This window comes from Hordeum vulgare, chromosome 5H, assembly GCF_904849725.1.
Source record: "Hordeum vulgare subsp. vulgare chromosome 5H, MorexV3_pseudomolecules_assembly, whole genome shotgun sequence".
NCBI classification, from domain to species: domain Eukaryota; kingdom Viridiplantae; phylum Streptophyta; class Magnoliopsida; order Poales; family Poaceae; genus Hordeum; species Hordeum vulgare.
The window spans coordinates 250852307-250924395 of NC_058522.1; the positions used below are offsets into that span (position 1 = coordinate 250852307).

The 72089-nt window shown below is 44.4% G+C and overlaps 1 long non-coding RNA gene across 11 annotated transcripts; it reads right to left on the reverse strand.

Annotated features, from left to right (window-relative positions):
• Positions 1-25909: 25909 nt before the first annotated feature.
• On the reverse strand, positions 25910-31895 carry LOC123398460. 11 transcript variants are annotated; one of them, XR_006610164.1, is made up of 6 exons: positions 31494-31895; positions 27460-27554; positions 27101-27285; positions 26734-26798; positions 26297-26468; positions 25910-26216 (listed from the first exon to the last, which is right to left on the reverse strand). It is a non-coding gene; the product is annotated as an uncharacterized LOC123398460 (long non-coding RNA). The 11 variants fall into 11 exon arrangements; XR_006610162.1 differs by having other exon boundaries at positions 26730-26798; XR_006610165.1 differs by having other exon boundaries at positions 26749-26798; positions 31494-31894.
• Between the last annotated feature and the right edge of the window lie 40194 nt (positions 31896-72089).

Sequence of the window (72089 nt, forward strand, 5' to 3'; positions counted from 1 at the left end):
CGGAATCGTCCGAAGGGCTGTGGGAGGCATATGGTTTTGATTCGCGAAGAGTTGGCATCCCGTGCAGCGCTGAAAAAGTGTGTGGGCGTCTTCTCGAGCTGTGGGCGAGAAGAAACCATCTCGGAAAGCCTTGTTGCCCAAGGCCCGGGCTGCTGCATTATGGCCGCCCATGCCCAAGTGTACTTCAACTAACTATTGATTCCCTTCGTCTTTGGATATGCGTCGTTGAATTATTCCGGTGGTCTCTTTTTATATAGCTCACCCTCATGGACCTTATAGGCTTTAGATTGGCAAATAATGTGACGTGCCTCAGTTTGGTCCTCGGGGAGCTCCTTGCATAATAGATAAGAAAGGAACGGTTAAGCCCATGCAGCGATTTCTGCCATGACCTCATGTGCTCAGGGTGTTTCCTAAGTGGAAGGCCCGCCGATGACTTGATTGTCTTGCTGAGCTAAGGCGAGGAGATGTTTTCTCCACATTGTTGGTTGTTCTACTCCCCGGCTCGTCCTGCCACACCACAGATGGCGTAAAGAGCCTTTCTTGGTATATGTTATTTGGGACGGGGTCGCGTGCCATGCCTAAGCGGGCGAGAACGTCCGCAGCTTGATTGTTCTCTCTTGAGACGTCATGGAATTCGAGCCCCTCGAATCGTGCCGATATCTCGAGTATGGCATCTCTGTATGCTACCATCTTCGGGTTTTTGGCATCGAATTCAATGTTAATTGGTTATATGGAAAGGTTGGTGTCTCCTTGTACCTCAAGCCATTGTATACCCATTGAGACCGCCATCCAAAGACCATGCAACAAGGCTTTGTATTTGGGTGCGTTATTAGAGTCGGTATACATAATCTGTAGTACGTATCGGACATTGTCCCCGGTAGGAGATCTGGGGATTACTCCAGCTCCTAGACCAACAAGGGTTTTGTATCCATCGAAGTACATGATCCAATGAGCATAGGTGCTATATTCTTTGGGGAGTTTGACCTCCGTCCATTCTGCAACGAAGTCAGCCATCACTTGAGAAGCTCTTCATGGCTTATAGGTGATCTCAAACGGCAGGAGCACGATGGCCCACTTTGCAGTCTGGGCAGGGGCATCCTTGTTGTTAATTATATCGTTCAGGGGGACTTCCGATCTCACCGTGACTGCGCACTCCTGAAAATAGTGTTTAAGTTTGCACACCGCCATGAACACTATGTAAGCGATTTTCTATTAGTGTGGGTATCTCATCTTGCATAGGGTAAGTACCTCAGATACGTAGTAGACATGTCCTTGTATCCATAACTCGTGACCCTTAGCTTCTCGTTCTACGACGAGGATCGCGCTAACCACTTGATTAGTGGTTGCAATGTATAGCAGCATCAATTCCCGTGGGTAAGGTGCAGCGAGTATAGGGTGAATCGCCAGCAGTGTTTTGATTTCTTCCAGGGCCATCGTGGCCTCCTCGGTCCATTTGAAATTTTTAGTCTTCTTTAGCAACCTATAGAGAGGGAGGGTTTTCTAGCTGAGGTGAGAGATGAACCAGCTTAAAGCCTCCACGCATCCTGCCAATTTTTGGACGTGTGGTAGCTTTGTTGGAATAGCGAGTTCGGACAGAGCTTGGATTTTCATTAGATTGGCCTCGATTCAGTTCTGTGACACTATAAACCTGAGGAGTTTGTCGGTTGGGACTCTGAAGATGCATTTGTCCGGGTGAAGCCTTATGTCGTTTTCCCGTAGGTTGGCAAACGTTTCCCTGAGATCATCTACCAGTTGGCTGACATGGCGGGTTTTGACGACTACATCGTCCACGTATTTCTCCATGGTTTTGTCGATTTCTTTTTCCAGACATGTATGGATCATTCGCTGGTAAGTGGTGCCTGCATTTTTTAACCCGAAAGGCATTGTGTTAAGGGAGATCGGCCCGTATGGGGATATGAAGGCAGTTGGTGCCTGATCGGTCTCCTTCATTTTGATCTAACAGTATCAGGAGTAGGCATCGAGGAAGCACACGGAGTTGTGTCCGGCTATTGCATCGATGATCTGATCTATTCGGGGTAAAGGAAAAGGGTCATTTGGGCATGCTTTGTTTAGGTCTTTAAAATTGACGCATAGCCGCGAGGATTTATCCTTCTATGGTACCATGACCAAATTTGACAGCCAGTCAGGGTGTTTGATGTCCCTGATGAATCCGGCCTCCAATAACTTGGCCAGTTCTTCCCCCATGGCTTGATGCTTAGGTTGAGAAAATCGTTGCAGGGTTTGTTTGACCGGCTTAAAGCCTATTTTTTTATGTTCAGGTTGTGTTCGGCCAGCCCCCTTGGGATCCCTGGCATATGTGAAGGATGCGAGGCAAAAATATCCTAGTTCTCGCATAGCAAGGCACATAGTGCTTCGTCTACTGCACGTTCCATGTGCGCTACAATGGATGCGGTTTTATTGGGGTCCGTTGGATGTACCTGGAATTTGAAAGTTTCGTCCGCCGGCTTGAAAGAGGAAGATTTTGGTCGCTTGCTGAGGACTACGTCGTCTTTGTCCACCACGGCCCGCAGGGTTGTTAGTTCCTGTGTGGCTAGGGTTTCAGCCAGTACCTCCAAGTCTAGGGATGCCATTTTATTTTCGTCTCGGAGCGTCGTGTGGGGATCACTTGCTATCGTGATTATACCACTTGGCCCTGGCATCTTCAGCTTCATATATCCATAGTGTGGAATGGCCTGGAATCTTGTGAAGGCCTCCCGTCCTAACAGGGCGTGGTAGCCACTGTGGAATGTCACGATGTTGAACAAGAGCTCCACAGATCATTAGTTATCGGGGGTACCGAATACGACGTCGAGTGTAATGCCTCCTATGCAGTGTGCCTCTTTTTCGAGGACAATGACTCGGAAGGTGGTTGATATTTGCGTGATCCAAGATCGGTCGAACTACATTTTATCTAGCGTATACTCATAAATGAGGTTAAGGCTCATGCCCCCATCCATGAGTACTTTGCTCAATATGAAGCCGTCTACGATGGGGTTCAGAACTAGGGTGGCAGGTGTCCGGCCAGTGTTCGTTACCGGCTCGTCATCTTGGTCGAAGGTAATAAGTGTGTTTAACCAGGGGTTTGTCTCCACTACATGGTTGATGTGAATGAGCTCTCGAAAGGTTCTCTTTCACTGGTTTGCCGAAGAGAATGTTTCGTACATCGTTAGGATCTCCGCACTATTGCTCGGCGGTGCCCCATGCCCTTCCCATCTTGATGTTTGGAGGATTACTTCCCCACTTTTCCCGACTTGTCGTACAACCCAACAAGCTCGGAGGTTGTGTGTGGAAAGTGTGTCCGGCGGGACAAAGTGTATGGGGCATGGCTTGTCCAGTAGTGTGTCGAGGGTCGACTTATTCCTTAATTTTGACATATTTATCTTTTCCGTGTGCTCGGAGGTAGCTTGTCCTATAAATGGGGGTGACTGCCTTATCCAAATTTGGATGCCATCCTCGATGTAATTAGGCTCGCTGCACATCTTTCGCACTTGTCACGTGCTCTCCATGGCAGAATACTTCAGTACCAGGTTCGATAGTTCTGTGAAGGTTTGAACCTGGCGACGGCTAGGGCGTTGAGAGGGCCCTCGTCCTGACAATGTGTCTGGAACGCACCTATTATCTCATGGTCATTGCTTCCTTCCTTCTTTTGAAGAAGGAGGAATCTCGCCTAAAAGTGGTGCACTGACTCATCCGACCTTTGAGTGACCGTGGACGGGTTTGAACCGAACCCTGTTCTCGAGAGATGTTTAGGTTGGGTGGCGGGTGGGTTTAATTTTTGGATCCCCGTTGCCTGTGCTCTCGCGAGTTCGGTCACCGCATCCTTGACGGGACCACGTACCGAACCAACCATCGGCCTTGAATTGTTCCCGGAGCTAGATAGAAGCTCCGGGTTGTTGAGTTTATTCGGGCGGTTGGTGACTGGGATGCATACCGTTCTTAGTTTCGATGATTGGTGTGAAGAGACCTCGACTGGGCGTTCAAGAGTAGTAAATAGATACATGATGGGCAGGATATGGATTTCCCTGTTGTCGGGTCTGATCCCGATCCGATCATAGATCGTGCCCTGATCATTTGTCATGCCCAAAACTTGGATGTGGTCAAATAACCTGTGAAGTGTTGCGGTTTCGGCGGTGCTTGCGCCACTTGTGTGCTCGGGGCAGCTGATGTCCCTAATCCCTCGGCGCGGCTTGAGATCGCCTTTCGGGAGAGCTCGGCTGATGTGAGGTTGGACGCCTCGAGCCTGTCGGGCTTTAAGGCTGGATCATAGATGAGTTTTGTCTCGATGATTGGATTCACGGCCTTGGAGGACAAAACATCGATGTTCGTGCGCTCCATCAATGGAGCGGAAATCCCTGTTAACACAAGGTCTCCCCGGGGGTCGGCGGTGAACTCTAAGCTCCCGAACCTGACTTCCTGACTGGGGCAAAATTTTCGATCAGACTTAGGTGGCCAGCTCGATCGGCGTGCAGACCGATGCTTCCGAACACAAAGATTTGTCTGGGGACGAACAAGTCCCTGTTGCGGACCTCCTCGCTGAACACCACACGTGCCGTCGGACCTTTTGGCGATCCCGAAGTGGAACTCTCAATGAAAGCGCCAATGTCGGTGTCAAAACCGGCATATCTCGGGTAGGGGGTCCCTAACTTTGGACCTTGGATCGATGGATTGTAGGAAGAAGGTGGAGACAGTGGTTTACCCAGGTTCGGGCCCTCCTATGGAGGTAATACCCTACGTCCTTCTTGATTGTATTGATGAAGATGATTACACAATAGATCTACCTCGAGATCGTATATGTTAAACCCTAGATGATTCAGCCTCCTCTACACGGATAGGGGTCTCTGGTTTATATAGACACCAGGGACCCTAGGGTTTACAAGTTACCAACTATTAGTCGGGGATAGATGAGCCAACCTAGTTCTTCTAAGCTTGGAGTACACGTGAGTCCTTGGAGCCTTCCTTCCTGAGTACGAAGTTAACTTTTCCGGACTATGATGACTCGGTTCATGGGCTGGCACCCCGAGGACCCCTTAATCTAGGACTCCCTCACTAGGTAAAGGCTATGTTTTTATTTTGTCAAGTATACTATTCAACCCCCACTAGATGTCCCTTCCAGTGATACCACAATTGGTATGAGAGCTTTGGTCTCCATAGCTTTGGTTTCATCACAATTGAGGAAGATAGATGTGTCTAGTTTGGGGAGTCTTAGTTGTAGAGTGCCTGTTTTCAATGGGGAGTACTATAGTTAATGGAAATACAATATGCTTGATATATTTGATGAATTCCATTTGAGCAAGTATGTTGAAAATCCATGTGTGCCTCCTGTTGATCCCTTACATCCTTCTCATGAAGAAGAAATTGATATGCTTTGCAATCTTAGATCTATTAATCTTATCATTAGAGGATTGCCAAGAATTGTTCTTAATAAAATGAAGAAATTTGAGTGTGCTTATACTTTGTGGGGAGATTTGGAGAAACGATAACCTAACTACTCTTTGAAAAATCTTGATGTCATTCTCCTTAAAACCATTGCCTTTCACAAAATGTATCCAAGCGATCTAGACTTTCATAATTACTTGTTTGAGCTTTGTGACCTCATGCGTGGTAAAGGATATGTCATTACCACCAATAACATCATTGTTGAAGCCACTCGCATTCATAAATTTTAACATTGTTATGGTCAAAATTCTAATGAATCTCTTGATTTTTGTGACGAGGATATTCCACTTGACAATGACAATGTGGAACATGGCTACTACGATGAAGATGAGAGGTTTGTGTCGGTGTACTAAAATATGGGGTCTTTAGTACCCAGACTTGTAAACAAATAGTCACGGCCTCCGGACAGGCAAGACCCTGCCGGCCAACATAAACCTTCAAGCAAGAGCAAGCGAAGACCAGAAACAAAGCCCGGCAAATCACCTTGTCGGGAGGAAGAAGACCTGACAGCCATCACGCCCGGCAGGACCCCTCTCCATCTCCGCCTGCTCCACCTCACCAGCATGATTGTCAACATCAGTGTGGTGTCGAGCGGTCGGGCGGTTAGGTCCACCTGGTTAGAGGCATCTGGCAATAGTTAGAGACATGCAGTATCTTTCATGACACCCACCTGCGGCGTGTAAATTAAATATAAGGTAGCTGGGTGAATGACATAGAAGGAGAGGCAATCCTTGCAGGGGAACGTCTCTACTTCACCACCTCAAAATACATGTAATGCGTCAGCCTCTATCCGCAAGAGTTAGTTATTTCCCACTATACCTTCTTTCAGTAGTTTTGGCACCTATCGTGTGGACTATTCTCCCACAGAAAGACCGATTTAACCATTGTGGTAACCCCTTGGACTATAAAAGGAGGACAAGGGCTACCTTTGTAAAGGTTGACTCTGAGTTCATTACACACACGTAGCTGCTGCCCTCGAGAATCCTTGTCGGGCGAGCGCACCTGTACCATGAACATCCAAATAATCCACCAAAACATAGGACGTATGGTTTTATGCTTCCGAGCAACCCAAACTTATCTAAACCACTGTGCATGCAGCCGTCGGTGATGCTATTTATGCACCTATAGTCCATGTTTACCGTAACACAAGGACCTTTTCCGGTCCCATAAATCGTCATAGGGAAGTCACCTTGACATCTTTTGCACGCCAGGTAGGGGGTTTGGTGCGCGAGGTAGGGGGATTTGGTGCACGAACCTTCTCCAACACTATGTGCCTTCGCCAACATCTTCATCTAGTCCCATGGCGCCAAAGAAGGCCCGGGGCATCAGCAGCCATCCCGTCTTTTTCCAAGCTGCCCACGCCGGCTACTACGGGCGACGGAGGCGGCGACGGACATCGCGCACTCTGCATCATAGAGCGCAACCACAACACCGCTCGGAGCTCTGCGTGCCGCGACCCGGATCCATCCGTCGTGACGTCCTAAGATGCACCGATGAGGTTCGAAGGAGGCACTACAGTGGTGGCGATAGAGAATGGACGGCGCATGCGGAGACACATCTACCGCATGCTTCCCAAGACAACCGCAATCAATGCCCCGGGGGAGGCGACCCCGACCGGCGTTTGGACAAGACCCCGGCGCACCAATCGCAGGGCGCAGGGTCAACCTTGTCAGTATCCCCCTGTTGAGACTAGACATCAAGGGACGACGCAGGGAGGTGCTCCTTCTGGCATTGCCACGGGTGAGAGCACCACCCATTCCTTGCATCACCCCATGCGCAAAAGTTGGGCAGAAGCCCTGGCGTAGGCGCAACTCGTGCTGAATTTCCCGCCTGCGCCATAGAACATGCAAGATTGAGCTTTGCGAATCGCGACCGTCCGGATGTACCACAACCTTCGCAGGTGCGTTAGGCAGCCAAGACGAGGCCACCATGAAACGTGGCGTATGCGGAGCACATATGGTGCAGTTGCCCCCACAATAGTAGCATCCTACCCGCGAGACAAACGTGCATGACGAGATGTCCCATGCCTCGATGGACCCACGTCAGAAGAAAGATCAATGCCAGGTATTGTAGGATTGGCGCAAGGAGGATGCATGCACCAGCATAAAGAGGCGGCGGGCGACACGTCACCAATCAAACAATCGCGTTGATCCAGTCGTCGATGATCCAGCACCGGGAGCAGCGGGCAGCCTACCTTACGAGCTTGGTTGCCCGACGTTCCCTCGCGTGCTGCGGCAAGTCTGCTGGCCTTCTAGCAAAGTCGTCAAGATGGAGTTGCCGGACAAATACGATGACAATATTAGCCGGTCAGACTTCCATGGCATCTGCACCATAGCGATGCACGCTGTCGGGGGGCATGACGAGAAAGTGCTCGCCAACTACTTCCCGCTGGCGCTCAAGCCCAACGTGAGGAGTGGGCTGATGAACATACAACGGGGGTCACAAGCTCCCAGGGCAGCACAATGATTTTCATGTGATCCCTCAGAGATACAGCAAGGCCCTTTGCAAGTACATCCGGAGATTTAGCCCGTCCCAAAATAACGGTCTCAACTTTGTACTAGCTCTAGTACAAAGTTACACTAAGCTTAAGACACTTATTTTGGGACGGAGGGAGTACATCACAATATCCCGCACAGCTACCATATTGCGGTGACCACTGTGTTCCATATGTACGTACGCAATCGTCGGATGCGCAAGGACATGAGTGTCAACAAGATACGGGATGTCATCGAGCTTTACGCTCTGGCTGGCAGATGTGCACAGGCTAAAGAAAGAACAGGGCTCCCTGAGGAAGATAGCCGGCGAGGAAGTCAACTCAGAGGATGGCAATGTGTCTGCCCCCAAGGGGAAGGGTCGGAAGCACAACAAGACGCGCAAGGTCAAGGCAGTTATGGTTGTCGAAGGTGCCAACAACTGCATTGCCGGCAAGAAAGCCAAGTCCGAGGGGTCCAGCAAGGATGTTGCCACCTGCTCTGGCGACGACAAGGCAGCGGCATGAGAGAAGACCGGTAGGCCATATTGGAAGATTCACCTCACCAAGGGCCATGACATCAGCGAGTGCCGCCAAGTGGAGCATCTTGCTGAGAAGCAGAAGCAAGAGTATGAAAGGCGCGACAAGGAGAAGGGACATGACGGTGCAGGTGTATCCAGAAAGAAGAAGTGTGGCAACCGCCATGGCAAGGCCAAGAAGTAGAAGGAGAAACTTGCTTTAGGTCGAGACAAGAAATCTGATGATGAAGAAGCAGATGATGAGGAAGACAAAGAAGGATCAGACAGCAGGAGTTCCAGACAGCTGTGGGTGCTATCTGTGTTGACAAAGGCACATCTTTGTACTCCTCGCACAAACAACTCAGGTAGTTGGCTTGTGAAGTCAACGATGTAGAACCAGTGGCAGAGGCAAGGAAACCCCTCAAACTGTCCAACACTCTTATCATCTTTGACACAGAGGATCACCACAATCGCACCAGTGTCGTCGGGTCTCTGACATTGTTGGTCACACCAACAATGCGCAACCTCAAGGTAACAAATATGTTGGTCGGTAGTAGGACTAGTTTGAACTTGATCTCACTTGACGTGGTCAAGCGGGGGTAGATTCCCGCCGTGGATCTCAAGCTAACACGGACCCACCAGGGGGTCAACCTTGGGGAAATAACTCTGTCGGTGATGTTTTGCAACAAGCTCAACTTCGAATCACCTTCAAAGTGGGAGGTGGGGGATAAATCGTCGGTGGTGGTCTGGGCTGCTGGGATGGAGCGCCGGCGCGTCGGCCTTACCTCCCCTGCCTCTCCCCTGATCGAGCAGGAGGTGGGGGATGAACTTGCCAGGTGTGCCCCACCTGTCGGCGAGCCAAAGGCCGGGCCCAGCTGTTGAAGTGCACGCACCCTCTCCTCTTTCCGCCTTCCTGCATGGGAGATGAACTCCTGGGAGTACGCCTCCAACATGACCCCGTCGCGCGCGCTCAGTGCGAGATTGGACAATTAGGTAAAACCTTTTTCATTTTTTGCTTTTACAAATGCTTGTAAAAACTCTAGAAAAAATCATTCCAGGTCCAAAATTAACGATTCAAAGTCCTAGATCCTTCTATAATCAGGCTCTATCCAAAAATATACCCTAAACATTTTTCCTACGAACTTTTCTATATTGTTCAAATTCAAATTCAAATTTGAACTATGAGAACCCCACCTTGCAAAATTCCTTGAGGTTCCAAATAAACTCCAAATGGAGTGAATAAAGTTCCTAGATGACCATCAAACCATGGCCTATTTTTCTAGCCATAGTGAATATTATTCCTATACTATATTTCTATTGAACCAAATAAATGGCCCATTTTTGTATTTATTGCCTATTAGAAAATCCCTAGAATATTCGTCCCAACTCCAAATCCAATGAAACCACTTCCTAAATGTTTCTAAAATCATGCCCTATTTAATGGGTGCATCCACTCATTTTTAGGAAAATATTCTCTACAGACTTCTTCTAGGGCGAGTAATGCCTCCATTTCCACTATTTAAAAATCTTCGGTGATCCAAATCCATTAGACCAAACTTTAGGTATTCTTCTTGAGACCAGAGGTGTGTAAGAAAAATAAAACTCCTATTTATAGAGCACATTTGTTTCCATGCTTGTTGTGTGGCTTATTGTGGTTGTTTTTGACAATAGTTGATGAAGTAGACGAAGTGCTCAAAGTTGGAATAGTAGCTCATGAAGACCTCCAAGACTTTGTTGAACGAGGCAAGTAGCCCCTTGACCATGACTTGAAACCATTTTTATGCATGTCATATGGTACTTTACTTCATTGCATTTGAATCATGTTGAATGGGTGGCCACCTTGGTGGGTTATCTCTGTTAACTCCTCGTTGGTACTTGCACTAGGCATGACCCTACCATCCTACGAGGATTGTGTGGGTGGGAAGTAGTTAGGGTGCTATGTAGTTGCTACACAAATGGGATGGGATTATGCATGGTGTTGGAAACATCGGTGTTTAAAAATACTTATAAGAAACCCATTAGGTGCCACTAATGCCCGAGGGAGATGGTGTTGAGTTCAGGTGACCACTTTAGAAAGAAGTGGTGTGCCTCCATGTTGGGACCCCGATCCTAAGCCATAGGAATCCAGCATTTAACACATTGCATCCCTTTGCGGTCTCACGCACGGTTATCCCCACGGCTGCCACCTTACCTTAGCCGGGACCGCTTGCGCCTTTTTACTCACGTATGCATTAGTGTCGCTAGCATTCCAATGTCAAAGAACTCGGGTCGACATATCTAGTCAAAAACTGAAGTTGCTCGACTGTACAGAGACAGGCATACATAACCCAGCAAAGCAGGTGTCGGTCAACAGCGAGTGTAGACGAGCCGTAGCAAGCTACAAGGACTCCATTACACCGCGTGACATTTCCCCGTAGGGACAGGCACATCAGCTAAGAAGGATACATGCCGGTCAACCAATGTGTCCGGAGCAGTAGCGAACTACCAAGGCTCGGTGGAATCACAAAGGGGCATTTCTCTGTATTGAGAGCTACTAAGGCATACGACTAGGTGTCAAATCCCATACAAATCACAGTGCATCACACGTACGCATGACGTACTAGATATGCATAGATACAACAATGGCATCACAACATAACCATACAACATCACGACGTTTATTTAGAAGACTCGGAAGAGTCTTGTATAATATGTTCATACAAGCAGGGGTCACGTGACCCGGCACTCAAAGTCATACAAACAAGTCATACAAACCAACGAAAGCATAAAGTTGCCTGAGTACGGACAGATGAAAGGATAAGGCATAAAGCCTGACTATCTATAGATCCCTTCTAAAAGGGGCCATGTCATAGCTGGGACACTAGCTACTCGTCATCATCGATGTCTAGAAAGAACCCACATGTTGGCTCGTGGGTATCCTCTGCAACAATTATTAAGCAAACATGAGTACAAAAGTACTCAGCAAGACTTTAGAACAGATCTATCTACTCATGATCAGGTATCAATAAAGGGGGTTGTGGTGTTTCATGCAGCAAGCCAGCTTTGACTCTTGGCTAGACAAAAGTACATTTTTTAAATAGTTTTGACAACTTTGTTTTCTCGCACATGAGTCCACTAACTCCACAACAATACACCATCATGGAATAATTCCCGTCTTCCTATGGAGATGCCATCCATGACACTCACACTTATCTTGATACTTTTATGAGTAGCCATTAAATTTATCTATGAACAACATATGGCTCCAAGTAGTCCATATCCGTGGATGTGGCTATTCGAATAGATCATAACCCTGCAGGGGTGTACTTCTACACACACGCTCTCGCCACTTATCACTATGTAGCGTCATGCACCTCGGCAACCTTCAAGCGGAAGCCCAGCGAGGGAGTCGGCCACGACCGTTAACCATATTACTACCTAGTCCATGTTTATCGCCTATCTGAGGGTAACCCACACGGAAATACGGCCGAGGTTTTCGCCACGGCCCCAAACGATGTGCACAGGGTTCCCAAGCCCACCATCCAGGTGACACTTGGTACACCGTGCCACTGCCTACCGCATCATAGCCCACCTATAAGGTCAGCACTATGCACGTCCTCCAGCATGACTATAAACACAAGGAACTACTTGCGACTCCTGGAACGAGTACTAGGCGATTAATAAGTCGAGCGGGGCCATATTTCAGGGCCGAGCATGTGCTAGTATCTCGTCTTGGATTACATACACGGAACTAAGTTCCTAAGGACGGTCCCAATGAAACAACCCGCCATGTACTCCTACATAGCCTTTCATCGGTACCTTTACCAAATCAGGTTCCACACTTAAACTTTGTCACTAGAACACATTCATCCATTCCTGTTTATCACCCAGATGAAACAGACCTGACACAACTTCTAGGCATAGCAAGCATATCAGGTATAACACATCATAGCTCAAGCAACTACCAGGTATGCTAGGTTGCATGGCTTGGCTATTTACTGTGACAATGACATGTCATGCAAATGAATAGGATCAGCTATCGAAGTAAAGCATTTTAAATAGTTTGTCCTAATGCAGTAAGTGGGAGCAGGAGCAAGAACATGGGATGATATCGGGATGATCAAAAAGGGTGCTTGCCTTGTTGCTCAGCAGAGGGGTAATATCCGTCAGTCAGATATTCAGTCGTATCCGGAGGGGCGGGGCCTACCGAATAACAACCACAATTAATAGCAATCATATGCAACAATCATGATGCATTAACATGGCATGAAATGAAGAGTGATATGAACTAGTGTGGTTGGTGAAAGCTTAGTTTGCATCTAGTTTGAAACCCAAATTCAAATATTATTTGAAATGGCATATTTATATTAATCACTTAATTGATTTGACCTGATGTTGTTTCATAACTTTGTTTTTCATGCATGAAAGTAGCACCATTGTGTTCATTGAATGTTTCTGATCAATTTGCATATATCATTTGTCTGATTTGGAGTTATAATCAAATTTCTATGAATTTCCAAAGTTTTGCAATTATTCTGGAATTATTTAAAAACCAGAATTGGATTTATTGCATCAGCATGACATGAGCAGGTCAGCTAGCCGTTGAAAGTCAAACCTGACCAGTGGGACCCACTGGTCAGTGACTCTGGCCAGAAACTAATTAAGTTTTGAACTAAATTCGGTATTTAACACATCTGGACCCACATGTCAGTGACTAATTAATTTAATATAATTTTTATTTTTTTATTTTTACTAATCTCAATTAGTCAAGGGGCTGGCCCCACAATTGACTTTGGGGAGCTCAGATCGACCGGCGGCGGGGAGCTTCGGGTTTCTATTTCTGGCGGCCAAACGCATGGCGAAGGGCAGTAGAAGAACGAGTGGTCGATTGCGGATCCATTTTTGCGGAAAGCACGGGCTAAAGCGACCGAAGATGACGTCGTCGACGAGCTCCGGATCATCGGGATCACAGCTACGGGGCCTAACACGCAGGGGTGGGCTCATCTAGCACCTACGCGATGCACTAAAGCTAACGGTGGCCTCTGATCAACCAGCCGATCACCGGAGAGCTACCGGCGATGAGCCCCCGCGGCGGATCTCGTCGGGCTCCGGTGGAATCGGGGCCTAGACCACGGGACCGAAGGGGAAAATGAGGGGAAAAGCACCCTTGGCTCACGGGGAGTGCAGAGGCGATGAGAGAGGGCTCGGGGACGGCCTGAGGAGGTAGAACAACGGCGGTGAACGTCGGCGATCCGAGTAGGAAGATAACGGCGTCGGCGTCTCAGGGGTTCTCGGCGTCGAGCAGCTAGCTGGAGAGCTTCAAAAGACCATGGCGATGCTTTTGTGCAGCTCAGATGAGAGAGAGAGAGGCTGGAGCGACGGCGAGCTCGAGCTCGGCTCGGGCTCTAATGGCGGCCGAGACGGGAGAGAGCAGGGGGAAGGATGAGGCGAGGAGGAGCTCGGGGACAGCTGCGGGATGCTTATCCCCTACTTGTCAGTGCGAAGCGGCGGCCAGGCACGCACGCAGGTGCGTTGCCGCGCCGGAGGGAGCGGCGGCCACCTCGTGCTGCCGACTGGCAGGAGGTAGACGAGAGGAAGGAGCTGGGCCGGGCCAAGGGTGAGCGACAGGTAAGTTTTTTTCTATTTTTTTCATTTCTGTTTTCTGTTAAAGCATTTCTGACTTTGTTTCATTTTATTTTTGGCTCCAAGCTATTCTTAAAATAGTTTGAAAAATGCTGGGGTGTTATTTGGAATATTCCCAAACACATATAAAGTTTTCAACATTTCTGGAAACTTTGGATTATTTGAAATCAATTATATAGTTGATTTCAGTAACTTTTAAAATTGAAATAAAATGCCAAAAGCATTTTGAAAATATATTTCACCCCTCATATTTTGTTTTCAACATTAGCAGAAATGATGAACTTTTCTAATGGCCATTTTGGGTTCATTGATTTGTCACCAAAATTTGGAATTGTTTTGAATTAGAGTTGCTAGGGTTTGTTTTTTTTTCTTTTCTTTGCTTTTGATTTCATTTCATTTACTTGGATGCAAAGGAAAAAACATGAGCACAATCTTGCTAAACTTTATTAGGGATTCAGGGATGTGACAACTCACCCCCACTCAAAAGAATCTCGCCCCGGGATTTGGAAGTCGCCGAGAATAGCGCGGGATACTCAAGTCGAAGACGATCCTCTCTTTGCCATGTTGCCTCCTTTTCAGAATGATTTGACCATTGAACTTTAAGAAACTTGAGGTTTCGACGTCGAGTGGTACACTCAGCTTGATCAAGAATATGAACAGGGTATTCTCGGTATGAAAGGTTATCTTGGAGATCAAGCGTTTCGTGGTCCACTTCGCGGATAGGATCCAAAAATCACCGCCTCAGTTGCGAGACGTGGAATACATCATGAACCTTGGAAAGATGAGGAGGAAGTTCCAATTGGTAGGCAACTTCTCCTCGTTTGGCAAGAATGCGAAAAGGACCGATGTAACGAGGAGCCAACTTGCCCTTGATACCGAAACGATGGGTACCCTTCAGAGGTGTAACCCGAAGGTAAGCCTTCTCGTCAACTTCAAAGGTCACAGCCTTATGATGATGATCATATTGGCTCTTTTGACGAGACTGGGCTGTTTTCAACTTTTCACGAATAATGCGAACGTGCTCTTCTGCTTCCTGGATCATATCCGGACCAAAGAGTTGCCTCTCTCCGGTTTCTGACCAATTAATACGTGTTCGACATCTTCGTCCCTAGAGAACTTCAAAAGGGGCTTTGCCCAAGCTTGATTGATAACTATTGTTATAAGCAAATTCGGCGAATGGAAGGCACTTCTCCCAATTCATACTGAATGATATAACACAAGCTCGGAGCATATCTTCTAGGATTTGATTCACTCTTTCTACTTGACCACATGATTGAGGATGGAAAGCAGTCCTAAAAGATAGGTGAGTCCCCATGGCATTCTGAAAACTATCCCAGAAGCGAGAAGTAAAAATACTTCCACGATCTGAGTTAATCTCCAGAGGAACACCATGAAGAAACACTATTCGAGAGATGTATAACTCTGCTAGCTGGCTAGCTGTTATACTCTCACGAACTAGAAGAAAATGAGCTACTTCGGAAAGACGGTCAATGACTAGAAAGATAGCATTATTTCCTTTCTTGGTCTTGGAAAATCCAGTACTGAAATCCATACTGACTTCATCCCATTTCCATACAGGAATAGCTAAAGGTTGAAGGGTGCCAGCAGGCCTTTGATGTTCTGCCTTAACTCGACGACAAACGTCGCAGTTAGCAACGAGCTCAGCAATTCCTCTCTTCATCCTAGTCCACCAAAACCTCTGGCGTAGGTCCTGATACATCTTAGTACTACCAGGATGAATGGTGAGAGGGGAATCATGAGCCTCCTTAAGTATCAACTGCCTTAGATGCGGATTCTTAGGAACCACTAAACGATTCTGGAAGAACACAACAACTTGATCATTCATGGAGAATTCCTTAGCATTTCCGCTAATAATATTCTCCTTGATCCGTGATATACCCTTGTCACGCTTTTGGCCAGCTATGATTTGATCCCTAAGAGTAGGTTTCTCCACCAGGTTAGAAAGAAATCCTTGAGGAACAATGTGAAGATTTAACTTTCGAAATTCCTCATAGAGATGTGGTTGACCTCGTTGTAGCATCAGATTGTTACAATAAGACTTACGATTGAGTGCATCAGCCATAACATTGGCCTTACCCGGGGTGTAAGTTATCCCTAAGTCGTAATCTGTGATCAACTCAACCCAATGTCTTTGCCTGAGATTCAAATCCGGCTGGGTGAAGATATATTTCAGACTTTGGTGATCAGTGAATATTTCGCAACGATTACCCACAAGGTAATGTCACCAGGTTTTAAGTGCATGGACTACAGCTGCAAGCTCAAGATCATGTGTGGCATAATTATCCTCATGTGGATGCAACTATCGAGATGCGTATGCAATTACATGATGATCCTGCATGAGAATGCAACCTAATCCTTGTCGCGAGGCGTCGCAATAGATAACAAAGTCCTTAGAGAAATCTGGTGGTAGCAACACAGGTGCAGAAGTCAGGCGTCTTTTCAGTTCCTGAAAACTATTCTCACACTGTGGTGTCCACTCGAACTTTTTATCTTTCTTGAGGAGTTCGGTTAGAGGATTTGCAACCTTGGAGAAATTCTCGACAAAGCGGCAACAATAGCTCGCTAGACCAAGAAAACTCCTAACTTGCTTAACCGATTCAGGTTGAGTCCAATCAAGGGCGGCTTGAACTCTGTCGGGCTTGACAGCAATACCCTTCCAAGATATTACGTGGCCTAGATAGGTCACTTCTGGTAACCAAAATTCACATTTTGAAAACTTGGCATAAAGGCAATGCTCTCGAAGTTTCATCAATACCAGCCTTAGATGGTCGGCATGTTCTTGTTCGTTCTTCGAGTAGATGAGAATATCATCGAGGTATACCACGACGAATTTATCCAAATACTCCATGAAGATTGAATTCATCAAGCGAGAGAAGGTGGCTAGGGCATTGGTTAAACCGAAGGACATGACGGTGTACTCGTATTGGCCATAACGAGTGACAAAAGCCGTTTTTGGAATGTCCCTGTTTTTATCTTGATTTGATGGTAGCCCAACCTCAAAACCGTTTTGGAGAAGACTGAGGATCCAGCGAGCTGATCATACAGATCGTTGATCCTGGGGAGTGGATACTTGTTCTTTATGGTGACCAGGTTAACTGGTCGATAATCTACAACCATCCGATCCGTTCCATCTTTCTTCTTGACGAAGACGACGGGACAAGCCCAAGGAGAAGAGCTAGGATGAATGAAACCCTTATTCAAGGCCTCATCTAGTTGCTTCTTAAGTTCGGCTAGCTCCAGGGGTGCCATCTTATAGGGTCTTCTCGCTATTGGAATAGTTCCCGAAACAAGGTCTATCAAAAACTCTACATCCCTGTCAGGTGGAATTCCTGGCAGTTCTTCTGGAAAAACATCCAGGAAGTCACAGACTACGGGAATATCTTCAAGTTCAGGGAGAGGATTTGCATTGAGGGAATAGAGTTGGCATTTGGCAACTCGAGTAGAGACATTAACTATCTCACCCGAGGGATGAGTAAGCTGAACATTTCTGGAATGAGTATCAATCTTGGCATAATGAGCTGACATCCAGTCCATACCCAAGATGATATTGATGTCCGAAGATTTCAGGGCTATCAAGGATGCTAGAAAAACTAGCCTGACTACTAGGATTTCATTGTCATAGGTTATCCTGGAGGTTTGCCACTTACTACCAGGGGTTTGGACAACCAATGAGATTGGCATATCACAAAAAGACATGTTATGCAACTGTGCATAACTTTCTGAAATGAAGGAATGAGATGACCCAGTGTCAAAAATGACAGACGCTGGGTGATGATTGACAAGGAGCGAACCCAATATGACGTCGGGATCCTCTGCAGCTTCTTCTGCTGAAACATAATTCGCGTGGCCACGTGCAGGAGTTGGACTCACATAGTAAGCTTTGCCCGGCTTGCCTTGCCCAACGGACTTCCCAGGTTGCTCGGCATCTATATTGTGAGGACACTCTCGTGAGTATTGCCCTGGTTCTCCACACTTGTAGCAGATCACCTGATTGGCACGTGGTGCAGCATTGCTAGCTGGACCACCATAGGTTTTGCTGGAGGGTTGGTCTGATTCGCCTTAGGCGCCACATAGGATGGCCTCGAGGTATATCTTGGCGGTAGAGAGCTATTCGGAACCTACAGCCTGCGTTTTGGAAACATGGAACCAGATGAGGAGCCAGAGTCGCGGGAGTGCTTCTTTGTAGCTTCATAATTGGTATGACCAGTCTCGGCACTGATTGCCTTGTTGACAAGAGCTTGAAAGCTTGTACATTCGTGGAGGTGCAGGTCACGACGCAGTTCAGGGCTCAGACCCTTGCAGAATCCTGCTTGCTTCTTGGCATCAGTTGACACCTCTTAAGTTGCATAGCGAGCGAGATTACCGAACTCGCGGCTATAAGCATCCACGGTCAACTTTCCCTGGGTGAAGGCACAGAATTCCTCTCCCTTACGGTCCATCAGACCCTCTGGAATATGGTGCAAACGGAAGGCTGCACTAAAGTCTGCCCATGTGGCTGTTGGTCCGGCAGGACGCATAGCTTCAAAGTTCTCCCACCACAGATTGGCGGGTCCTTCCAGAAAGTACGCCGCAAAGGTCACCTTGTTGGCCTCAGAAACATTGGCAGAGCGAATCTTGCGCGATATACTGCACAACCAGGCATCAGCGTCGAGAGGATCGATGGAGTGATGGAACTTCGGAGGATTCAGCTTCACGAAGTCATTGAGGGACACTGCATCATTCCTCGGCTGATGATCCGTATTTTGCTCAGTAAGCTCTAGCAGACGGTTGGTCTCTCTTTTGTTTCTTTCCGCCTCAAGCATAACTTCCGCCAAAGAAGGCGGGTGAGGCAATTCCTCCTGCGATGCCTGACTACCTTCTCCCTGCTTGTGGGCAGGGGCACGGTTCAACCTGGTGAACACCATCCTGACAAACAAACTCACAGCTTAGACCAATATCAACATCAATACTAGCTATGGATTAAGAATGCACTGAACACATGGAATGCGGAAATGAACATCCGAACAACATGGTAACAAGCAACTGCTATATATACACCATGGTTCATACACACCATTACAAAGTTCAGTACAACCTCAACCGATGAGCAAACTACTAAAAAGATGATACTACTCATTAGAGGCTTTCCAAGCTTCCTATACATTATTTATCTATGCCTTCAGAACTCATCTCACGACATAAGCATACTCCACAAGACATAGAGGACTGTGGAAGTACAGCTACTACCATACTACTCCTCCACTCACGGTTCAGGCATCCGCATAAAACATCTTATAAAGGTTGCCTCCATGGCCTGGGAGCTCAACCTGTGGATCAGGAAAAACTCGAGCCTGAGACCCCTGAGAACCGTAAGGACACGGGTGTGGCCTTGGTCTCCTGACTGGTGGTAGTAGAGGTCCCCGAAGAGGGGTAACTCCTCCTATAGCAGGCCAGTCAACATGAGCTAGAAGATGGGTCCTAACAGGGTTCAACATCTCCATATCTCCATACCCTGTCTGGACTACAGGTGCTAGTTGCGTCAAAGCCGTCCACAAACGGGCACGTGTAGCAAAGAGCTCCATACGAAGGGCACGAGCATCCCTATGTCTATTCTCTAACATCTCAGCGGTGGACTACAGCAGCGGATCCTCCATAGAGGAATCAAAGTAGACCACACTGAGTTATCCTTCTTCTCCTGGCTGAGAGGCGGGAACATAGAAGAATTCTCAGTTCTGCTGCAGTGCATGTCTGGCTCTCATGATGGTCAACATTGAATAGGCAGAATCTTGTACCGCCATGTCAACAATAACCCCCAATCCATAAGACCAATGGATCGGCTCCTCCGCTCCACGGTAATCTAGGAAAACCCTAACAGTGCACAGGTACTGACTCTCGTTAAATCCCGGTACTGCTCCTCCACTGTATACTCTGGGTACCAGCGGTAACCGGTTACTGACATCATCCGGGCCAGCATGGCCGTGTGACCCAGCACATCAATGCACCTAGTCAGACGGACCACCTGACGAGAAGGACGGCCAGACATCTGAAAATAGAGAGTAATGCAAAGGCATTAGAGCTCTGGAGACAAAATTGGGCAGCATAACGACTGTAAATGCTCAAAAACAATTTTGAGACAACCCAAAAAAGATAGGATTGCATAACCACTCAACTATCAAGTTCAATTCCATGGTCATCAAAACTTATTTTCTTTTCCCTGGAACAGAAGAAGCTCGGAGTAACTCTCGACTCGTTGTCCTATACTCTACCGATTAATAATACACGATCCCGAGAGAAAGATAAGTAACCTAGTTCTTAATCCCCGTAGAAAAGACGAGGATGACCAGAATAGAATGACTTGAGAAGAGAAGCAAGAATCTTACGTTCCCTTCCACAAACAATTCCCTTATATATAACTAAAGCAATTCTAGACTCAACTTCGACCAGTTTGGCTTGGTAATCCTACAGTCAGTCACGCTCTGATACCAATGCTGTTGGGACCCCGATCCTAAGCCATAGGAATTCAGCCTGTAACACGTTGCATCCCTTTGCAGTCTCACGCACGGTTATCCCCACGGCTGCCACCTTACCTTAGCCGGGTCCGTTTGCGCCTTTTTACTCATGTATGCATTAGTGTCGCTAGCATTCCAATGTCAAAGAACCTGCGTTGACATGTCTGGTCATAAACTCAAGTGGCTCTACTATACAGAGACAGGCATACATAACCCAGCAAAGCAGGTGTCGGTCAACAGCGAGTGTAGAAAAGTCGTAGCAAGCTACAAGGACTCCATTACACTGCGTGACATTTCCCTATAGGGACAGACACATCAGCTAAGAAGGATACATGCCGGTCAACCAATGTGTCCGGAGCAGTAGCGAACTACTAAGGCTCAGTGGAATCACAAAGGGGCATTTCTCTGTATAGAGAGCTACTAAGGCATACGACTAGGTGTCGAATCCCATACATATCACAGTGCATCACACGTACGCATGACGTACTAGATATGCATAGACACAACAATGGCATCACAACACAACCATACAACATCACGACATTTATTTAGAATACTCGGAAGAGTCTTGCATAATATGTTCATACAAGGAGGGGTCACGCGACCCGGCACTCAAAGTCATACAAACAAGTCATACAAAACAACTAAAGCATAAAGTTGTCTAAGTACAGACATATGAAAGGATAAGGCATAAAGCCTGACTATCTATAGATCCCTTCTGAAAGGGGCGAGGTCGTAGCTGGGACACCAGCTACTCGTCATCATCGATGTCTAGAAAGAACCCACCTATTGGCTCATGGGTATCCTCTGCAACAATTATTAAGCAAACATGAGTACAAAAGTACTCAACAAGACTTTAGAACAGATATATCTACTCATGCTCAGGTATCAATAAAGGGGGTTGTGGTATTTCATGCAGTAAGCTAGCTTTGACTCTTGGCTAGACAAAACTACATTTTTTTAAATAGTTTTGACAACTTTGTTTTCTCGCACACGAGTCCACTAACTCCACAACAATACACCATCATGGAATCATTCCCGTCTTCCTACGGAGATGCCATCCATGACACTCACACTTATCTTGATACTTTTATGAGTAGCCATTAAAGTTATCTATGAACAACATATGTCTCCAAGTAGTCCATATCCGCGGACTAGGCTATTCAAACAGATCATAACCCTGCAGGGGTGTACTTCTTCACACACGCTCTCGCCACTTATCTCTATGTGCACATGATGCACCTCAGCAACCTTCAAGCGGAAGCCCAGCGAGGGAGTCGACCACGACCGTTAACCACATTACTACCTAGTCCAGGTTTATCGCCTATCTGAGGGTAACCCGCACGGAAGTCCGACCGAGGCTTCCGCCACGGCCCCAAACGATGTGCGCAGGTTTCCCAAGCCCACCATCCGGGTGCCACTTGGTACACCGTGCCACTGCCTACCGCATCATAGCCCACCTCTAAGGTCAGCACTATGCACGGCCTCCAGCATGACTATAAACACCAGAAACTACTTGCAACTCCTGGAACGAGTACTAGGCGATTAATAAGTCGAGCGGGGTCATATTTCAGGTCGCAGCATGTGGTAGTATCTCGTCTTGGATTACATACACGGAACTCAGTTCCTAAGGATGGTCCCAATGAAACAACCTGCCATGTACTCCTACATAGCCTTTCATCGGTACCTTTACCAAATTAGGTTCCACAATTAAACTTTGTCACTAGAACACATTCATCCATTCCTGTTCATCACCCAGATGAAACAGACCTGACACAACTTCTAGGCATAGCAAGCATAGCAGGTATAACACATTGTAGCTCAAGCATCTACCAGGTATGCTAGGTTGCATGGTTTGGCTATTTATTGTGACAATGACATGTCATGCAAAGGAATAGGATCAGCTATCGAAGTAAAGCATTTGAAATAGTTTGTCCTAATGCAGTAAGTGGGAGCAGGAGCAAGAACATGGGATGATATCGGCATGATCAAAAAGGGTGCTTGCCTTGTTGCTCAGCGGAGGGGTAATATCCGTCATTCGGATATTCAGTCGTATCCGGAGGGGCGGGGCCTACCGAATAACAACCACAATTAATAGCAATCATAAGCAACAATCATGTTGCATTAACATGGCATGAAATGAAGAGTGATATTAACCAATGTGGTTGGTGAAACCTTAGTTTGCATCTGGTTTGAAACCCAAATTCAAATATTATTTGAAATGGCATATTTATATTAATCATTTAATTGATTTGACATGATGTTGTTTCATAATTTTGTTTTTCAAGCATGAAAGTAGCACCATTGTGTTCATTGAATTTTTCTGATTAATTTGCATATATTATTTGTATGATTTGGAGTTATAATCAAATTTCTATGAATTTCCAAAGTTTTGCAATTATTCTGGAATTATTTAAAAACTAGAATTGGATTTATTGCATTAGCATGACATCAACAGGTCAGTTGGCCGTTGAAAGTCAAACCTGACCAGTGGGACCCACTAGTTAGTGACTCTGGCGACAAACTAATTAAGTTTTAAACTAAATTAGGTATTTAACAGATCTGGACCCACATGTTAGTGACTGATTACCTTTAATATATATTTTTTACTAATCTCAATTAGTCAGGGGGCTGGCCCCACATGTCATTCACTCTGCGGAGCTCAGATCCACCGGCGGCGAGGTGGAACTCGCCGGCGATGAGCTCCGCCGACCACAAAGATGGCGGGAGCTTTGGGTTTCTGTTTCTAGCGGCCAAACGCACGGCGGAGGGCACCAGAAGAATGAGTGGTCGATTGCGGATCCATTTTTGCACAAAGCAGTTGCTGAAGCGACCGGAGATAACGCCAGCGACGAGCTCGGCGGCTGCCAGAGCTCGGGCATCATCGGGGTCACACCTACGGGGCCTAACATGCACGGGGTTGTCTCATACAGCACCTACGCGATGCAATGAAGCTAACGGTGGCCTCAGATCAACCAGCTGATCACCGAAGAGCTACCGACGACGAGCTCCCGCGGCGGATCTCGTCAGGCTCGAGTGGAATCGGGGCCTAGACCATGGGATCGAATGGGAAAATGAGGAGGAAAGCACCTTGGGCTCACAGGGAGTGCAGAGGCAATGAGATCGGGCTCGGGGACGGTCTGAGGAGGGAGAACGACGACGGCGAACGTCGGCGATCCGAGGAGGAAGATGACGGCGTCAGAGCGTCTCAGGGGTTCTCGGTGTCGAGCAGCTAGCTGGAGAGCTTCAGGAGACCATGGTGATGCTTTTGTGCAGCTCAGATGAGAGAGAGAGAGAGGCTGGAGCGACGACGAGCTCGAGCTCGGCTCGGGCTCTAATGGCGGCCGAGATGGGAGAGAGCAGGGGGAAGAATGAGGCGAGGAGGAGCTCGAGGACAACTGCGGGATGCTTATCCCTTCCTTACCAGTGCGAAGCGGCGGCCAGGCATGCACGCAGATGCGTGGCCGCGCAGGAGGTAATGGCGGCCACCTCTTGGTGCCGACTGGCAGGAGGTAGACGACGGGCAGGAGCTGGGCCGGGCCAAGGGTGAGCGACAGGTAAGTTTTTTTCTATTTTTTTCATTTCTGTTTTGTGTTAAAGCATTTCTGACTTTGTTTCATTTTATTTTTGGCTCCAAACTATTCCAAAAATAGTTTGAAAAATGTTGGGGTGTTATTTGGAATATTTCCAAACACATATAAAGTTTTCAACATTTTTGGAAACTTTGGATTATTTGAAATCAATTATATAGTTGATTTCAGTAACTTTTAAAATTAAAATAAAATGCCAAAAGCATTTTAAAAATATATTTCACCCCTGATATTATGTTTTCAACATTTATGAGAAATGATGAACTTTTCTAATGGCCATTTTGGGTTCATTGATTTGTCACCAAAATTTGGAATTGTTTTGAATTAGAGTTGCTAGGGTTTGCTTTTGTTTTCTTTTCTTTGCTTTTGATTTCATTTTATTTACTTGGATGCAACGGAAAAGACATGAGCACAATCTTTCTAAACTCTATTAGGGATTCACGGATGTGACACTCCACAAGTTGTGTGTCTGTTTTCAAAAGCGGAGAGATTTAAGATTTGTCGACCATCCAAACCTTACATGTGCGACCACAATACCCCTTTATGGGATGGGCCTTTGTTGATTACCTTCGTCGATGCTAGAAGAAATCACGCATTACTAGTGGCGAGACGGCCATAGTTACCCTCTCGATACTTGGTTGTGCCAAATAAGGCAACCATGGGATGTTTCTACAAACACCGGGCACACCATTGGTCCCTTCATTGATGGTACGATTTGTAGTGAGGCTCATATAATGTACATCATGTGGGTTGCGTGCCAACAAGTGGACTCTTTACTAGTATTTTCAGGGGAAAGGCACTGTTCGAGTGCTTACCTCGGGTATGCAATATACCGCAAATCATGGATGGCACCGAAGTTCCCCGAGTCTTTTGGTTACTCTACGCAACTTCTGCAGAGTGTAAAACTATTCGAATAGCCGTTTCCACAAGATAGTTGGGTGGTGTTGCTTAAACTACGTCGGATGGTTTCAGAAACTTGTTGTGTGTGTGTGTGTGAAATATGATAATTGAGCTAAGTCACATGACTTGACATGATGAACTAACATGAGATGTTCAATCCATGCTTATGATGATATCTGTAACTTGTTCGTATGGATGTTCGCAACCTGTTCATGCATGCTTTACAAGATGATTTGGACATGACATTGCACTCAAAATTAGCTTTCTTCAACTTACATACTTAGTGCCACATCATGCATAATTATTACCTTGATTCCAAACATGGGTTGCTTGCGAGTAAATTCAAAGTATTCATTGGCCTGTCACTTGTTATTTTATTGGCCATGCATGAAACACCATGATATGACGAACAATGCCTTGGTGACGTACGTGCGAGCTAGGACTCTTCCCAGTCAGAATGCCTATAGGGTCACTACAACATGAATCCCCCTATAGCAACTCCTTTTTCCGTATCTAAAAGTTCATATATGTGTTTCTAGTGTCTTTACCAACGATTTGCGATCTGTTGCCTTATCCAGTATTGCTAGGGCATAATGCAACGCTTATATTGTCGTTGGTAAAAGGGACTGTTGCAACACTACAATAGATAAAATGGATTCTAACAACACTTTATATGTTGGTGCTTAATGTATAAGAATCAAAATCCCATTGCTTGGCAACGGAAATTTTCCAATGCTTAAAGTGTTGATACATATATAATGTGAATATTATTATTGTATACATATTGTCAGCAATTAGATGAATGCTTCACGTAATGGCATAGTTATGTATTTCAAGTGAAGTTAAAAACAGAGAATATAGTCATAAGAGGAAAAAGGATATATTAGATAAAAATGTTGGATTACAATAGTGGATATTACAGGAGAAACATCATCCAGATGTGATGCATAATCTACCCATTATCTTGACAAAGAAACTTAAACTAAGCATCCATCAACATTCCTACAACTTCACTAAAACTAGTAGATCAAGGAACAACATCTAACATGAACGTCAACATCCCTACAACTAAAAATGAAAGCATCCATCATCATCATGAACCAGAACATCAACATCATGATTGAAGTGTACTTGCCACACACGTGCATACTCATCCAGTTATCTCTTGAATCTACAAACCGAAAAAAATAACTGTTAAAATACAATGCATTAACACAATGCTAGTAATAGAGGCAAGGTTTAGTCACATACAAAGGTTGAAGTCCATGCAATCCGTGTTTTATCTCCATATCGACATGCACGGCCCAAAAGTAATTCCTAATTCCAGCACCGTCAAGTTTAAAATTTAGGATCAGAACATATAATTGTAGCAAGAACTACGTCATATTATGGTTTTTCGGGCTCTTCAATAATACTTCAGTTTCTGCATGTTGGAGAAACTCAATGTTACCATGGTCATAACTAGCCTCAACACCCATGAAAAAACAAAGGCAAAATAGAGCAACATATGAAATGAATTTGAGCACTTTTACAGGTAGTTTAATGCACCCTTACTGTCTACATCAGACCTTTTGTTGTTGTTTTGGTCTGGACAACATTGTGATAGTAAAGAAGACGTAATAAACAAATAAAGAAGCTAGCACTATAGTTTGAACATAATTTTGTATGTGATTATGAAAAATACCAACTTGTTTGCACCATACTTTGGTTCTCCCTATCGTGTGCCGACATTCTGAAGCAAAGTTTCTTTGTTCTGAACAACATTATGGTAGCAAGACGACCATCAGAGCAAGATATTTGGAACATATTGTATATGGTAATGGCAATATACCTTATATGCATGAAAATATATTTCCCATTGCCATGCACTGAAATTCTGATCAAAAGTTTCTTGTTTCTGGACAACATTTTGATAGCAACAACTAAACATATAAACATGGAAACACTACCACCATTATGAACCATAGTTCTTTGTTCTAGGATAACATGATATACATCAAGTTTTGGGTATTATATATTTAATTGCAAACAGTAAGTAATGAGCAATAAACTTACCATCTTCATTTTCATCCGCATCAACATCACACAATATGTGAATATTTATTTGTCATTAGTAGTTCTTTCATGGACATTATATGATTTGACATCTTTTTCAGCAGAATTATGATGTTCGATTGGTTCTTCCATCATATATTGTTCATTGGATTCAACAACGCTGATTCTTGTCCGTGACAAATCTGCTGGAACGTGACAATGGCCAACGTTAATTTAGGACAGAGTAGGTATAATCAAATGATACTCACAACCACTAGAACAATAGACAAAAGGTGTAACAAGATTATCCACAATTGCAATATAGCTCAAAGGATTAGATACTGCATAAATAGGAGCTGGTGGTACTGATTAAGACTGACCATACTGATATCTTCAGAGATCGAGACTATATGGTGGCACTTGACCTTATGATAGCCATCTCCTCAGATGTGAACATGACTACTTCAGATTTTAGCTGAAACAATCACGTATTGGAGTAAATATTGTCGCTACAATCAACTGAATAAGCCTGAAAATGTTTCTTCCTTAATCCTCACTGAATAAATGTAGCAACTCCGTAATGAGTAGGAGTTGGTTTGTGTTAGTGAAGGGTGAGTTCGCTAAATAATTTGTTTTTAATAGTGAAACATTGAACGAAGATATGAAACCATTACTCTGAAATGTAATTTGCATCGGATCTATTTGGTTTTAGTGGTTGCTAATTCACTTACTAGCCTGTGCTACTGAAGAGCGAGTTCACTAACTGACATCTTGACTACCGTACTCCTACACTGAAACCAATCAAATGATACTCATAACCGCAAGAACAATAGACAACAGGTGTAAACAAGACTGCCCACATTTGGAATTTATAGCTCAAACCATGAGATATTAATGTGCTCACCACACCCTCCAATCATTTAATCTATTCATAGATTTCTCATCACTACTGATCACTGTCCTAGCTGAATATGCATATAATTATATAGCTCAAGTAACCTCTTACCACGATTAGTACCATCTAATGGGCTAGTTTATTATTTTAATTCGCATCCATCTTATTTGATTGTGCCTACGAATTCTAATTCTTGTAACTTTTCCCTTTAGATCAACCCAGATGCCAAACATGAATCCAGTCATATGAGATTTAAAATCAGGTGAGTGTGTGTTTTGTGCTAATTGTATGAATATGCTTAAACACGATCAGGGCTGCCGTATTTAATTAGTCTAAATTTTATGTGCAACAACAGACTAATGCTTTTTCATGTCTAATGTGCCCACACTCCCTCTCGATTCTCACAAGTAGTCAAATCAAATCTTATAGTGTACAAGTCAAAGTCTCTTTCCCAAGCCCAACCCTGTAGTAAACTCCCACCTCTAATTCCCCTTCCCTAAGACAGCGAAACATGCTATACAGCATATAGCACACCCAGATTCGAAAAATTACAATTCAATCCGGGAGAGACACCAAAGATAAGAATTTGGATAGGATCCATGGGAAGGGGCAATCCCAGCGCAAAGCATAAGATATCTCAATAATAAACAAAGGTAGCTTTTGCGATGAGTAAGCCGAACATATAAATCAATGTTAGATTAAACTAGAATCGCGATCTGTGTGTATATCGATTGGTGTGTGAAAAAATAGCTGACAACCAATACGGAGGGATGAATTGTGGCAATGAGATTGGATAAGGAGCACGGTACAGACTAGATGAATTCTCAGGATTGTTGCCACGACCTACGAGACGGATTTGCGTGGCAGGGAGATGTTAATTGATTAAGAGCATAGATCAATAAAGTAGGGAGCGAGAGAGGATGTGTTATGGGAGAGTACGTCGGGAACTAACCTTGCTCAGATCGTGGTGCTGCCTCCGCCACCGGCCGTCGGGCATGCGATGAACCCAGTACGAGATTAGGAAGGGAACTGTGTTGATATGGGAGAGGTTTCTGATTTTGGTGGCGCGGTTACCTCCTCGCGAGATCTGATGTTTAGTCTATGTCCTTTTAAAAAAACTATTTGGTAATGAAGCGTGCGTACTTAAGTTTTTCCAACCAGATTAGCCGCAATTGGCTTGAGAGAATGGAGGGAATGGAAAAAATTGCACGAAACCATAAAAAATAGGAGGGGGTTGTCGAGTATGTCTGCTGTGGAACAGTTGATCCACATTTATGCATGTGCGCAGTTTCAGGAGAAGTTCACACACAGAGATGGTTTTGTGAGACCGCATACAGTAGCACGATCCGCAGCCCTCGATGTAGCCCTTGCACGCAGCCGCCGCCCTTGCTGGATGGAGCGCTGCACCCCCACCATCCAACCTCCGACCACGGCTGGCCATGAGGGCCACGAACGCCGCCGTGCAGCAGGGATGCCGCCCTGACTGCCGCACACGTCATCCACGCGCGCGACGGCCCCTCCGCCTCACTGGGACTACGCGGCTACCGCCCGCCCTGGCACTAAGGCACAGGACCCGCCGCCACCGCGGCCCTCACCGGCGGCAGCGGCGGACGGGGAAGGGGAGAAACTCTTTAGCGGCTAGGGTTTTGGGGCCCCTGGCGTCGCCCGAGGGGAGGCGACGCGAGGGGTACCTGGGACGCGGCTTCGTGGCTCCCCCTTTTTACTCGTATAGGTATAATAGCCCTTTGGCCATCATTTTGCTAACATGATAAGGTTCTGTTTCCACATCATTCCATTCTTAACCCATATCAATATTATCTCAAGGCTTCATCTTTAAAACAATTGACCATCCTGGATAAACATAGTCATCTGCGTAGAACACTTGGACATTTGGTCAACTTGATTGGCAAATACAAAAGGTTCACCCTCTGCCTTTTTACCAGTGTAAATTAGACTAGAGAAATTCAGAAATCTACACAAACAAAGTCTTATTAGCACAACCATCATTTGATAACTACACCGAGCCTCTCTTACACAAATAACAAGGATCCATCTTAAAAAAATAGCATGCGAATTCAATGTTCACCAAAATGAAAAGATCCACAACTCCTAGCTAGTAAAGGAACCAAACAATAGCAATGGAGCCATTCATACAGGAATGGCTCAAATAACTGAAAGCAACCACTATGGTTATTAGTGGTATGTGATCGAACTGACGCAACATTTTTCTTCTGTACCTCAAAGAACAAGGTTCGGGTGCCATCAATTATCATGTATCCACAAAGAAACAGAACACGCTGCAAGACTAGAATTCAAATGGAATGCACTATGCTAAGCTTCATGTTGCATTTGAACTCCAAATCACGAAAAGCCGACATGGAACTAGCCCCACATGAAGGAATGAAATCAAAAAATCAATTGCTAGCTGCACTAAACTGAAAAGGAAGAAACGAACAAGGGAGATCAGCACCACACAGTCGTCGGCACTTAGCTAGCGCATGAACCACCCATTACACAAGAGAATGGCGTTCATGTAATCATCTCTCATCTTGTCCTTCTTATTCCGATTTGGATAAAAAAATCAACACTGGATTCAGAGTACTACATGATATAGATTCTCAAAGTCGTCCTTTAGTTCAGCAGACTTCTGTTATATTTTGTAAAAACTATTTTACATACTTTTTGTAAGCATATAATCTTTGCCTTATGCTTACAATTGATGTGATCCATTCCTGGACATAAATCCGTTATTACCTTAGAAGTGTAATTGATATACGTGTTCCTATTTATGTTGCAAATTAGGGTCGTTAGTCTGATTACGCTCACTTGTGTTGACTTACTCCCATATATACACGTACTCTATATACTTAAACTAGAACTTTAACGTTATTAGCTTCGCAATGGATATGCCAATAAGGGATTATATTAAAAAAATTGTTTCTCTGAATATTTACAGTACTGAGCTCTTGAGTATTTTGGGAACTTCAACTATAATATCTCAAAGAGTGGATGTGCCTTGTTTACATTAAATTCGCTGCATATTTGTATCAAATATTCCCTGTAAATACTTAGAGATGAATGATCACTCAGTGAGATGCCTAACCTACATTCCCTGGATATATAAAGCTTTCCCTGTACAAATTGAATCCAAAGATGAATGTTTACTTAGTGCAACATTTGAACAGTATTCATGTACGAATTCTGTTCAATCCCTGACTAACCGAACTTCAATGAAGTGTACAGGGATTGACAGGGATATGGGACAAACCACAATACGAATTAGAGTGACAGACAAATGTTTTACTCAAATCCCATCGTGATCAATTACCTGGTGCCAACAAATCCCAAACATGAAACAAATGAACATGGCATGAGGTGGTACGCTCTGAAATTGTTACAAGCTTGAAGCTCATCTCTCTCAGATCACCCTACTCCCTACATTCCACGGCCTATGTGTCGAGGTGCCCACGAATAAGGTGACCGAATGAGAGGAGACGGGAAGGAGGGAGGGAGGGTTACCTCAGAGGCCAGTCTCGCCGTCATACGTAGAGAGGGAGAACACGGGCGGCTGGAGGAGCAGCACGCTGCACTCGGGCAGGCTGGAGGAGCAGCCAGAGGAGCAGGGGCGCTAGCCGATGAGTTGCAACCTTCCTAGCGCGGGCTTGCTGCTTCTCCCTTCTGCTCTTCCCGCAAAGCCGCCGCTCCCCTGTCCGTCGCCACCTTCCCGCCGCACCCCTGTCCGACGCCGCCTTCCCGACGTTGTCCGTCCGCCTTCCAGCATTCCTGCAATCCTGCTCAACTAGAGGAGATTGGATGGTTGACTTGTTTCCCAGTTGGAGGGAGAGACCTAGATAGATCCGAATATGAAGGCGGATGTTAATCTGGATTGGAGAAATAAAAGATGGACGCGATTTAATTTTGCTTTGACGGTTATCACACAGATTTTCGCGCCACCTTCATTTTGTGTACAAGCGTGTCCAATTATTTTTCTTTTTCTGCTGAATTAATTTTTGGTTTTAACTAGCATATTTTTAGTCTTATAATAAATGGGAAAAGATTACATCCCACCGGCTGATCCGGTTATTCCATCCACCGCCCGCTCTTCCGTTAGATCCGGCCTCGATCACGAACGATTTCCCGAAACTGGCTCATTGTTTTAGAAACTGGAGCGTTGTTTCAGGAACGGGGCTGAAGCTGTGGAGCACTCCAGGTTCCTCGTCGTGGCTTCTCTGCTACCGGGGACGAGCCTGTCGGAGTCCGGCGAACCGCCGCCGCCGTCGGTCCTTGCCAGCTCGCCGGATCCCCACCTCGCTGACGAGATCCAGCCCCTCGCCGGATCCCCACCTCGTCGGATCGCCGGATCCCCACCTCGCGCGGCGAACGAGTAGGTGTGCGGCACGGACGCTGGCGAGCTCCCACCGCCGGGGAGCTTCTCTGCCTCGCTGCAGATGCGTCCCTGCTCGTGCGCCCGACTCTCCGTTGAGCATAGATCCCGGCTGCAACGTGACTTTCGTTGTAAAAATTCCTGAAACTCGACCATTGTTGCAAAAAAATCTTCCGTAACAATACCTATGTTACAGAAAGACGAAGAAAAAAAATTCTGCAACAAGCAAATTGTTTGTGAAACTCGATCGTTGTTTCAGGAATTAACGGATCCAAAGTTTGTTTCTTGCAACAAAGCGTAAGTTTCCGCAACTCGAGCGTCGTTTCAGGAAATAACTACTAACCATGCGGCGGGGATGCGGGGCATTAGATCGGCATCCGACGGCTAGCTAGGTGACGGATAATTTTAAAAAACATCGGACAAACGCGTAGCGTTCCCCATAATAAATATAGTTTGCAATAAAGACATGTCAACATATAAGATTTGTTGCACTAAAGCAGGGTCATGAGCTGCAAGTCCGCAATGCATTTTCTACATTGCTTATATCCGTATCTACTCCAAATTTTGCAACATATAGTTAGAATGTTGTAGAATATGTATTGCTTTATAGGGGGTATCCTTGTAGTGGGTTAAGACCGATGGCATGGGTTCACTCTATTGAATAAGATTTCTGCTGGAAATATATGAAGACTTGGCCATTGTGGGGATCCCGACTCATAAGTCGTGATCACCGAATGTACGTCACAGTGATCCCACAGAGCAATGCTCACTAAGCAAATAGAAACTGAATAACAAGAGTTTTACATCCATGACATACTGTTTTACTCAGATGTGGCCGTCATGGCCAAGTCTTCATATATTTACAACGGAAAACTTAATCAATAGCGTGAACCCATGCCATCTTCCTTAACCCTACATGCATTCCGACTAGGAAGCATCCTAGATCGCATGTACATCACCAAGGTATTCATCATCATGTCATGTTCTCTCATGCCTGGCCAATAAAATAACCAGTGGCAAGACAATGAATACTTTTAATGTACTCGCAAGCAACCCATGTTTGGAACAAGGTAGTAATGATGCAGTATATAGCACTAAGCAGGTAATTTGTAGAAAGGATATTTCTGTGGAATGACATGTTCAAATAAACTTGTGAAAGCATCCATCAACAGGTTGCAGATACCCATATGAACAAGTTATATATATCATCATAAGTAGGGCTTGAACATGTCTTGTCCATTCATCATGTCAAGTCATGTGACTTAGCTCAAGTATCATCTTTCTCACACACACATACACCAAGTTTGAAAACCATGGACGTAGCCCAAGAGCGATCATCCAACTGTCCTTGACCATGGACACGACTATTCGAATAGTTTTATACTCTACAGAGGTTTGCACATTGTACCAACAAGACTCGAGGAACTTCCATGTCATCCACAACTTGCGATATATTACATATCCGAGGTAAGCAGCCAAACAATATCTTTCCCCTGGCGACACTCAACAAAGAGTCCACTCGTTAATGTCATCCCTCATGATGTATATCATACGAGCCTCGCTCAAGATCGTACCACACATGAGGGCACGCAACGGTTTGCCCGGTGTTTGGAAAAACAGCCCATGGTCGCCCTACTTGGCACAACCCCATATCGAGAGTGACCATGCCACCCCTGATACTAGTAGTGCGATATCTTTGTTAGCATCGTCCAGAGTAATGAACAAAGCCTTGTCCCATATAGGGATATCGTGGTCGCACGTGTATGCTTGGAGTAACGGTTGCAACTGAAACCAATCCGTTTTCTAAAACAACACAGTCACTTGTCTCGGTACACCATTTCTTTCTCAAGTGATCACCTAGCTCCACATCATCCCCCTCGGGCATTAGTGGCACCCGACGGGGTTTTCAAAAAGTATTTGAAATCATTTCTTTTTTCGATGCCAAGCATGTTCCCATCCCTTTTGTGTAGCATCTACTAGCATCCTAACGACTTTCCACCCGCACAACCCTCATAGGAAGGTGGGGACATGCTCAGTGCAAGTGTCAACGAGGAAATAACCGGGCAACTTACCAAGGTGGTCACCGATTCAACATGATTCAGATGCAAATGAAAATAGAGTGTCATATGATATACATAAAGGGATTTCATAGTCATGGTCAAGGGGTTGCTTGCTTGGTTCAGCAAAGTCTTTGAGGTCTTCACGGGCTTCTAGTCCAACTCCAAGAACTTTGTCTAGTTCATCAATTATCGCTGAGAACAACCACAATCAACCACACAACAAGTAGAGAAACAAAAGTTCTCTATAAATAGGAGTTTTAGTTTTGTAGGACACCTCTAGATATAAGAAGAGTAACGAGAGAGGTTCTTATGGATCTGGATCAATGAGGAATTTCAAAAGGGGACATGGAGGCCTTACCGATCCCATAAGAAACCTCACAGAAAACATTTTCGTAAAAATATTGGATGCACCTATCAAATAGGGCATGATTTTATAGGAATTTTCGGAATGGTTTCTAAGGATTTGGAGTTGGGATGATTTACCTACGATTTTTCAAAGATAACCTAAATGGGAGAAAGAAGCTATTTATTTGGTCCCACCAAAATATAGCATAGGAAAAATGTTAAGCATGGCTATAAAATTAGGTGATGATTTTATAAACACCTAGGAGTTGGAATCACTACATTTGGAGTTGATTTGAGTGTGCTACGGAATTTGCAAAGTGGCTCTTGGAGTGTTCAAAGGCAAAAACTTGGGGAGAAAATTTATGGAGGTTGTGCCAAAAGATAGTTGGGTTTTTTTTTGAAGATTTTAGCAACTTGAATCATCTAATTTGGAATTTCTTTCTGTAATTATGATTTTTTTGAACCTGTCAAAAAAAGAGGAAGGCTATTACCAAATGGGTTAAATAGCGCACAAACCGCAGGATAAGCAGTTGGGTCGGCCCAACAACCCAATAGCTAAGGGGGACGGGCGATGTCGAAGGCGTATTCTTTGAAGTACGCATCTTGTGCACGGAGGCGGGAAGCAGCGAGGGCGCTTCCACTTAAATGGTGGGGGGTGGTCGGCCGATCGTTGACAGGCGAGGCCCGCCTATCGGAACCTTCCCCCACCTCCCGCTCGAGTAGGGAGAGGCAAAGGAGGCAGGGCCGAGCGGTGCTGGTGCCTGCCCTCATGGCTCCAGTCAGCTCTAGTGATGCTCCGGACGCTAGCAGGCTTAGGACGGAGAGCCGCATCTACCAGGGGGCTTCATTTTCGTCGGGGAGCATCGCAGGGAGCGGGGCCTTGGCCGTGGTGGAGGCCGACGATGGCGGCCATGGGGGCGGTGCTCCGGCCACCATAAGGAAGATAACAGTCTCGGGGAGGGGCTCGCGGTGATGTCAGCGGCGTCATGGTGCGGTTTAGAGAGGAAGAGCATCGTCAGGGAGCTCGAATTCAAGAGGAAATTGAGATGGGTGTCGCCGCCTAGGAGGAGGACGAGGGCATGGGACGAGTCGTGGGCAGGTGTGGGGGGTCCACTGGAGAGAGAGAGGGGCTGGAGTGAGCCACATGGTGTGCTTGGGGCTGGCTTAAATAGCCTAAGGGCAAGCTCACCGTGGACAGGGAGCATGGCGAGGTCTAGGGTGAGGCCACACGCCACGTGGGTGCTCTAGACCGTGTCTGTGGCATTCGTGGATGCAGTCCATGCCCACAGATGGCAGGAGGAGGAGCAAGAGGGAGCCAGAAGCTTGCACGTCCGACGCTGCTTAATGTAGCTCTCTGGTGGCATGCGTGTGTTTGAGGTGGCTGGTAGGAAGGAGACGGATGAGGGGGCCGACAGGTACGCGTGACCCGGGCGTCGAGGGCGCCTTGGGGGACACAACCACAACGCCCAAGGTTGTCGGAGTGCTGGATTGGGGGTGGCTATAGTGTGAGTGCGCACTGTAGCACACTCTAGAGCCCGGCCTATTCATGCCATGGCATGCTGTTGGTGTGTAGGGCATGGCCACACATGTCCAGGGGATCTAGGGGTATAGAAAATGAGTAGAGGTGGGCTTTGAGTGCTTTGGAATTCACTAGGGAGGTGAGAGAGAGGGGTTTTACTGTTTTTGCGTTCCAGGGGTAGAATTGGGGGTTTTACCCTACCAATTATTGAGCTGGGGGTGGTTTCTTACTGTGGGTAAATGCACACTAGGAGGTGTTGTTGTAAAAATGTGAAAGCAAGGGGAATAGTGAAAGTGGTCAAAACAGGGCTTTTACCATTTTACGAGTAGGTGTTCGATGGCTGCTTGGGCAAGATAACTTGCTCTCCTTGTTTTGAAATTTAACAGGAGTAAATTATAGGTAGAAATGATATTTATTACCAATTTCGGGATTAGATGAGGAAAGTTTCCAATGTAAACTTGATAAACCATAGAAATGGTATCCTCTAGATCTATGCATGCAATTAAATTCCCCCTAATGCACCACTTGTTGTGGTGTATTATTTAAGGATTAGAGCATGCCCAAAATGTTTGTGATCAACTAGAGAAACTTGACAATGCAAATACTCCAAATTCTAGAAATCAACAGAAGTGATTTTGAGGAGATTTGGGCAAGTATATCTGTTCTACTTGATGCACCACTAGGTGTGGATGCATAATTAGGGTATTTCAACATATCCACAAAATTTGAGAACAAAAGGTTGCTCAAATTTGGTTGTGGTTAGAGAGGATTCTGGAATATTTTGGTGAATCAAATCAATTTGGATAGCGTTGAAACTTGGCAAGATCATCATATATGGCATATGTGACATGCTAGAATTTTCCTAGAATTATTTGATAGTATTTATTATAGAAATATTTCAAATACTTGAAATACACAGAAAGGGTTTTGAAGTGTTTTGTCCAATATTTTGAACGTTGCCATGTGTTGAAAGTCTTATATATGGAAAATATATGTTCACTCAGTTTTCCTATTTTTTCTCAAATATTTATGAAACAATAAAATAATTTTCCCCTATAAAGGACTTTTTCTGTCCTCAGATAAGTGTATTTAAATAAAATATGAAAATAACTTTTAAAATAATAATTTTGTGGTTTTGGGAAGTCTTTTTGATAAAAGGATCCAAATAAAATATTTCGGGCAAAACATCTTCCCTAATTTGTGGACTTGTAGTACAAACCACTATTCTAGCGTTTTTGAAAGCTTAAAAGAAATGAATACTCTTTGGTTGAAATAATAGTTTGTAAAAATAGTTTTATGTCCTATACATATGGCATGATAATTGGGCAAAGATTTGGATCAAGTAGATGAGTCTAGAGAGTAGAAGAGCTTTTGTGACTAAAAATATAGTCAAGCAAGCAAGCAAGCAAACAATAATCAAGTCAAGAATTATAAGCACTCCAATTTTTTAATTAGTCCTAATTTTTAAGCTATGTTAACTTAGGAAAGTAGGGCAAAACACGGGGTGTGACAGCCATGAAGGCCATATCTCAGTTTAACGGTACATAATGGAAATACGACTTTTGTTATTCAGTTTATGTGTGTTCAGTTAACATTGATCTTTGGGATCACACTGCACGTACATTCCATGATCACTACTCATGAGTTTTGATCCCCAAAGAGCTAGTATCAGAGCCATATCCTAATTATAGGAAGACTTAAGTTAGAATGGACGTTAGTTAGGACAAAATTGGTTTTTCGAAACCTTCAAATCACTTACAAAACCTCTATACTTCTCACCTCCCCTAACTTTTCTAAGGAAGCGAAGGTGTTTGCGTTAGCACCTCAACCCTTATTCTCTTGACTCTCCTCATCAGTTTTTTCAAAACATGCAAACAGTCGCTAGCACCCTTATGCCACTGACCACTAGATTCCTTGAAATCTTGGTGGGTAATTTAAAAAGGAAGCGACCTTGCCAAAAGATCACCCACATATTTGGAAGACAAGGGTGGCAACACTACAACAAGACGACACCAACACAAGCTACCTTCTCAAGGAATGACAACATCAAGACTCTGATGATGGTGACACCCTCAATACTATCCCAGAGTGATGCAACCTTGTCCTCCGATTATCAGGACATAAGATATGCAAGATCATGATGTGCACCACTAGTAAAGTGACATTGTCTTCACCGTTGTTGTATCAACAACCACCGGTGGATGAGAACCTTGCGATTTGGTACGCCTCACCATTGTGAGAAGGAAAACGGTTCTCTTCATCCCCGCTCTTGGTGTCAATATTGTCATCAACATAACCGATAGGTCGAAACTCTATCATGCCTTGTCAATGTCATTGCATAAAGGATCGTCCACTCGATCTCTCGACGCCTTGAAAGACATGAAGACATTAACCGGATTACAAGTACATCAGAAGACCCTGTCGACGAAATCCATGAGGAACCACCTTCACCATGAACTCACCAGAGAAAAGTTGTCAAAGATTCCTTAGGAACAAACCGGATCGTTCCGATGAACAACAACAAGAGACACAGCCACACCTGAAGAAGACCTAGAAGACTGAGCGAAGTCCTCTCCATGACCCGAAGCACACACGACTATTAAGTTCGAGAACCCCTAAGGTAGGATAGTTCGTGTATCCCCTATGCGAAGTTGAGTCTGTGAAATGGTTCGAATGGAACCATGTTGTGTGTAGCTTGTTTTTGCTTGTTTGTGATGTGGCATAAGTCGCACTTTTGCTAGAGGCAAAAAGTATGCGACTATATGACCTACCTCATCTTCATGTCTGTGTTTGGATTTTTGGCACTTGGTTGATTGCACTTGCAATGTACCACCCCTCACGCACTTTCCTCTATGCTACTTTCCCTCCTTCCCCATCTTGTCAATTGAAGACTAGCGAGACAGGATGCACCTAGGATCCACCTCGACAAACAACTAGCATTGAAGAGTTTTGCAACAACCTATTCAACCTAGTTCAACTCAGTTGACTTCTGCTTATACCTCAAGATTGAAAATAGACCTCACAATCTACCCCAGCTCAAAACTCTGATCACATGTTTAATACGCGGATTGCTAGAGCACCTCTTGAGCTTCAATATCCCCTGCTTAATAGGCAAATTATTTGATGTGACTATAATAGGTGTCTTGAGGTTGTAGCTAAGCCCCTTTCGTGGATCATAAGACTCTTATGTTGGAAGATGAACTTGGTGGATCAAGTTTATAGAGTAGCATAACTTACTTCTCCCTTTAGTAAACATGATTTAGTAGGACAAATGGGGATCCCACATTGAAAACTCTTGGTGGTATGATAACTTGATTCTGACAAGTAGTAGTCACAAAATTGATAATGTTACAACAATGGCTTGAGGGAACCAGTAGGAATTCTCGTCAGACCTAAGATTTGGATTTAAATAAATAATACTAATTTAGTGTCAATGGTAAATGAGACCACATGGTTCAGAGTAGTTTGGATTCAGTCCAATTATCTTGATTATGGTACCATGTTTCTCGGTGGATATAAGTAGAAATAATTGGACGATGTTAGGAATGATTTAAGTATCTATATAAGCTTGACCTTGGAGTTTACTAGATCATCAAGATGTGAATTCATGGATATATTTCGATAAAAGTCCTTGCAATGATTCGTTGATTATGGGAACTCTAGGAAACTATGCAGAACTCCATCGAGATTGGATTTGTAGGAGTAGTAGATCATGTAATAATTCATGGCATTTAAGGACCACTTGATTGGATTTGTAGGAAGGAAACAAGATCGTGGATTGGTATGTTACATGTTTCCTTAGCAAAGATGTGCAGTACCTTAGACCTTGGATAGGTTAGTAAGGCACTTGGGTTTTGTAACGCCCAAGATGCGGTCCTATCCTTATTTTGGCACAAGGCCTCGACAGGGATAGAAGCACATCTCGTCGTTTCACAAGAATGGATATAGTTTCAAGTACATGTATAGAAGATATGAGTATATGGAATTTGCTTACACTCACCACAAGCTACATCAAGATCACATCAATACAACACCATGATCAAACACCGGGTAGAAGACCAGGGTCCGACTATGGACAAAAAATAAACGACAAAACAATGGCATGCATCCTTGCTATCCCAAGCTGACGGCCTGGAACCCATCCTAGATCGATGAAGAATAAGATGAAGAAACTCCAAACAGCACAATCATTGCACTCATGTCAAAGTATTGCTTTACCCGTACCTACAACTGTTGTTGTAGTAATCTATGAGCCACAGGGACTAAGCAATCTCATTTCCAAAGGTATTAAGACTAGCAAAGCATAATGGGTGAGGTATGGTTAAGTGGTGAGGCTGCAGCAAGCGACTACGCATTTTTTTGAGTGGCTAACTTAAGATTACAAGAATAAAAGGGGGATGAGCTACGCACAACAGACGTGACTAATGATGACCAAATGAATGATCCTGAACACCTACTTACGTCAAATATAACCCCATCGTGTCCTCCTCCGGATGCAGGACTCACAAGAAGAGACAGTCACGGTTATGCAGACAGTTGGCATATTTTAATTAGGTTTACTTCAAATTTTCTAGAACCGGATGTTAAACAAAGTTTCCAAGTTGCCACATAACCACGGGCACGTCTTTCCGAAAGATTTAAGCCTGCAAGGGTGCTCCAACTAGTGCATCACAAACTACCACATGCTGCGTCGGAAACCACAACTATGGAAAACCCGTGATCTCCTCGGATTCCTGGTGGAAAATATCAACCTCGAGATAGCCCAAAGTATTCTCGCATCCCTCGCACAAGACGTTCGATAAGGGTAAAACAAATCTAGCAAAGTCGCCCGACATGCCGACGATCCCGATAGGAGCCGCATATCTCGTTCTCAGGGCACAACTGGATGAGCGCAGCGTACATTGGCCTTATAGAAATCTCCTGAGTTGCCCCGGGTTGGCCCTGCACACAACTCTAGTTTGGACCAACACTCGTGAGGAGCACTGGCCCAAGGTTTGATTAATTATCCACGGGGTGATCAAAACCTATGTGAATTTTATTAGTTGTTATTAAGAAAATAGTACCAATGTTGAGCCTTTCCACATGAGTTTTATCCCAAAACGAAAACCAAGGCAGTCCCCATAACAACCCAAGCATGTTAGGAGCACTCAATATGGAACTTAACACCGGTAGCCAGAGCTAAGGCGGCAAAGATTGAACAAAACACCAGGCTAGAAGGCCAAGACTTCCATCTTTTACCAAGTATATAGGTGCATTAAATTAAATAGCAATTATATGGTGGTATAACAAGGAACCCATGTTTCACATGAAAGCAACTGCACCTGCAACTAGCAACGCTATCTAAAGGCTTAGCAAGCGGTAACATAGCCAAACATTGGTTTGCTGAGTTGTGTAAGGGTTAGAGGCTTTTCATGGTAATGTTGGTAGGCTGACATTTAAGTGGTAGGTAGCGATACATAGCGAAAGAAACGTGGCAACAAGCATGGCAATGATAGTAATGATATCTAGGGAAATGGTCATCTTGCCTATGATCCCACCTAGTAGAAGAACGAATCTATGATGCAGACGAACCAACGTGGTCGAATGGATCCTCACACTCCAACACACTTGCGGAACTCTATCAAGAAGAAGCAATCCAGAAACAACAATTAACACACAATAAACACCACAATATATGCATGACATGATGCACAAACCATATGATGCATGCCGGTTTAATTATGCATGGCATGACAATCAGAACAATCAAATACTACACATTAAATGAATCTCAATATGTAACGTGTTGCATATTGACGAAACTCCTCATTTGAATTATTTAGTTCACTCCCGTTTAGGTACATGATAACATTAAGTGTTTTTAAACATGGCAAGAGGTGAATCATAAATAAACTACCATGTGTTAAATGAGGTCGGGAACAACATATAGCATCTCCGAAATGATCCCATGTGTTAATTTAGAAATATGTATAGATCTGTACTAAACACATTTTATATTTGTTAAACGGCAAAATAAAGTGGAGCATGTGATTCCACACGTCATTCTAGTCAATTTACATATATAGATCATTTGAAACGGAGCTATGGTCTAAAAGATATGAGCAACACACATAATATGACATGGATGCAAAATGCATGCAAATGACAGCCACAACATGTTAAAGCATGGATGCCATGAGATACTATGAAAATACATGAAATTCTAAGCAAGTTTACATGAGGCCGAAACAATGAACAACAATACCGCAAAGGTCTCCATATGCAATTAAGGTTCGGTATTGTTTTGCTTGTACATAATTTTAGAGTTGTTAAACAGCGAAATAAATGCCACCATGTTATTCTACACATTTTTCTGGTCAAGTTACTTATATAATTTATTCAGTTCGGAGCTACGGTTATTTATCTATGAATTAAATCGTTCTAGCATGTTATTTATGCAAATTATGTTAGAACAACAAGTTAAACATTATAAAACGGGGTGCAAGTTTGTTATTATGAAACTATATAGAATTCTACGTATTTTTCATGTATAAAGGTTTTAATTCTCACACATGATTAATTAGCTATGAATTAAACCATTTTGACATGTCATCACGCGAAACAATGCAAACAACACATTTAATTAGTTTTAACATGCATGAAAGTTGCAAATTATTAATCTACAGAAAATTCTAGACATTTTACATGTTGAAATTATTTTAATCTGATGCCCAAGTAATTAGTTACTAATGCGCGAAGATGAGGGACTATGCTGCAATTTTTATAAATCCTTGATTAATAGACAAATTCTTAGCGTTAATAAAAAATACACGGGCCGAATCTGGCAACTAATGGACCAACAGGCATGGGCAGAAGGATAACTAAAACACGCCTCGGGTAGGGCTTTAGGGAAGCTCACCTTGGGCCTCGGGGCCGTTGGTGGAGGAGGCTGAGGCAGGCCGGTTCGATCCGCGGGATGCGCTGGAGAGGCCCACACGGGCGGGCATGTGGTCAACGTCCCTGGGCATGACCTGATTGATCATCTCCAGACCGAGGCAGGGCCGAAAGAACAGGGGAAGCTGCGACCTGTCATGGCTCGTGGCGACGGGGACTCACCGGGAACGGGTGCAGGATAGTGGGACGGAGCGGATCCGACGGCGCGAGGCAGCACGGGGCACCGGTCGGCAGCGGCTGAGCTTGGGGTCACGACAACATGGGCTCTAGCCTGCTGGGATCTTACGGGGCGAGCTAAATGAGGGACGACAGCGGCAGCCCTCGTTGAGGGAGGAGGGCGACGCAGACCAGGTCGGTCATGGGAGGCACGCGAGGTTGAGGAGGTAGGGCTCGCGGAACCAGTAGCTCGAGCTCCCGTCTCCTCAGGGCTGCAGCGCGAGGAGGAGGACGTTGAACAAGGCCTCGGGCACTTGTAGGCTACGGGGCTGGCTAGCGAGGAGGAACTCGGGCGTGTGGATCAAGGAGAGGTGGCGCTGGTGGAGGTTGCGGGTTGGCTAGATTGGATCTGGGATGATCCCGTGGAGGGAGATGGTACGAGGGGGGTGGCGGCACGCTAATTTTTAAGGGAATGTCTACCCAGGGCTAGGGTTTGTTCAAAAGTGGACTAGGATGGACTATATATATAGCCAATGGGTTAGTTTTGGGGCATTTGGACCCTCCGATTAAATTGGAAGGCTGAGAATAAGTAGGTTAGGGAGTCCAAATGATAAAACAATGATTGTTTCAGGTATAACAGGGTTAATCCGGACCCAACGGTCATGACCGCATGTTTTGGGTTCCGGGAGGTTGTCGGGCTAGCTTGCGCATAGGGTCTATGCACTGTGTAGGGTCTAGGCATATAAGAGAGGGGAAATGCGCAGCCCGGCATTAGGTTTTCAAAACACTGAAAATGTCTGACGTCTGACTGGCTATAGTGTCGCTATAGTTTTAACGGTTGGGGTACCAAACGGACTGTGAATGTGATGAAATTTGGCATGCGGTCTACCAACGTCAAAATAAGACCGCACGCCAACTTTCAACCCAATCCGAGAAAGTTTTATACACACATTTACAAACAATATTTTAATGATGTCACTAGCACGTGTGTGTGTGATTGGTCTCAAAATGGTCAACGAGAAAAACGGAGCGAACCCGCAACTAACAACAGATGGAAGTTTTGAAAAATGATGGCAGCAAAGTGCCAATGCAACGAAGATGATGCGCATGATGCAATGATGAATGCGACAACCAAATAATTAACACGGCAACAATGAAATAAAAGGGGAATCTTGTGGATCTTCGGTTCTGGGCTGTTACAACTCTCCTACACTAACAAGAGATCTCGATTCGAGATCTATGAATGAAAGGGGAAGAGGATGAGAAAGTGCAATAGGTAAAACTTAGTCGCTTCTTTGACAAATGAATGAAACCAATGAATCTTGAAGGTTGCAACAAGATGCAGAATGACATGAGGAACAAGCAAGAATTCAAAAGAAATTTCGGCAGCACTTGGTAGGAAAAGAGAGACAAAATTTAATAAGAGGAAAGAACACGGAAGAAAACATAACACTTCGGTGAAATGAATTAAATAAGGAAAGAATATGATCTTGACAAAAGAGATGATGGAAAGGAGAGAGCAACACCACAAAGCCTCCGGAACAAAAGAGTAGAAACATACCATTTGACGGAGAAGGAAATGGAAACTTCTACCACCATTGAATTGAAGAGCATCCTTACAACAAGAATTTAACGGACTTGTTGGAAAATCAACAACGAAAAGAAGAAACTTGTAGTGGACTTATGGAAACCATTGATACGTCTCAAACGTATCTATAATTTTTGATGGTTTCATGTTGTTATCTTGTCAACTTTGGATGTTTTATATACCTTTTATATTTTTTTGGGACTAACTTATTAATTCAGTGCCAAGTGCGAGTTCCTGTTTTTTCTGTGTACTCTTTTCAGATTTGATTTTGGAACGGAGTCCAAACGGAATAAAATCCCCGAAATAAATTTTTCCAGAACAGAAGAAGATCGGGGGACTTGAGGGCCAAGGCAAGAGAGCCACAGGGGTCCCACAAGCCATGTAGCCGCCACCAGGGGGCATCGGCTACCAGGCTTGTGGCCCCTTGGAACTCCCCTGCCCTAGCTCTTTCGCCTATATATTCCCTAAAATCCTAGAAAAAATGAGGGCATCCACGAAAACACTTTTCCGCCGCCGTAAGCTTCCGTTTCCACGAGATCTCATCTAGAGACCCTTCCCGGTGCCTGCCGGGGGGACTTTGGAGTTGGAGGGCTTCTACATCAACATCATCGCCTCTCCAATGACTCGTGAGTAGTCCACTTGAGACCTACGGGTCTGCAGTTAGTAGCTAGATGGCTTCTTCTCTCTCTTGGATCTTCAATACAAAGTTCTCCATGATCTTCATGGAGATCTATCCGATGTAATCCTCTTTGGCGGTGTGTTTGTCTAGATCCGATGAATTTTGGATTTGTGATCAGATTATATATGAATTATATTTGAGTCTTTGCTGATTTCTTATATGCATGATTTGATATCCTTGTAAGTCTCTCCGAGTCTTGGGTTTATTTGGCCAACTAGATATATGATTCTTGCAATGGGAGAAGTGCTTGGTTTTGGGTTCATACCGTGCGGTGACCTTTCCCAGTGACAGAAGGGGCAGCAAGGCATGCATCGTGTTGTTGCCATCAAGGGTAAGAAGATGGGCTTTTATCATAGATATGAGATTGTCCATCTACATCATGTCATCTTGCTTAAGGCGTTACTCTGTTCTTATGAACTGAATACACTAGATGCATGCTGGATAGCGGTCGACGTGTGGAGTAATAGTAGTAGATGCAGAAAGTATCGGTCTACTTGTTTTGGACGTGATGCCTATAGATAAAATCATTGCCATAGATAACGTCATGACTTTGCACGGTTCTATCAATTGCTCGACAGTAATTCGTTCACCCACCGTCTACTTGCTTTCATGAGAGAAGCCACTAGTGAACAGTACGGCCCCCGGGTCTATTCACAACTATCGTCTCCACTTTCACTTTTACTTTGCTTTGTTTACTTTTTGCTTTCAGTTCTCACTTTGCAAATAATCTATAAGGTATTGACAACCCCTTCATAGCGTTGGGTGCAAGCTCTTAGTGTTTGTGCAGGTACTTGTGACTTGACGTGTTCCTCCCACTGGATCGATACCTTGGTTCTCAAACTGAGGGAAATACTTACCGCCGATGTGCTACATCACCCTTTCCTCTTCAAGGGAACACCAACGCAAGGCTCCAAGGCCGCGGGGAAATCCTTTGCATATTTGCCAAGGAAGTCCCTATAGGCGTAGCCCGCTGCAGCAGGATTTCTGGCACCATTGTCAGGGAAGGTCTGTTCATGCAGTAGCACAAGGATTTCTTGTGCCGTTGTCGGGGAGGAGGATCGCTTGCCGAGGAAGATCAAGACAAGAATAATATCCCGTCAACACGCCTATTTGTGGCGCCGTTGCCGGGGAGGAGAGATCAAGTCAATATCTACCCAAGTAGGTGTCACAAACTCATCTCTTGCATTTACCTTTTTTGCCAGTTGCCTCTCGTTTGCCTCTCCCCCACTTCACATTTTCTGTTTTCATTTGCCTTTTTCCTTTGCCGTTTTCATTTGCCTTTCTCCCTTGACGTTTTCATTTTCCTTTTTGCCTTTCTCATTTTCCGTTTTCTTTTGCCTTTTTGCCATTTTCTGTTGCCCGTTTCACTGGCTTGCTTCCTGCTCGTTTGTGTGTGGGATAGTCCATCAATGGCTAGAACCACCACTCCAAACGATACCCCTCAGAACGAAGTTCTCAATTTAAAGCATATTGAGGAAGAAAATTTAAAGGACGCTTGGTACATGATTTGCAATGCTCAAAGTAGATCTACTCGTAAGCATTCCACTACCGTTCTTCTTCACAGTTTTTATGTTGGAATATCTCCTTGGAATAGGTATATTCTAGATACCATTGTAGATGGGAATTTTTTAGGGAGCCATACTGTTGACTCCTATGGAGCTATCATGAATTTGGTAGGCTCACTCCCGCTCATGGTTAATGGAACTACCTTGACCTTGGAACACGTGATGCAAAGGCTTGACGCTATTGAAAACAAAATTTCCACAATTGAACTTATTGAGGGTTTGGATAGAAAGATCCACAATCAAATTACTCAGCACGGATCCAAAGAGGGAATGGTATTGAAAAATTGAAGGGAGAAGGAACCTATAGTTAATGATTCCTCTAGAATTGGCAAACTAGAAGATGTCATAACCAACTTGGGTTCCGCTTTTGCCGCTGTGCAAAATACTCCAAATCTCACTCTCAAAAAGACCGTCAAGTCTGTTTTTGTTCCTAAAGCTTGTGGTGAGTCATCCAAAAAATATGAAGATCTTAAGATGATAAATGATCACGCTACTTATGGTTTGAGCACCAAAGATGATTATACGTGATTCCATCACCTTTTGCCTAGCTAAGGGCGTTCAACAATGACGCTTGTTGGGAGGCATCCCAACGAATCTATCCTTTTTCTTTCTGTTTTGTGTTTTCCACGCTTTCATAATTCTGTTATGATTGTGTTTTTGTGTTTATTTTTGCATTTGTGCCTAGTGAAACCGTTATGATTAGTCTTGGGGATGATCGTTTGATCATGCTAGAAAAGACAGAAACTTTCTGCTCAAGAAAATAATTTTCATTTTTTTTTCTATAAGAGCTTTCGAGTTGATTCTTATTGCTGCTGATTGCTACACGAAGTATTCAGACCGTCGTAATTTTTCAGAATTTTTGAAGTACCAGAAGTATACGAAGTATACAGATTGCTTCTGACTGGTCTGCTGTTAACAGATTCTATTTTTGTTGAGTTGGTTGCTTATTTTGATGAAACTATGGATAGTATCGGGGGGGGGGGGGGTATTAGCCATGGAAGATTGAAAATACAGTAACCCAACATCAACATAAGTAGAATCTAAGTTTTCTACAGTAACTAAGGAAGTGGTGGTTTGCTTTCTTATACTAATGATATCACGAGTTTCTGTTTAAGTTTCGTGTTGTGAAGTTTTCAAGTTTTGGGTGAAGTTCTTATGGACAAAGAGATAAAGAGTGGCAAGAGCTCAAGCTTGGGGATTCCCAAGGCACCCCAAGTTGATTCAAGGATGCCGTAATAGCCTAAGCTTGGGTATGCCCCGGGAAGGCATCCCCTCTTTCGTCTTCAATCCATCGGTAACGTTACTTGGGGCTATATTTATATTCACCACATGTTATGTGTTTTGCTTGGAGCGTCTTGTATCATAGGAGTCTTTTATTTTTGTTGTGTCACAATCTTCCTTGCTGCAAACCTAGAGAGAGAGACATGCACTCATCGTGATTTTGTCGAGCTTCACTTATATCCTTTGGTTAGACAATTCAGCTCACATGTGCTTCACTTATATGTTTTGAGCTAGTTGATTTTGCTCTATGTGCTTCACTTATATCTTTTAGAGCACAACGGTGCATGGTTTGGTAGTTGGCTTATGCTATGAAAGTAGTCTCAAAAGGGGTAGTTATCCAAACGGATATGAAAACTTCCACCTTCATGTGCATTGAGTAGTTAGAGAAGTTTGATGCATCTCAACTAGTTTTGAGTTGTGGTTGTGGTAATATTGAAGTTATGTTAGTATGGTGTTGTGGATCTAGAAATACTTGTGTTAAAGTTAGTGATTCCCGTAGCATGCATGTATGGTGAACCACTATGTGATGAAGTTTGAGCATGATTAGTTTATTGATTGTCATCCTTTGTGTAGCGGTCGGGATCGCGCGATGGTTTATACGTACCAACCCTTCCCTAGGAGTATGCGTTGAATGCTTTGTTTTGATTACTACTAAAACTTTTGCAACAAGTATATGAGTTCTTCATGACTAATCTTGAGTCGATGATTTAGATGCACTTTCACCTTCCACCATCACTATCTTCTTTAGTGTCGTGCAACTTTCGCCGGTGCACAAAACCCACCATATAGCCTCCCTCAAAACAGCCACCATACCTACCTACTATGACTTTTTCAAAGCTATTCCGAGATATATTGCCATGCAACTACCACCATGACATGTGCCACCACTTCTACATTGCCATTGCATGATCATAAGATAGTTAGCATGATGTTTCCATTGATGTCTATGCCATGCTAGATCATTGTCACGGTACACTACCGAAGGCATTCCATATAGAGTCATCATTGCTCTAAGTTTTGAGTTGAAAGTGTGATGATCATGATTGATGGAGCATTGTCCCATGTGAGGAAATAAAAGAGGCCAGTGAACCCATATCCAAAAAGAGGCCAAAGATGCCCACCAAAAAAAAGAGGCCAAAGAGCCCACCAAAAAAATGAGAGAAAAAGACAGAAGGGACAATGCTACTATCCTTCCACACTTGTGCTTATTAAGCACCATGATCTTCATGATTGAGAGTCTCTCGTTTTGTCACCACCATATAGCTAGTGGGAAATTTTCACTATATAACTTGGCTTGTATATTCAAATGATAGGCTTAGCTCTAGTGCATCAATTGTATGGCAATCCCTACTCATTCACATTGATATCTATTGATGAGTATCTCCATAGCTCATTGATATGCCTAGTTAATGTGACCATCTTCTCCTTGTCTGCCTTGCAACCTCCACCACACTCCATTCCACTTATAGTGCTAAAACCATGGCTCACGCTCATGTATTGCGTGAGAGTTGAATTTTTTTGAGAAAGTAAAGGTGTGAAAACAATTACTTGGCCAATACCGGGGTTGTGCATGATTCAAATTCGTTGTGCAAGGATGATAGATCATGGCGAGACTATATGATTTTGTAGGGATAACTTTCTTTTGGCCTCGTTATTTTGAAAGTTCATGATTGCCTTGCTAGTTTGCTTGAAGTATTATTGTCTCCATGTCAATAGCAAACTATTGTTTTGAATCTAATGGATCTGAACATTCACGTCACATAAGAGGAGTTACAAAGGACATCTATGCTACGTAGCATGAAAGCATCAAAAATTCATTCTTTATCACTTCCCTACTCGAGGACGAGCAGGAGTTAAACTTGGGGATGCTTGATACGTCTCAAACGTATCTATAATTTTTGAGGTTTCATGTTGTTATCTTGTCAACTTTGGATGTTTTATATACCTTTTATATCTTTTTTGGGACTAACTTATTAATTCAGTGCCAAGTGCGAGTTCCTGTTTTTTCTGTGTTTTTGACTCTTTTCAGATCTGATTTTGGAATGGAGTCCAAACGGAAAAAAATCCCCGAAATAAATTTTTCCAGAACAGAAGAAGATCGAGGGACTTGAGGGCCAAGGCACGAGAGCCACAGGGGGCCCACAAGCCCTGTAGCCGCCACCAGGGGCGGCGGCTACGAGGCTTGTGCCCCCCCTGGAGCTCCCCTGCCCTAGCTCTTTCGCCTATATATTCCCTAAAATACCAGAAAAAATGAGGGCACCCACGAAAACACTTTTCCGCCGCCGCAAGCTTCCGTTTCCGCGAGATCTCATCTGGAGACCCTTCCCGGTGCCCTACGGAAGGAGACTTTAGAGTTGGAGGGCTTCTACATCAACATCATCGCATCTCCAATGACTTGTGAGTAGTCCACTTCAGACCTACGGGTCTTCAGTTAGTAGCTAGATGGCTTCTTCTCTCTCCTGGATCTTCAATACAAAGTTCTCCATGATCTTCATGGAGAACTATCTGATGTAATCCTCTTTGGCAGTGTGTTTGTCGAGATCCGATGAATTGTGGATTTGTGATCAGATTATCTATAAATTATATTTGAGTCTTTGCTGATTTCTTATATGCATGATTTGATATCCTTGTAAGTCTCTCCGAGTCTTGGGTTTTGTTTGACCAACTAGATCTATGATTCTTGCAATGGGAGAAGTGCTTGGTTTTGGGTTCATACCGTGTGGTGACCTTTCCCAGTGATAGAAGGGGCAACAAGGCACGCATCATGTTGTTGCCATCAAGGGTAACAAGATGGGCTTTTATCATAGATATGAGATTGTCCATCTACATCATGTCATCTTGCTTAAGGCATTACTCTGTTCTTATGAACTTAATACACTAGATGCATGATGGATAGCGGTCGACGTGTGGAGTAATAGTAGTAGATGCAGAAAGTATCGGTCTACTTGTTTTGGACGTGATGCCTATAGATATAATCATTGCCATAGATATCGTCATGACTTTGTGCGGTTCCAATTGCTCGACGGTAATTCATTCACCCACCGTCTACTTGCTTTCATGAGAGAAGCCACTAGTGAACACTACGGCCCCCGGGTCTATTCACAACTATCGTCTCCACTTTCACTTTTACTTTTCTTTGTTTTCTTTTTTCTATCACTTCTCACTTTGCAAACAATCTATAAGGGATTGACAACCCCTTCATAGCATTGGGTGCAAGCTCTTTGTGTTTGTGCAGGTACTTGTGACTTGACGCGTTCTTCCCACTGGATCGATACCTTGGTTCTCAAACTGAGGGAAATACTTACTGCCGCTGTGCTACATCAGCCTTTCCTCTTCAAGGGAACACCAACGCAAGGCTCCAAGGCCGCGGGGAAATCCTTTGCATATTTGCCAAGGAAGTCCCTATAGGCATAGCCCGCTGCAGCAGGATTTCTGGCACCATTGCCAGGGAAGGTCTGTTGATGCAGTAGCAACCATCTCAAATAATGACATGACGCACATCCACTGACGGAAAAGAGATTGCTTGGGAGCAACAAGAGATGCAAAACTTCTAACACAGAGAGGATACATTGAGAACTTGCATAAATGGTAATCACCACAATAGCAACAATCCTTAGGAAAGCTTTAGGAGAAATCCAGTCCAAGATAGCATCAATGAAGAAATCATGGGTTGAAATATCTCATCATCAAAGAATTTGGTGGGTTTAAATATCTCATTCATGAAATAAATTCCCTTCAAGATTCCACATGAGCCAAGAATGCTATAACACCACCTCAAAGGATAAAGGAGAAAGAATTGCACTTCAAAATGCAAGATAAGAATACTTGAGGTTCTCCAACAAGAATCTTGAAGAACGCCTTGAGAAAGAATTAAATCCTTGAAGAACCACCATGATGCACCTCTATATACAAGATAATGATCAAAAGAAATGAAGGCTGAAAACAATAAGAGTATGACCTTGCAAAGATTTAGATGGAGCTTCCCGAAGAGATACTTGAGAAAAGCTTGGAACTCCGGAATAGAAAATATGAAGCACTTGGTATAAGAATTTGATATCATGAGCAACTCTGGAATAAAGATTGAAATCACCTCAAGGAGACAAGAATAAGAATTATGTTATGCATGTCCTTCATCAAGTCAAATTGATGACAAGCAATGGATCTACCATATGACTTATTCTTCTTGAAAATATTGGAGAGAGAAATAAAGAAAAAACTTGAAGTAGTCTTGGAAGAAACACCGGTAATAATTTGGAATGAAAGAGGATAATATAAATCAGCTGGGCTACATGAGGACAAAGAGAGCATGATTTGATTAGAGAATGCTTGAACAAGCCACCGTTAAGGAATGCAAATGAATGGGAATATCAAGAATGAATGGAGATCACTATTCAAGAATTCGTCCGATTAACCAGTTAACTTGGAAGTTAATTGCTACTCTTACGGTGACGAATCGAATACCACCTATTCATCGCGTTAACTTGTCGTGCCGATTAATTGTCCAGTTAGGCCGATTAATGAGTTGTCATACCGATTAATTAGTTGTGAGACCAATTAATCACTAATGGCCTATTAACTGGTGGGCAAACAAATCCCAAAATTTTGGCACATAATGCTTGCCACCCCCTCTTTCTACTAAATACCTAAGGTTTGGCCCTCCTCGCGCTTCCTCATGCTCCTTTCATCCCCTCCTAGTTGGTTCTCACCGGTGCCAGTCTCCACACCACACCTGCAAGATCTAGTTGCTCCGCCATTCTGGTCGCTTGCCTAGACCCCACCCCCCTTGGACACTCCACATCCTCTCCCATGGGATGCTCCCCAATCTCTTCCCCAATGGCGTCACCAGTAGTCAAGGTACTACCATCTCCGACCCATACCTTAGTGGAGAATCCAGCATTCATATATTAGTAGATTATGATTTATAATTTTGTAGATGGATGGATGGAACTGTTGGTTTTGGCTGTTATCTGTAGTATATTATGTGATGTATGTTACCAAGTATATGGATAAGTTTAAATGTTTAATTGCTCATTTTGAATTTTGAGATTTTATATATTTAGATGTACAATGATTATTAATTTTACCTCTTATCTATTTTTTATATGCCTACAATAGAATATTTTGGTATATTACATAGCTAGGTGCATGGAATTATGGTATGATACATAAAAAATTTAGATATAAGTTGGCAGGTTTCTGTTTAATCTACCGATTAATGGTCAACCGATTAATCCAGTCCCTATGCCGATTCACCGATTAATCGCTACTCCCAAGCCGACCGAGCAGCTACCAGTTACCAATTTCTTGAATAATGATGGAGATACATGAGAACGAAGAGACAATGATCCACCTGAAGAAATTAAAACATATGGGGATATTATAAATGAATGGAATACATGAGAACGAAGAGATCTTGAGCCGCCTAAGAGAAAACTTGAATGAGGCACCAGAATAATTGAGATATGAACGAAGAGACAACAGTTGAGAAGAATTTGAGAACGAAAGCTGAAAGCTGAGAACGAAGAAATCTTCTGAAATGATGGCCTTCGGAGGATCGAGAAATGAAAACAACTCTGAAATGCACCGGATAGATATGGAAGCAATTACTCATGATCGAAAACAATTTGAGTGAGAGCACGAAGCTGAGATGAAAATCTTCAAAAGAATGGACAAGATTTAAGAGAAACACTTCTTCAGTCTTCACGATTGAGAAAGGTGAGAGGAACACCACCAAAATTTACTGAGACACTCTGAAATAATAAAAAGGAACGGTTGAGCCAATAATGAGAAATAATTCAAAGCGATCTTGAATAACGAATATGATTGATGGAATCCATACTAACATCACACTTGAAAAGAATTGGAGATCTCTGGAAAAGATTAGAAAAGCCACATAAGATCCTTGGAAAACCTGTGTGTTATGGGACCACTCAAAAGAGAACACCGTTGAATCAATTTATTAGGAAGAGAGATATTACACCGGTACAAATTAAAAACTGATGAGGTGAGAACCTTGAATTAATTGAAAGGATTGAAAACAAGAAACTTATGAGATATCATCACACTCCAGGTAGAATAGGGAGGGATGAATGAACAATACATGCTTGGATAAGAATTTCCAACACATAAATCATTTAAAGGATTAAAAGGATATGATGAATGCCGAAAACTTGAATTAAATTCACTAGAGAAGAAAAACAGGAATGAAGAATAATGAATTCAAAACTCCTCGGAATCTTGAGAATGAATCACCGGATACAACACGGAAGAGAATATAGCGCAAGCAAGAATGAAAAAATAGGCACTTGGATGATAATTAAATCATAGAAGAAAAGGGCGGAGGGTGGGCAAAAACAAAGACAACTTGGGAAATATGAGACGAACTCCGGAAAGAAATAAGAGGATTGATCTTACAAATATTGGAGAGGACTAAATTAAATTGAAGAGAAGCACTCCGGTTGGAAATGAGTTGACATGACGACTCCGGATTGAAAAGAATTGATAAGACAATTTGATTGAGCAAAAGAATTACTTAGCACTCCCATAGAATTATGAGAACACCGCTTAGAAATGATATGAAATCACCACTTGACATAGAAGCAACTCGAATTACCCTACTGCAACAACAAAGGATGAGGCTTGCAAATTAAGCCAGAAACAAATTCATGACACAGATTCCGTTCAATATTTTCGTGGTAAGGCTCGCACGGGCTCGATCGTATATTGGATTCTCATATTTAAATGACGCTCAAATATGCTTCTTAGGCATGGCGAGCTACAGGACTTGATGGAGCATATGTGATGACATATATCGAGACTATCCTATGTACATGCGCCCATTGCCTTCATCGAACTCCCATTGAAGCTGCAAAGCGTCAAACGCCTCTAGGTCTAAAGTACCTGGACCTGTGGTGTTGTAGTAATCTGTGAGTCATAGGGACTCATCAATCTTGCAACCATGATATCGGAACTAATCAAGTTATTGGGTGTGGTATGGTTAAGTGTTGAGGTTGCAGCAACATTAAGCATATATGGTGGCTATACGAGAACATAATGTAAAGTGGAGTGGTCTACGCATAATTCATGAGCTAAATAATGATCACTGAATGATCCTGAAAACCTACTTACGTTATTCATAACCCCACCGTGTCCTCAGTCCGAGTATAAGCTCGAGAAAGAGATAGTCACGGGTACGCACACAATTGGCATATTTTAATTAAGTTTACTTCAAGTTATCTATAACCAGATGTTCAACAAAGTTTCCAAGTTGCCACATAACCACGGGCACGGATTTCTGAAAGATATTAACACTGCAGGGGTGCTCCAACTAGTCCATCACAAACAACCACAAGCTACATAGGAAGCCTCGACCATAGAAAACTTGTGATCTCCTCGGATTCCTTAGTGGAAAACCTCAACCTTGAGATAGCCCAAAGTATCCTTGGAATCAGGATGCACAAGATATATCGAGTAAAAACAAGTCCAGCAAGACCGCCTGACGAGGCAACTAAGGGAGTCTGGGATTAAGGGGTCCTCAGGTAGTTGGTTCACTGTGAAGAGGCCAGCCTTATGGGTCATAAAAATTGAAGGCTGATGACCCACAAGTATAGGGGATCAATCGTACTCCTTTCGATAAGTAAGAGTGTCGAACCCAATGAGGAGCAGAAGGCTCTGATAAACGATTTTTAGCAAGGTAATAACTGCAAGCACTGAAAGTAGCGGTAACAAGTGATGGTGTAGTGAGGTGAAACGTAGCAAGTGAAAAGTAACAAGTAGAAAGTAATAGCAACTGTGCAGCAAAGTGGCCCAATCCCTTTTGTAGCAAGGGTCAAGCTTGAATAAAGTCTTATAGGAAGTAAAGCGCTCCCGAGGAAACACGGGAATTTCTGTCATGCTAGTTTCATCATGTTCATATGATTCGCGTTCGTTGCTTTGATAGTTAGATATGTGGGTGGACCGGCGCTTGGGTACTGCCCTTACTTGGACAAGCATCCCACTTATGATTAACCCCTCTCGCAAGCATCTGCAACTACGAAAGAAGAATTAACACAATGTCTAACCATAACATTAAACTAGTGGATCCAAATCAGCCCCTTACGAAGCAACGCATAGACTGGGGTTTAAGCTTCTGTCACTCTAGCAACCCATCATCTACTTACTACTCCCCAGTGTCTTCCTCTAGGACCAAATATGGTGAAGTGTTATGTAGTCGACGTTCACATAACACCACTAGAGGAAAAGACAACATACAACATATCAAAATACCGAACAAATACCAAATTCACATGACTATTATTAGCATGACTTATCCCATGTCCTCAAGAACAAAAGTAACTACTCACAAAGCATAATCATAATCATGATCAGAGGTGTAATGAGTAGCATCAAGGATCTGAACATAAACTCTTCCACCAAGTAATCCAACTAGCATCAACTACAAAGAGTAATCAACACTACTAGCACCCTTACAAGTACCAATCGGAGTCGCGAGACAGAGATTGGTTACAAGATATGAACTAGGGTTTGGACATGAGATGGTGCTGATGAAGATGTTGATGGTGACGAGTACCCTCCTATGAGAGGAGTGTTGGTGATGACGATGGCGACGATTTCCCCCTCCGGGAGGGAAGTTTCCCCGGCAAGATCGTCCTGCCGGAGCTCTAGATTGGTTCTGCTCAAGTTCCGTCTAGTGGCGGCGGAGAATCCACGAAAAAGCTCCGCCCTGATTTTTTTCCGGACGAAACCCTTCATATAGCAGAAGAGGGGGGCAGTGGGCCACCAGGGTGCCCATAATCCCTGACACCGTGCCCACGGGGGTAGGCCGCGGCCACCAGGCTTGTGGGCCCCTGGCAGCTCCCCTCTGGCACTTCTTTCGCCCAATATTTTTTTATATATTCCCAAAAATTTCCACGTTGATTTTCAGGGCATTTGGAGTTGCGCAGAATAGAGGACTCAGACTTGCTCCTTTTCCAGTCCACAATTCCAGCTGCCGGTATTCTCCCTCTTCAAATAAACCTTGCAAAATAAGAGAGAAAAGGCATAAGTATGGTACCACAAAGTATAATAACAGTCCATAAAGCGATAAATATCCACATGAAAGCATGATGCAAAATGGACGTATCAACTCCCCCAGGCTTAGGCCTCGCTTGTCCTCAAGCGAAAACCAAGATCCATAAACATGTCCACATGTTTGGGGATGAAGGTGTCGATAAAACATAATATGGACATGAGGGCATCATGATCACACATAGAACATCAATACAACATAAAGATTCTTATGGGAAAGTAACAATTCCTTCACAAAGCAAATCATGAAACAAAAACCTTACCGAGAAGTAGCCAACAATAGTCCATAGTCACTGAAGCAATTGCAATTTATCATATCATCAGAAAGAGTCAAATAAGAGCTTGTAAAGCAAATCCACATACTCAATCATCTCTTTTGTTTTCCACAATTGTTACAACTCACGTGGTACTCATGGTATCAAAGTTTCAGTTGGACACAGAGAAAGATAGGGGCTTATAATTTTCCCTCCCAACCATTTACCTCAAAGGTAAAGTCAACAATAATAAAGCATAAGTACTCATCTCCAAGTTGATATATGAATATAGATGTTTCCCTAGCATATGACGTTCACCAAGATAAAGGCGAAAAGAGGAATTGGTGAAGATCACCATGACTCTTTAAAGGTCAAAAAGTAAAGGTACAAGATAGGCCCTTTGCAGAGGGAAGCAGAGGTTGTCATGCGCTTTTGAGGTTTGGATGTGTGTCCTCTTAGTGCGGAGGAACGTCACTTTATATTGCCTCCTGTGATAAAGAACTTTATTATGCAGTCTGTCGCTTTTATGTCTTCCTCATCACAGGTTCGTATAAATCTTACTTTCCACACACTAATAGATCATACATATTAGAGAGCAATTTTTATTGCTTGCACCGATGACAACTTACTTGAGGGATCTTATTCAATCCAAAGGTAGGTATGGTGGACTCTCATGGCAAAACTGGGTTGAAGGTTTATGGATGCACAAGTAGTATCTCTACTTGGTGTGGGAATTTTGGCTAATATGAGGTGGATGCAATCGTCACATGCTAAGGGATCTCTAAACATATAACATTGTTTGGAATCAAGCAAACACAATTCATTATGTTGTCTTCCTTGTCCAACATCTACTTCTAGGCATGCAATAGTTTGGTGAGTGCTCACAATTATAGAAAGTGTCTAAGATGATATATTTATATGTGAACCTCTCTTTCCTTATTACTTCTTATTAACTGCAACAATGACTGGGGTCTATGTTGGTCTATTCTCAACAAGTTTCAATCATCATACTTGTTATGTGAAGCTATCCCTTTCCGTAAGATCATCTCACGATCTTTCATGCTATCGTTCCTTTCATACTTTTGATCCCGGCACAAAACAAAGCCCTTGAATAAGATACTCTTTATTATATAACTCGCAAGCTAGAATACATCGGGGGAGACACAAGGCAAAAGATTCAAACTAAACACTAAAGACTTATTCCACTAAGAGAAGAAAGTAAAAACTGAAAAAGAAAGAACTAAAACAAAGGTAAAAGCAAAAGATATAAGGGTGATACGATACTTGGGAAACTCCCCCAAGCTTGGCACAAGCCAAGGGAGTTTCCCATACCAATGCTTAGTTGTCTTCCTTTGGTGGTGATGGTGGTGGAGTCTTTGCCTTTGATTCCAAGAGAGCTATCAATCTTTGATTTATACCTTGGAGATCTGCGACATGGTTCTCCAGCAAAACAACTTGACGAGAAAGGGAAATATTGCGAGCACGAGTTGTTTCAAAAAACCTCAAGAGTTCAATCAAGGATAGAGACAGCACATGGAGGAAGGGTTGGAGAAAATCCACTCCTTCAACGTCTTCAATGTTGAACATAAGTTGAACTTTCTCCCTAGCTTGGGTTTTTTCCTTAGCTTTGTCTCTGGCTTGTGTGACTTCTACTCTGGCATCTACTTCTTCATGAACTTGAGGGAAATTATTCTCCCCAACAAATTCCTGAGACATCTTTGCTCTAAATCTACGGCAGAAAACAGGCTTGAAACGAAAACACAAGAAAACTGCGCGATACGGAGATCAAAACCCTCGGGCGTATATATAATGATTTTTTTCTGGACCACAAGGAGTGCTCCGCAAGAAAACGGAGTCCGGGAGGCACACGAGGTGCCCACAAGCCTTGTCGCGGCGGCCAGGGGGGTAGGCTGCGGCGACCAAGCTTGTGGCCGCCTCTTGCGCTCTCCGGACTGCTTTTTATTTTTCTATTTTTCCATAAGTTCCAAAACGAAGAAAATTCCTACTGGAAAAGGTTTGGAGTCCAATTACTTACCAAAACACACACCTCTTCATTTTCAGAGTCTGAAACAGGCTGATAAACATCCCTTATGTACTCCTCTGGAGTTATGATATTAATGATATTGGTCTCAACATTTATGGGAATACCACAGATATAATGCTTGGTTCTTTGCTCATTTACCACTCTAGGAAAATTACCTTCCGTGTTATTGATTTTGATGGCACCGGAACGATATACTTCCTCGACAACGAAGGGACCTTCCCATTTAGAGAGAAGCTTGCCTGCAAAGAATCTTAAGCGATAATTGTATAGCAGGACATAATCACCTACATTGAACTCTCGTTTGTGTATTCTTTTATCGTGCCATCTCTTAATCTTTTCCTTGAACAACTTGGCATTCTCATATGCCTGGACCTCCATTCATCTAATGAGCTGATATCAAACAACCGCTTCTCACCGGCAAGTTTGAAATCGAAGTTGAGCTCTTTGATTGCCCAATAAGCTTAGTGTTCTAGATCAAGAGGTAAATGACAAGCCTTACCGTAAACCATTTTATACGGTGACATGCCCATGGGATTCTTATAAGCAGTCCTATAAGCCCATAGTGCATCATCAAGTTTGCTAGACCAATTCTTTTGAGATCTATTGACAGTCTTTTGTAAGATCAATTTGATCTCCCTATTACTCAACTCCACTTGACCACTAGACTAAGGATGATAAGGAGATGCAACTCTATGGTTGACATCATACTTAGCGAGCATCTTGCGGAAAACACCATGAATGAAGTGTGAACCGCCATCAGTCATCAGATATCTAGGGACTCCAGATCTTGGGAAAATGACTTCTTTAAGCATCTTAATAGAGGTGTGGTGATCAACATTTCTAGTGGGGATAGCTTCTACCCACTTAGTGACGTAATCCATAGCAACTAAGATGTGAGTGTACCCATTGGAACTCGGTAAGGGTCCCATATAATCAAAGCCCCAAACATCAAATGGTTCAATGACAAGTGAATAGTTCATATGCATTTCCTGACGCTTACTGATGTTCCCTATTCTTTGGCATTCGTCACAAGACAAGACAAACTTATGGGCATCCTTGAAGAGACTGGGCCAACAGAAACCTGATTGCAATACCTTATGAGAAGTTCTACCTCCAGCACGGTGTCCTCCGTAGGCTTCGGAATGACACTTATGCAGGATCTGTCCATGTTCATGTTCAGGCACACAACGCCTAATAACACAATCTACTCCTGCGTTATAAAGGTGAGGATCATCCCAAAAGTAGTGTCTCAAATCAAAGAAGAATTTCTTCTTTTGCTGGTAGGTGAAACTGGGTGGTATGTATTTAGCTACAATATAGTTTGCGTAATCAGCATACCACGGTGCACTATGTGAAGTGCGGATGACATTCAATTGCTCATCAGGAAATCTGTCATCAATAGGTCGTGGGTCATCAAGGACATTCTCTAGCCTAGACAAGTTATCTGCTACAGGGTTATCAGCACCCTTTCGGTCAACAACGTGCAAATCAAATTCCTGTAGCAGGAGAACCCATGTGATTAGCCTAGGCTTAGCGTCCTTGTTCTCCATAAGGTACTTAATAGCAGCATGATCACATGCAAACACGAGTCCTAAAAACTCTTTCTCCGTAGTAGCATAGTTTCTCTCGGCACTGTCTAGAGTTTTACTAGCATAGTGAATAACATTCAACTTCTTGTCAACTCTTTGTCCTAGGACAACACCAACCGCGTAATCACTAGCATCGCACATGATTTCAAAAGGCAAGTTCCAATCAGGTGGTTGAACAATAGGTGCGGTTATCAAGGCATTCTTAAGTATTTCGAAAGCTTCCTCACAATCCTCATCAAAAACAAAAGGATCATCCTTCTGCAAGAGGTTGGTAAGAGGCCTAGAAATCTTAGAGAAGTCTTTAATGAACCTTCCGTAGAAACCCGCATGACCTAGGAAACTTCGTATACCTCTGATATCTGTGGGGCAAGGCATTTTCTCAATTGCATCAACCTTAGCCTTATCAACTTCAATGCCTTTCTCAGAGATTTTGTGTCCTAAGACGATGCCTTCATTAACCATGAAGTGGCACTTCTCCCAGTTCAAGACAAGGTGGGTATCTTTGCATCTCTGTAAGACTCGATCAAGGTTGTTGAGGCAATCGTCAAAGGAAGAACCGTAAACGGAGAAATCATCCATGAAAAATTCAACAATCTTTTCACAAAAGTCAGAGAATATAGCCATCATACATCTTTGAAAGGTGGCAGGTGCATTGCATAAGCCAAAAGGCATACGTCTATAAGCAAAGGTATCGAAGGGCAGGTGAAAGTGGTTTTCTCCTGATCAGGTTGTGCAAGAGGTATTTGCGAGAAACCTGAATAACCGTCTAGAAAGCAGAAGTGTGTGTGTTTAGATAGCCTTTCTAGCATTTGGTCGATAAACGACAAAGGATAATGGTATTTCCTTGTTGCCTTGTTCAGTTTCCGGAAGTCTATCACCATCCTATAGCCAGTAATAATCCTCTGTGGGATTAGTTCATTCTTATCATTAGGAATGACGGTGATACCTCCCTTCTTGGGTACGCAATGTACTGGACTTACCCAATCACTATGAGCAACAGGATAAATGATTCCTGCTTCCAGAAGCTTTAATATTTCTTTTCTCACGACATCTTTCATCCTCGGATTTAACCTCCGTTGATGATCAGCAACTGGCTTAGAATCAGGATCGGTTTTAATCTTGTGCTGACATAGAGTGTGACAGCCCGATGCCGACGTTCCAGAAGATTCTCCTCTCTTTCCGTTTTCGTCGTGTGGCATATTTTATTTGTCGTGTCATCATCGCATCATGCGCATCATTTGCATTGCATCGGCATCTCCGTTGCTGCCAGTTTTCAAAACATGCATCCGTTTTTAGTTGCCGCTTCTCTTCGCGTTCGTCGTTGTTCGTTCCGAGCCTGACCGCACACGCACGCGCCCGCGGCACCGTCGAAACCCTGTTTTAAAAGTGTGCATTAAACTTTCTCTGATCGAGGTGAAACTTGGCATGCGGTCGTGATTAGTTATAGCCAGGCCGCATATCGAATTTCGTCGCGATCGGAGACTGTCTGGTACCCGAACGGTCGACCGTAGCGGCACCGTATTCGGGCTACCGTCGGTCGTCTGTCGGTGTTTTAAAATTCTTGCCGCGCCGCCCGTTGTCCCTCGCATCCCCGGATATCCCCTCTACACGGCCTCGTAACCGTTCCCGGGTTTGGAATTAGTCGAATCCGACTGCGCGGTTGAAACCGGGGCGGAATTTCGCTAAACCTAGCCCCCCTCGTTTGTCTATATATAGACCCCTCCTCCTATTTTTTTAGGCAGCTACCCCCTTTGCCTCGAAATCCGAGCCCCCATCAAACCCTAGCCGCAGCCTCCTCCCACCTCCTTCTCCAGCCGCCGGGCCCGCGAAGCCCATCTGGGGCCCGCTCGAGCCCGGTTCGTCCCCGAGCCACTGCCTCCCGCTCGCCAGAGGTAGCAGCCTCACCCCGAGCTGCCCCGAGCCGTGCGAGCCCCTCGCGCCGCTGCCTTCCGCCGGCCGGAGTGCCACCACCATTGTGCGCAGCCGCGCAACTCCCCTAGCCGCAGCACCGCCGTGGCTAGCAAGCCCGCGCCGCCGGTTCCACCCGTCGGCCGCCCCAGGACCTTCCTCCGCCGCGAGCACGTCGTCTGCCCTTGCCCGACCGCCCCTCCGGTCGCCGTCGCCTCCAACGGCCAGATTCAGCGCTGGCCAACCAGATCCGACCGGATCCCCTCCCCGTCGTGGCCCTGCGCCGCGTGCCCGTTGGCCGGAGGTGCGCCGCCGCCATGGCCATGACCTCGTGCTCTTGGAGAGCACGAGAGGACGAGGCATTCGCCTCACGTTGTCCGCCCCAGGCCTGCCCGTCGGCCCAGGCGCGCCTGTGCCTCGCCCGTCGGCCCAGCTGGGCCTCACCCAACGCCAGGCGCGCCAGTCGCGCCCCGGCCCAGTCTGCCCCTGTGTGCAGCGCCCCGACCGGCCCAGCACCGGCTTGCCTCCTCTCCTGGCCCGATGGCCCAAGGTGAGTAGCCCGTGCCCTATCCAACGCCCTGGGCATCTTTTAGCTTTCCTGCGCCTGCGCTTTCGGCGCATTTAGGCTTAGGTATTTATTTATTTTTTCCTGCGATTTATTCTGTTTTCAAAAAATGTCATATTTTCAAACGTTCGTATCTTTTTAACCGTAAGTCGGAACGAGGCGTATCTTATATGGTTTTGGGGTAGTTTTGCGAGTAGAACACGATTTCACTGCTTGCATGATTATTTGACGTAGTTTAACGTATCAAATACATAGATTAGTGTGCTGTCCAAATAGGATATAGCCCGTATTATTCTTCCGCGCACGTTCGGATAGCCCGAATGCCGTAGTATAGATGTCCACGTTTTAGGAATCATTTTTGCATGTATTTTAGAGCGGTCATTTGTATTTTTGCGTATATGGAATTGCCTCTAGTTTATTTTACCGTATATAGGTTTTTTCCCCGCATTAATGTGTGGCTTTATTTTTGTGTTGCAAACCCCACATATTTTATATGTTTCCGGGGTAGAAAAATCCCATGGATTTTTCTGTGCAATTAGTTTTAGCTTTCGAGTAAGTTAGTTCGCGCGATATTTTGCCGTGATGCCCTTTTGTTTAATTTGTAGGATTTATTCCGTGCCTCGTTTGAATTAGTTGTCAACTAGAGAGTTGAACTTGGATGTTTTGTTTAGACCTGGTATTTTTAGTTGCAATTGAAATGCATGTTTAGGTGTGTTTTGATTGCTCTCAAGTTGCTAGAAATAGTGCTGTTTTAGAGGAGCTGAAATATTTCTAAGTCTGAAATCTGTTATATTTTGTTGCTGTCTTGTCTTGCTTGCATCTTGTGATGTGTAGCTCTTTTGAGGTTGGTCCAATGGAGTTAATTGTACCCCTTGTGTTTCTCTAGCATGCTCTAAATTTTCATGCCATTTGGAGTCCTGTAGATATAGGTTTTGCTGCTGTCAATATAGCTTCAGATCGAAAACTGCACTTTGAGGAGGTGTAATTTTCACTAAGTCTGAAATAGTGCGTGGGATGCCATTTTGTGACTTCTTTCCCTAGTGTTCCTTGCTGCTAGGCTAGTTATTGTTAGTTGTTTGTAGTAGTGCTTCTTGCCCTCTTCCGTGCCATGCCTTGCTTGAGCAAAACGGAGTTGTGTAGCCGTAGTTGTGGGGCGTAGAAAATCTATGTGGCTGATTTTGGCAGATTGTAGTCAGTTCTTGTTTTGCTCGTAGATGTTGAACCGTAGCTCCGATTTGGTTGTGTCCTACATGAAACTTTCTTAGAATCTCGTGTAGTTTCATTTTCTCTTGCTGTTTGTATGTTTTGAAGTGCTCGTAGCCATCGTTGCACACATATTGCATTCATGCCATCATATCTTGCGATGCTTGTAACTTTTGACCCGTAGCTCCGTTGGACATGTTCTTTATGTGTAGGTTGCTTGAAATGACGCGTAGAATCACGTGAACCTATTTTTTGTGCTGTTTAACAACTAATTAAAGTTGTTAATTCAGATCTGGACAGAATTGTAAATTAACTTGTGAGGTCGTCTCGGAGATGCTATATGTCATTTGCGACCTCATTTAAAATGTCTAGATAGGCAGTTTAATTTCCACTTCACCTCTTGCATGTTTAACCACATTTAATATTGCCGTGTAAATAATCGGGATAGAACTAAATAGATAAACGTGGAGTTTCGTCAATATGTAACCCGTTGCACATTGAACTTCACTTAATGTGTAGTGTTTGATTGTGTGAATTGTCATGCCTTGCATTAGACCGTTCATGCATCATATGTGTTGTGTATCGTATGGTGAATATCGTGTGTTGATTTGTGTTTCTGGTTTGCTTCGTCTCGATAGAGTTCCGCAGCGTGCCGGATTGTGAGGACCCGTTCGACTATGTTGGTTCGTCTGCTTCACGGAGTCATTCTTCTTCCAAGCGGGATCTGAGGCAAGATGATCATTTCCCCAGATACCATTACTATCATCGCCATGCTAGTTTTATCGCTTCTACCGATTTTGTCTCGTTGCCTACCACATGTTAAATATCAACCTCTCAACAATGCCATGAAAACCTTCAACCTGTTCAACCTAGCAAACCACTGATTGGCTATGTTACTGCTTGCTTAATCCTGTTGATAGCGTTGCTAGTTGCAGGTGCAGTTGCTTCCATGTGATAACATGGGTTCCTTGTCATATCACCATATTAATGCTATTTAATTTAATGCACCTATATACTTGGTAAAAGGTGGAAGGCTCGGCCTTTCTAGCCTGGTGTTTTGTTCCACCTTTGCCCCCCTTAGTTTTCGGCTACGGGTGTTATGTTCCATAATCGAGCGCTCCTAACACGATCGTGGTTGTTATGGGGACCCCCTTGATAATTCGTTTTAGATTAAAGCTGGTCTGGCAAGGCCCAACATTGGTACTACATTTGCCTAATCACCTAATAAAATTGCATAGGGACTTCCCCGGCCCCGAGGATAATTTAATCAACCCCCGGGCCAGTGCTTCTCATGAGTGTTGGTCCAAAACAGAGCAGCTTATTAACGCCACCCGGGGCAACTCGGCATTTGGCGTGGTAACCATCGCTCATCCGTCGTGTCCTGAGAACGAGGTACGCGACTCCTATCGGGATCGTCGACACGTCGGGCGGCCTTGCTGGATTAGTTTTACCTTTGACGAGATATCTTGTGCATCGGGATTCTGGTGATGCTTTGGGTAATCTCAGAGTTGAAGTTTTCCACTAGGGAATCCGACGAGATCGCAAGCTTCGTGATTGAGGATTTCTATGCGGCTTGTGGTAATTTGTGATGGACTAGTTGGAGCACCCCTGCAGGGTTAAATCTTTCGGAAAGCCATGCCCGCGGTTATGTGGCAACGTGGAAGCTTTGTTTAACACTGGTTCTAGATAACTTGAAGTTAACTTAATTAAAACTTGCCAACTGTGTGCGTAACCGTGACTGTCTCTTTCGTGAGTTCCTTCTCCGATCGAGGACACGGTGGTGTTATGTCTGACGTAGGTAGGTGTTCAGGATCATTCATTTGATCATCAATAGTTCACGTCCGTTATGCGTAGATCTTCCCCCCTCTTATTTCTTGTACTCGTAAGTTTAGCCACCAAATATATGCTTAGCCGCTGCTACAACCTCACCACTTAACCATGTCTCACCCATTAAGCTTTGCTAGTCTTGATACCTTTGGAAATGAGATTGCTGAGTCCCCTGTGGCTCACAGATTACTACAACACTAGTTGCAAGTTCAGGTAAAGGTTACTTGACGCGAGCGCGTTGATTGTTCATTTGGAGTTGCTTCTTCTTCTTCTTCTTTATCGATCTGGGATGGGTTCCAGGCCGGCAGCCTGGGATAGCTAGGATGGACGTCGTTCTTCTTTTGTCGTTTGTTTTCGTCCATAGTCGGACCCTGCTCTTACTCTTGATGTTTATGCAATGTACTGATGTGACTCTGATGTAGCTTGTGGCGAGTGTAAGCCAATTCTATTATATCTCTCTTCTTTTCAGTACATGTACTTGTATTGATATCCATTCTTGCGACACGACGAGATGCGCTTCTATCCCTGACGAGGCCCTCGTGCCAAATTGAGGATAGGGTCGCATCTTGGGCGTGACAAGTTGGAATCAGACCAATACCGACCTAGGAGCCCCCTTGATTGATCGAACTTGGCCGAGTCGAGTCTAGTAAAATACTTTGAGTCTAGTTATATATCGGAGAGTAGGTTTCTTTTTTCTCCTCTTCTATGCTCTGGTGAGGAATCTTGACGTAATAATTTATTCTACTCCTCTTCTCACTCAAATTTTTTTAGGATCACGCGGAAATTTTTGGAATCTATATGATGCCGATGTGACGGAGTTCTGTCTTGGTGCCTCCTGTCTGACTTGATTTTTCTTCCGGGGAGTTGAGCTCCAGGGGATTCTCGAGCACATCGTTATCATTCAGATTTCATAGTATCTCAGAACGAAGGATGTTTGTAATTGCTTCAATACTAGTTGTGGCGAGATAATCCCGATGTCCCCAGTACTGGTGCAGATTGTTCGGGAGTACTGCCATACTTTGTATCGTTGTGATCACGAGGGTCTATTGTAGATGAAGGTCCGAGATTCTGGTTGTGTGTTGACGGATGTGATACAGGTGACGGGCTAGTATAGGAGTTGTGTGAATATTACTCCTTGTATCCGTGTACCAGATTGCATGACCAGATATTTCGGGAATTCATAGGTGGGAATTCAAGTAGTTGCTTATAGGATAATCTTCCAACAATTGCATGATGTTAGGTTGGGGTTCGACATCTAGTGGATTCGTTTGTTCACGATCGACTTACAGCGGTACACGTTGTGTCTTAAAGAGTCCTTGTAGCTTGCTACGACTCGGGGACACTTCGTATGTTGGGTGCACTGCCTTGCACTTGATGGCTACTGTAAAATCGAGCCCGTGCGATCCTGTCCACGAAAATATCGGACGAAATCTTTCTCATGAGTTTGTTCTGGCTTGTTTCATAAGCCTCACCCTTTGTTTTGTTGAACTATGGTAATTCAAGTTGCTTCGATGTCAAGTGGTGATTTCAGATCTTCCTAAGAGGTGTTCTCATAGTTTTCATGTGAGAATGCAAATTCTTTTGTTCGTTCAATTGTCTTATCAATTCCTGTCAACCGGAGTCATCGTATCAATTCCATTCAACCGGTGTGCTTCTCTTCAAGTGTATTCTATCCTCTCTAATTTCGCAAGATCGTTCTCTCATTTCATCCGGAGTTCATCTCATCTGTCCCAAGTCGTCTTTGTTTTTCCCCGCCCTCCCGTCCTTTTTCTTCGGTGATTGGATTTCATCCAAGCGCATTCATTTCATTGTGCTTCTGCTATCTCTTCTTCCTTTCGTAGCCGGTGATTTATTGTGAAGATTCTCAGGAGATTCGTGTCATATTTGTTCATTCTTCTCATCTTTTCCGGTGAATTTAATTCAGTTGTCCACGTTCATCATATCCTTTTCGTCCTTGTAATTCTTTCCCATGTTGGAAACTCTTTTCAGACTATCTTGTTATTCATTGTTCTCTTTTCTATCCGGTGCGTTGAAGATATTTTAGAAGTTCTGCTTTTCAACACTTCAGTTATTTCAAGGGTCTCATCTCATCTAGTTTTCATTGCACCGGTGCAATATTTCTCGATCTAGCAATCTTTTCTAACGGTGGTTTCTTTGAGTGGGCCCATAACCCACAGGTTTTTCCCAGGATCTTATATGGCTCTGTAATTTTTCCCGGAGTTCATTAATTCTTTTCAACTATGACGTAAGTATGATTTTCATCAGTCATATCCCTTCTTCAAGATCTATTTGAATTAATTCATTCTTTGGCTCAACCTTTCATTCTTCTTTATTCCGGAGTGTCTTAGTAATTCTTGGTGTTGTTATCGTCATCATTCTCAGCTTGCATTCGAAGGAGTGTTTCTCTCAATCTTGGCCCATTATCTTCATGATTCATCGTTTCAGCCTTCTGGCATCATCTTGAATTATTCCCAATCGTGGGTAATCCCTTTCGTGCTATCCGGTGCTTCTCTGAGTTGTGTTTATTTCTCGTTCCTCCGAAGGACATCATTTCAGAAGATTCTTCGTTCTCAGCTTTCAGCTTTCATCCTCGATTCTTCTCAATTGTCGTCTCTTCGTTCGTCTCTCGTTTATCCGGTGCCTTGTTCAAGTTTCTCTCAGGTGGCTTATGATCTCTTCATTCTCATGTTTATCCATTAATTCGTGGTGTTCCCATTCAATTGTGAATTCTTACCGGTGCTTCCTTCAATTATGCTTCAAGCGGTTCTTATCTCTCTCTCTCTTCAAGTTTCCTTCAAGAAGAATAAGTGGTATGCTAAATAAATTAAACTTGATGAAGTACTAGCATAACATAATTCTTATTCTTGTTAATAGTAATCTGAATTCTTCTTCCGGAGCGGCTCACGATATCAATTCCTTTTTCTCAAGTGTGCTTATCTTTTCTTTTCCGGAGTTTCAAGTTCTTTTAAGTATCTCTTTGTGAGGCTTCATCTAAATCCTGGCAAGGTCATAATCTTATTCTTTTCTACCTTCATACCGTTGCATCATTCATTTGTATACGGAGGTCCTTCATGTTGATTCATCAAGATTTCAATTCATTCTCAAAGTGTTCTTCAAGATTCTTGTTGGAGAACCTCAAGCATTCTTTTCCTTGCATTTCAGTGCATTTGTCCTTCCTTTATCCTTTGAGGTCGTATTTTAGCATTCTTGTTAGTGTACGAGCCTCAAAGAGATTTCCTTTCAAGAATGAGATAATTAAATCCACCAATCATTTGGTCATGAGATATTTTCAACCCGTGATTTCTTCTTTGAGCTATCTTGGTTTGGATGTCACCTAAAGTTTTTCCTATGGATGGTGCTATCATGGTGCTTGTCATTAATCCCAGTTTTCAATGCACCCTCTTGGTGTAAGAAGTTTTGATATCCTTGCTTTCATCTATCCTTGGTTCTTGTAGTGGTTGGTTGTCATTCTTTTCTTCATTCTCTTCTTCCGTATGAGCTAGTTCCTATTCTATTGTTCTGGAGGCTTTGTGATATTGCTCTTTTGGGTCAATCTTGTTACTCTATCAAGATCATGGTGTTCCCTTGCTCTATTTAGTTGTTTGTTATGTATATTGTGCAATTCTCTCTTCTTATCGAATTTTTTGTCCCATTTTCCTACCGAAGTGCTGCTGAAATTTTTCGTGAATTCTTGCTTCTTCTCATATCTTTCCTCATCGCTTTGCTACCTTCAAGGATTTTTGGTTTCACTTCTTTGTCAAGAAGCGACTAAATTTTTACCTCTCGTTCTTTCTCATCCTCTCCCCCATTCATTCTTGGATCTCGGGGCGAGATCCTCTTGTAGTGTAGGAGAGTTGTGACAGCCCGATGCCGACGTTCCAGAAGATTCTTCTCTCTTTCCGTTTTCGTCGTGTGGCTTATTTTAATTGTCGTGTCATCATCGCATCATGCACATCATCTGCATCTCCGTTGCCGCCAGTTTTCAGAACTTGCATCCGTTTTTAGTTGCCGCTTCTCTTCGCGTTCGTCATTGTTCATTTCGAGCATGACCGCACACGCACGCGCCCGCGGCACCGTCGAAACCCTGTTTTCAAAGTGTGCGTTAAACTTTCTCTGATCGAGGTGAAACTTGGCATGCGGTCGTGATTAGTTATAGCCAGGCCGCCTGTTGAATTTCGTCGCGATCGGAGACCGTCTGGTACCCAAACGGTCGACCATAGCGGCACCGTATTCGGGCTACCGTCGGACGTCTGTCGGTGTTTTAAAATTCATGCCGCGCCGCCTGTTCTCCCTCGCATCCCCGGATATCCCCTCTACACGGCCTCGTAACCGTTCCCGCGTTTGGAATTAGTCGAATCCGACTGCGCGGTTGAAACCGGGGCGGAATTTCGCTAATCTACCCCCCTCCCCGTTTGTCTATATATAGACCCCTCCTCCTATTTTTTTAGGCAGCTGCCCCCTTTGCCTCGAAATCCGAGCACCCATCAAACCCTAGCCGCAGCCTCCTCCCACCTCCTTCTCCAGCCGCCGGGACCGCGAAGCCCATCTGGGCCCCGCCCGAGCCCGGTTCGCCCCCGAGCCGCCGCCGCCCGCTCGCCCGAGGCAGCAGCCTAACCCCGAGCTGCCCCGAGCCATGCGAGCCCCTCGCGCCGCTGCCTTCCGCCGGCCGGAGCGCCACCGTCGTTGTGCGCAGCCGCGCAACTCCCCTAGCCGGAGCACCGCCGTGGCTAGCAAGCCCGCGCCGTCGGTTCCACCCGTCGGCCGCCCCAGGACCTTCCTCCACCGCGAGCTCGTCGCCTGCCCTTGCCCGACCGCCCCTCCGGTCGCCGTCGCCTCCAACGGCCAGATTCGGCCCTGGCCAACCAGATCCGACCAGATCCCCTCCCCGTCGTGGCCCTGCGCCGCGCGCCCGCTGGCCGGAGGTGCGCTGCCGCCATGGCCATGACCTCGTGCTCTTGGAGCGCACGGGAGGACGAGGCATTCGCCTCGCGTTGTCCGCCCCAGGCCTGCTCGTCGGCCCAGGCGCGCCTGTGCCTCGCCCGTCGGCCCAGCTGGGCCTCGCCCAGCGCCACGCGCGCCCCGGCCCAGTCTGCCCGTGTGTGCAGCGCCCCGACCGGCCCAGCATCGGCTTGCCTCCTCTCCTGGCCCG